We start from the raw sequence: 71529 nt of genomic DNA, 5'->3' as shown, positions 1-71529 counted from the left end.
TACAGAAGTATTCAGACCCTTTACTCAGTACTTTGTTGAAGCACCTTAGGAAGTGATTATAGCGCAAGTCTTCTTGGGTATGACGTTACAAGTTTGGCACACCTGTTTTTGGAGAGTTTCTCCCATTCTTCTCTGCAGATCATCAAGCTGTCAGGTTGGGAGCGTCACTGCACAGCTATTTTCAGGTCTCTCTAGAGATGTTCGATCGGGTTCAAGTACGGGCTCTGGCTGGGCCACTCAAGGACATTGAGACTTGTCCCGGAGCCACTACTGCGTTGTCTTGGCTGTGTGCTTAGGGTCGTTGTCCTGTTTGAAGGTGAACCTTTGCCCCAGTCTGAGGTCCTGAGCGCCCTGGTGCAGGTCTTCATCAAGGAACTCTACTTTGCACCATTTATCTTTCCCTCAATCCTGACCAGTCTCTCAGTCCCTGCTGCTGAAAAAGATCCCCACAGGATGATGCTGCCACCATGCTTCACCGTAAGGATGGTGCCAGGTTTCCTCCAGACCTGATGCTTGGCATTTTGGCCAAAGAGTTCAATCTTGGTTTCATCAGACCAGATAATCTTGTTTCTCATAGAGTCCTTTAGGTGACTTTTGGCAAACTCCAAGCATGTTGTCATGTGCCTTTGACTGAGGAGTGGCTTCCGTCTGGCCACTACCATAAAGGCCTGATTGGTGGAGTTGTGCAGAGATCGTATGGTTGTACTTCTGGAAGGTTCTCCCAATTCCACAGAGGAACCATGGAGCTCTGTCAGAGTGACCTTAGGGTTCTTGGTCACCTCCCTGACCAAGAACCTTCTCCCCCGATTGCGCAGTTTGGCCGGGCGGCCAGCTCTAGGAAGAGTCTTGGTTGTTCCAAACTTCATCCATTTAGGAATGATGGAGGCCACTGTGTTCTTGGGGACCTTCAATGCTGCAGAATTTTGTTGGTACCCTTCCGCAGATCTGTGCCTTGACACAATCCTATCTCAGAGCTCTACGGACAATTCCTTCAAGCTCATGGCTTGGTTTTTGCTCTGACATGCACTGTCAACTGTGGGACCTCATATAGACAGGTGTGTGCCCTTCCAAATCATGTCCAATCAATTGAATTTACCACAGGTGGACTCCAATGAAGTTGTAGAAACATTTTAAGGATGATCAATGGAAACAGGATGCACCTGAGCTCAATTTCGAGTCTCATAGCAAAGGGTCTAAATTCTCATTTAAAAAAAGGTGTCTTTTTTTTTTTTTTTAAGTGATACATTTTCGCTTTATCATTATGGGTTTGTGTGTAGATTGAGGGAAAACATTTATTTAATCCATTTTAGAATAAGGCTATAACGTAACAAAAAATGGAAAAAAAGGTTAGGGGTCTGAATACTTTCCGAATGCACAGTATGTGTAATTTGTTTTTGTATTTCTCGCTAATATGAAAGATACATTTCTTGTTTCCAAAACTGTAACAAGCGATGCGTTTTAACGTTCAGAACGAGTGTCGAGGCTCTTAAGAAAACTCTCCCAGCCAGAAGATACTATCGTCAATAGGCACTAAAGGTAGTTAGCTACCGTCTAAGAATGGGTTCAATGAAATGTAATGCTACGGTGAGTATGCAAACACACCGTAGTCAAAATTAGTAGCTATTCTACTGCCCCAATTATGACATATCCTATGTATAGAGCAATGTGGGGTAAAAGTCCCCCCCAAGAACAATGCCCAATTACTGACACAAAAAAGCTAAGTTTGGTAAAAATGTGGTATGTGGATGATGGTCATGCTTAGGCAAACAAACTATGAGGCCAAAAAAGTGTCTACAGTTGACACTTTTTTAGTTCATGACATGTTTTCAGAAAATGTGTTTTCCCAAGAACTGGGGTAACTGCTGGATCATTAGCTTATTTAAAATGTATATCTGTGGATCAAGAGGCTTCTGAGGGAACAACTGCTCATAAAAATGGCAAGAACGGAGCACATGGAATAGCATCAAAATACCTGGAAACCATGTGTTTGATGTACACTACCGTTCAAAAGTTTGGGGTCACTTAGAAATGTCCTTGTTTTTGAAAGAAAAGCTCATTTTTTGTCCTTTAGACATTTGTTAATGTTGTAAATGATTATTGTAGCTGGAAACAGTAGATTTTTTATGGAATATATACATAGGTGTACAGAGGCCCATTATCAGCAACCATCACTCCTGTGTTCCAATCGCACGTTGTGTTAGCTAATCCAAGTTTATAATTTTAAAAGGCAAATGAATAATTAATAAACCCTTTTGCCATTATGTTAGCACAGCTGAAAACTGTTGTTCTGATTAAAGAAACTGGCCTTCTTTAGACTAGTTGATATCTGGGGCATCAGCATTTGTGGGTTTGATTACAGGCTCAAAATGGCCAGAAACAAAGACCTTTCTTCAGAAACTGAAGATCTCGTACAACGCTGTTTACTGCTCCCTTCACAGAACAGCACAAACTGGCTCTAACCAGAATAGAAAGAGTGGGAGGCCCCAGTGCACAACTGAGCAAGAGGACAAGTACATTAGTGTCTAGTTTGAGAAACAGACCCCCAAGTCCTCAACTTACAGCATCATTAAATAGTACCCACAAAACACCAGTCTCAACGTCAACCGTGAAGAGGCGACTCCGGGATGCTGGCCTTCTAGGCAGAGTTGCAAAGAAAAAGCCATCTCTCAGACTGGCTAATAAAAAAAAAGATTAAGATGGGCAAAAGAACAGACACCGGACAGAGGAACTCTGCCTAGAAGGCGAGCATCCCTGAGTCGCCTCTTCACTGTTGATGTTGAGACTGGTGTTTTGCAGGAACTATTTTAATGAAGCTGCCAGTTGAGGAGCTTCTGTTTCTCAAATTACTATGTCAGATATAGAGTTGAAATGTATTCAATTTTGAGTTTGCATCACAATATTACACTTTATATACAGTACCAGTGAAAAGTTTGGACACACCTACTCATTCAAGGGTTTTTCATTATTTTTACTCTTTTCTACATTGTAGAATAAGTGAAGACATCAAAACTAGGAATAACACATGAAACATGTAGTAACCAACAAAAAAAAAGTATTAAACAAATCAAAATATATTTTATATTTAAGGTTCTTCAAAGTAGCCACCCTTTGCCTTGACAGCTTTGCCCCCTCTTGGCAATCTCTCAACCAGCATCACTTGGAATGTTTTACAACAGTCTTGAAGGAGTTCCCACATATGCTGAGCACATGTTGGATGCTTTACCTTCACTCTGCAGTCCAACCCATCCCAAACCATCTCAATTGGGTTGAGGTTGGTTGATTGTGGAGGCCAGGTCATATGATGCAGCACCATCCTTCTTGGTCAAATAGCCTGGAGGTGTGTTTTGGGTCATTACCCTGTTGGAAAACAAATAAGCACAAACCAGATGGGATGGCGTATTGCTGCAGATTGCTGTGGTAGCCATGCTGGTTAAGTGTGCCTTGAATTCGAAATAAATCACAGACAGTGTCACCAGCAAAGCACCCCCCCCCCCCCCCCCCCCCCCCATCACACCTCCTCCTCCATGCTTCACGGTTAGCATGATGGCGCCGACATAGATGGTCACCTCGCTAAGAGTCCTTATGAAACTATGCAGTATTTTTGTTTTTCCACTGTCGGAACTAGAAGCACAAGCATTTTACTACACTCGCATTAACATCTACTAATCATGTGTATTGACCAATAAAATTTGATTTGGCATGTGGAGATCATCCGTTCACCTACTCTGCTTCTCACAAAGACACAGCGGTTGGACTCATCAGACCAAAGGACAGATTTCCATTGCTCATGTTTCTTGGCCCAAGCAAGTCTCTTCTTCTTATTGGTGTCCTTTAGTAGTGGTTTCTTTGCAGCAATTCGACCATGAAGGCCTGATTCACGCAGTCCCCTCTGAACAGTTGATGTTGAGATGTGTCTGTTACTTGGGCTGCAATCTGAGGTGGTTAACTTTAATGAACCTATCCTCTGCAGCAAAGGTAACTCTGGGTCTTCCTTTCCTGTGGCGGTCCTCATAAGAGCAAGTTTCATTATACCACTTGATGGTTTTTGCGACTGCACTTAAAGAAACTTTAAACTGAAATTTTCCGGATTGACTTACCATGTCTTGAAGTAATGGAGTGTCATTTCTCTTTGCTTATTTGAGCTGTTCTTGCCATAATATGGACTTGGTCTTTTACCAAATAGGGCTATCTTCTGTATACCACCCCTACCTTGTCACACAACGGATTGGCTCAAACGCATTAAGTAAAGAAATTCCACAAATGTGACCCGATTCAGGAAACTAGGCGTATGTTTCAAGTCACGGCTTCACAGAAGAGCGGTTTGAACATAAAACATATTTTTAATAATAAACTTGTATGCCATCTGTAAAACCAATAAAATTGTTAAATTACACAAGCCTTGTTGGTTAAGCCACAGAAAAAGGGAGCTACCTTCCCAATAGCCATGATTGGCTGAGATAGTGAGCTGGACATGCTGAGAGAGGAATTCGGATTGGTCTGCCATAGAAGGCTTCTGTCTATTTGAGATCGTCAGTCTGTGTTGGTAATCCTGTCAAACGCGGCTTTTTTAATATTTATTGTGTAGTGGAGCGGAGTAATTGTTGCTCTCCACTTTCTGGAGGATCAAGTTTTGAAATCAGTGGAATTAGAGAATGATAGCTAAAGAGATGGAGAAAACCACCTGTCTCTGGATTACATCTTCAAATTAAGGGCAACCGTGGCATGGCATTCCTGACAGGGAGACGCGTCCATCATGCATGACGTATACAGGTAAGATAGCTAGCTACATTTTCAGATATTATACGTTTTCTAAATATGATAGAAAGTGGTTTCATTTCAAGCTAAAGTGTACTGTTAGCTAGCTAAAGTTAGCTGGCTGGCTCCGTAGCTGACGTTATTCGTTTCCCAGAGCCGTTTGCCATTCTAGTTAGAGCCTAATGTTCGCTAGCTAATATTGAACATGTTTGGTTAGCTCCCAGCACTGTGGCATTGTTGGCACTGTTCATTGTTGTTTAACTAGCAAACGTTACCTGGCTTGCTCGTTAGCTAACGTGACGTGTGTACAACACCCGTTAAATATGGCCGGTGTCAGTAAACGTCTGCAAAAAAGCATAATGAAATGTCCTCTCACTGTCAACTGCGTTTATTTTCAGCAAACTTAATGTGTAAATATTTGTATATCTTTGAAAGACAGGGTCCTGAAAAAGGGACATTCCTTTTTTTGCTGAGTTTATATATAAAAGTCAGTGTTCGCCATGGCCAGCGAAGAGCCCGGATCTCAATCCCATCGAGCACGTCTGGGACCTGTTGGATCGGAGGGTGAGGGCTAGGGCCATTCCCCCCCAGAAATGTCCAGAAACTTGCAGGTGCCTTGGTGGAAGATTGGGGTAACATCTCACAGCAAGAACTGGCAAATATGGTGCAGTTCATGAGGAGGAGATGCACTGCAGTACTTAATGCAGCTGGTGGCCACACCAGATACTGACTGTTACTTTTGATTTTGAACCCCCCCTTTTGTTCAGGGACACATTATTCCATTTCTGTTAGTCACATGTCTGTTGAACTTTATCAATTTATGTCTTAGTTGTTGAATCTTATGTTCATACAAATATTTACACATGTTAAGTTTGCTGAAAATAAACAGTTGACAGTGAGAGGATGTTTATTCTTTTGCTGATATATATATATAAGTTCTGCCCCACCTGCCCTGAATGACGGGTCGACACTATCAGTAAGTATTAAAGCCTAATAGCACAATTTCAGCCAGTAGAGCTGATTCTCATATCATAAACCCTTTTCCTAATTTATGATCAGATGAAGCATCGCTGGCAGCTCAAGGACATCCCTGCAGGAAACCTCCACAGTGATGTCACGGCCTGTCTCACAACAAGACTATAAACGTGTAATTACAATTACTTGGCCATCTTTGTTTACACAAATTACCCTCAAAGCACTCGTTTGGATAAATTACTATCCAATGTAGGTCTAGTGCTCATCATATACAATTATTTGATTACATCACACCAAGCCATAATGTATGACTTTAATACATCTTATCAATGTCTTACTCAGAGGCTGCCTTACCATGGCAACTGGGGAAGGAAAAAGGGACAGGGTGTGAACAGTGTTACTGCAGAGTGGGGTGGACATAGTAACTCTGCCTGCATGCTATTCACAGCACATACTGTCCACACGGAACTGTAGATGCAGTGTAGCTGTGCCATGATCCTAATGTGGGGACCATGTGACCAAGCTGGCAGATTGAACGAGGCCTTTGGATAATATGCATTTGGAAAGGATCCATCATCCATCCCAAAGCATCTAAATAATGGAGCAGATTATCTCTTCTAAAACCATGCTGGAATTACCTCATATTCATGTCTTGCCACTGCGAGGATTTTTCATTTGTTTAATAAAATTATCACACACACACACCAAAATATAACACATCTTATCAGTATTATGTGCTAGTACACAAACATACAACCTGATAATTCTGATAAATGTTGAGCCATGAATGTATAGCCTATCTGAAGAGTTGAATAATAGCCAAAACGGGGGAGCTATTGTAATAAGATGTTTAGGTCACACTAGTATACATTCAGATCCTGCAGAATAAATAATACATTGTAGTCTAGACACACACACAAATAGCTTGATCAGCCATCCTTAGCCCTAAAACAATAGCCACGGATGCCTGGAGTTGTACTAGTGAGTCTTATCAGCTGCAGCACTAGGGGGGCTCCGGGTCCTAATTTTCTGTTAGTAACACTCATCTGGAGCCTGTGTACCTCTCCCCGACTGCCTGCTGCAGCCACACTTAATTGAATGAAGCTTGTTTCTTCAATGGCTCTACAGCCGCATACAGAGGCATGTCAGTTTAGCACAGCAGCACTATGCTGACTCTCCTAACAGACCCGAGCGGATATAGAACAGTGGGAATAGGATGTTTACTTGGCTTAAAGCTTTTTGTTTGACAGTATGCATCAATAACACGTCATATACACAATCCTATTAGTATAGAAATCTGTCAGTCAATGACACAGTCGATGACGTGACTCACAACCTATTTACACTTTTAGAATTTTGACACTTGAATAAATAATTACAAAGACAATTGTTGCTTATTTTTTTCAGTTCAATGTTGACTCTGTCTAGACAAAATTTAAGTAATTTAGCAAACACTCTTATATAGAGCGACTTCAAGTAGTGAACATAATTTTGTACTGGTTTCCTTGTGGAATCAAACCCGCAATATTTCTGTTACAAACATAATGCTCTACCAACTGAGCCACATGCGACTCAGATTACGCCGTGAGGACGGCACCATCAAGCCTCTGTGCTTCTCAGTTCACACGTGTCCTCATTCTACTGGACGTCCCACTCAGGTAACATACACATAAAAAACATTTATAATATTGTATATGGACATCTCTCAACTTTTTTTTCTCCCTCCCTTTCTCGCTCTTCCTCTGTGTCTGTAAATATCTCCCTCTCTGTGTCTGTCTGGTTGGTCTCTAGGGAGGAGGCTTTCAAGTTTGTACCTCTGGACGGCTCTATAAGAAAGAAGAGAAAGGTACCCCAGAATGACCCACCCGTCAGCCTGTTGAACAAGCAGCTTTCATTAAAAACTGGAGGGGTGGGCCTAAAGTCAACCTCACAGCAAGCTGCCTCTCATCTTTCTCATGGATCAAGTCTGGAATATAGCAACAGAGGACTGCTGTAACCACTTTGGCCAGAAGACGGACATTGTCATCATTAAGTTTATATAGTAAAGGACTCCGTAGAGGAGAACATGGTGAGGATTCAGAGGCAGAAGTGGGATTTGGTAGAGGAGGCTTTTAGTCTCCCCAGCGAGAGGAAGATGTCACATATAGGTGATATTCAAGCCCTGAAGGCAAATGGTGTTTTGATTTTTATTATTGTTCGACTTCACCTTTCACCAACGTTTAGAATTGTAAAGAATAGAGAATAAAACCTGATTCTTTTCAATTGCACGCACTTGCTTTGGGACTCCTGGTTATACACCACATGACCACATCATCAGTACTTGTACTCCATGTAAAATATGTGGTTTAGCTTAACTGAATAGGTGATATTAAGTTTATTTGACAGGAAAAATCACAAAAAAAGTATCAGAATGTGAGAAGTGACACTGCACCAGATATGTCCATAACATATATAGCCCACCAAATCAAATATATATGTATATACCGCACATGTTCTTATCACATTGCACATGGTCTCCTCCTACATACTGCTGTTTAGGAGTATTACTAACGGGAGGAAGGAGTGCTTCTATCTGTTCAGTTTACAATGACAAACTGTTTTAACTTTGGGTGGAGTACATAGGAAGGGTCTGAGACAATTTTATTTGGCTGTCCCATGATTGTTTGTTCACACCCATCATATTAATTGATGTCTGGATAGTAATTTTAAAGTAACTGAAAATTTCACAAACCAGGCAAAAATTACATATATAGTAGAAAGCTCTCTATAACAGTGTTAGAATAGGAGCATGACCTTGGGTTTAACTCCAAAAACCCTGCATCTACCCTGATTAAAGTCCACATTACTGTCTGTAGCACCACACCACAGGTGAGTAGTCACCAATGGATTTTAAGTCAAAAAAACATTTTCTTGATGTATGAAGTGGTGGTAATCACACCACTGCACAAACCTCCCAATCAATCGTATGTTCTTTTTAAAGTCCGTTTTATATCAAGAGTTGTCATTAAGTGCTTATACAGGTACCTGGCCTAAACCCCCCAAGAGCAAGCAAAGCATACTGTAGTGGCTAGGGAAATCTGCCTAGAAAGGCAGGAGCCGATGGGAAAACCTAGAGAGGAGTGACCATTCCTCTTGGCTGTGCCTGGTTGAGATTTAAGAGTACATGTGGCCAATTAAGGCCACATTTTTCTTCGAGATGTTTGAGCATGTTAACACACTTTACAGTTTCAGTCAAACTTTATGTAAAAGTCATTAGGCTAATTTGACAGTCTTTTCATAATATGTTATGTTGCCTACAGTGGATTTACAATGGATTTCTGGTAGGAGTCATATTGATGGATTTTGTTGTTGAGCTTGTCATTGAATAGAATGACAATACAATACAGAGTCCAGCAGTTCCCATTCTAAAATGGTTTGTTGCCAGATTCTACAAGAATAGATTATTGAGCCAAAAGGCTTACCTTCAAACTCAATGCCTCTTTGCTTGACATCATGGGAAAATCAAAAGAAATCAGCCAAGATTTGACGACCTTGTCACGCCCTGGCCTTAGTTATCTTTGTTTTCTTTATTATTTTAGTTAGGTCAGGGTGTGACATGGGGGATGTTTGTGTGTTTTTTGTCTAGTCTAGGGTGTGTGTATTGTCTAGGGGGTTTTGTAGAGTTCATGGGGTTGTGTTCAGTGTAGGTGTTTATGTAAGTCTATGGTTGCCTGGATTGGTTCTCAATTAGAGACAGCTGTCTATCGTTGTCTCTGATTGAGAGCCATATTTAGGCAGCCATAGGTATTAGGTAGGTTGTGGGTAATTGTCTATGTCTTGACGTTAGTTGCTTGTGTCTGCACTTTCGTTTTGTAGCTTCACGGTCGTTTGTTGTTTTGTCTAGTTTGTATTAGTGTTCGTGTTCGTTTCTTCTTCTATTAAAAAGAAGATGTATTTATATCACGCTGCGCCTTGGTCCTCTCTTTCACCTAACGACGATCGTGACAGAATTACCCACCATACCAGGACCAAGCAGCGTGATACAAGGCAGCAGCAGCGAACGCAGGACTATAGGAATTGGGAGGAAATTCTGGACAGCGGAGGACCCTGGGCACAACCGGGAGAATATCGCCGCCCTCGTGAAGAGCTGGAGGCAGCTAAAGCCGAGAGGCGGCGGTATGAGGAGGCAGCACGGAAGCGAGGCTGGAAGCCTGAGAGTCAGCCCCAAAAATGTCTTGGGGGTGGCTACAAGGGAGTGTGGCGAAGTCAGGTAGGAGACCTGCGCCAACTCCCCGAGCTTACCGTGGAGAGTGAGAGTACGGGCAGACACCGTGTTATGCGGTAAAGCGCACGGTGTCTCCTGTATGTGTGCTTAGCCCGGTGCGGTACATTCCAGCTCCACGTATCGGCCGGGCTAGATTGAGCATTGAGCCAGGTGCCATGAAGCCGGCTCAACGCGTCTGGTCTCCAGTGCTTCTCCTCGGGCCGGCATACATGGCACCAGCCTTACGCATGGTGTCCCCGGTTCGCCAACACAGCCCAGTGCGGGTTATTCCACCTCCCCGCACTGGTCGGGCTACGGGGAGCATTCAACCAGGTAAGGTTGGGCAGGCTCGGTGCTCAAGGGAGCCAGTACGCCTGCACGGTCCGGTATATCCGGCGCCACCTCCCCGCCCCAGCCCAGTACCACCAGTGCCAACACCACGCACCAGGCTTCCAGTGCGTCTCCAGAGCCCTGTTCCTCCTCCGCGCACTCTCCCTATGGTGCGTGTCTTCAGCCCGGTACCACCAGTTCCGGCACCATGCACCAAGCCTCCTGTGCGTCTCCAGAGCCCTGTGCGTTCTGTTGCTGCTCCCCGCACTAGCCTTGAGGTGCGTGTCCTTATCCCCGGTACCACCAGTTCCGGCACCACGCACCAGGCCTACTGTGTGCCTCAGCCGGCCAGAGTCTGCCGTCTGCCCAGCGCCGTCTGCGCTGTCCGTCTGCCCAGCGTCGCCTGCACTGCCCGTCTGCCCAACGCCGTCTGAGCTTTCCGTCTGCCCAGCGCCGCCTGCGCTGCCCGTCTGCCCAGCACCGTCTGAGCTGCCCGTCTGTCCTGAGCCTTCAAAGCCGCCCGTCTGTCCTGAGCCTTCAGAGCCGCCCGTCTGTCCTGAACCTTCAGAGCCGTCCGTCAGTCAGGAGCCGCTAGAGCCGTCCGTCAGTCAGGAGCAGCCAGAGCCGCCCGCCAGTCAGGAGCAGCCAGAGCCGCCCGCCAGTCATGAGCCGCCCGCCAGTCCGGAGCCGCCCCTCAGTCCGGAGCCGCCCCTCAGTCCGGAGCTGCCCCTCCGTCCAGTGGCGCCCTTTAGGATGGTCTTCAGTCCGGGACTCGCTGCAAGGGTCGCCGCTCCAGAGGCGCCACCAAAGCGGGTATTGACTATGGTGGAGTGGGGTCCACGTCCCGCACCCGAGCCGCCGCCGTAAGAAGGCCCACCCGGACCCTCCCCTTCTGTGTCAGGTTTTGCGGCCGGAGTCCGCACCTTTGGGGGGGGGGGGGGGGGGGGGTACTGTCACGCCCTGGCCTTAGTTATCTTTGTTTTCTTTATTATTTTAGTTAGGTCAGGGTGTGACATGGGGGATGTTTGTGTGTTTTTTGTCTAGTCTAGGGTGTGTGTATTGTCTAGGGGGTTTTGTAGAGTTCATGGGGTTGTGTTCAGTGTAGGTGTTTATTTACATTTACATTTAAGTCATTTAGCAGACGCTCTTATCCAGAGCAACTTACAAATTGGTGCATTCACCTTATGATATCCAGTGGAACAACCACTTTACAATAGTGCATCTAAATCTTTTAAGGGGGGGGGGGGGGGGGTTAGAAGGATTACTTTATCCTATCCTAGGTATTCCTTAAAGAGGTGGGGTTTCAGGTGTCTCCGGAAGGTGGTGATTGACTCCGCTGACCTGGCTGACCTGGCGTTTATGTAAGTCTATGGTTGCCTGGATTGGTTCTCAATTAGAGACAGCTGTCTATCGTTGTCTCTGATTGAGAGCCATATTTAGGCAGCCATAGGCATTAGGTAGGTTGTGGGTAATTGTCTATGCCTTGACGTTAGTTGCTTGTGTCTGCACTTTCGTTTTGTAGCTTCAGTTTGTTGTTTTGTCTAGTTTGTATTAGTGTTCGCGTTCGTTTCTTCTTCTATTAAAAAGAAGATGTATTTATATGACGCTGTGCCTTGGTCCTCTCTTTCACCTAACGACGATCGTGACAGACCTCCACAAGTCTGGTTCATCCTTGGGAGCAATTTCCAAATGCCTGAAGGTACTACGCTCATCTGTACAAACAATAGTACGCAAGTATAAACACCCTGGGACCAACCTGCCGTCATACCGCTCAGGAAGGAGACATGTTCTGTGTCCTAGAGATGAACGTACTTTGGTGCGAAAAGTGCAAACCAATCCCTGAACAACAGCAAAGGACCTTGTGAAGATGCTGGAGGAAACATGCACAAAAGTATCTATATCCACAGTAAAACGAGTCCTATATCAACATAACCTGAAAGGCTTCACAGCAAGGTAGAAGCCACTGCTCCAAAACTGCCATAAAAAAAACAGACTACGGTTTGCAACCGCACGTGAGGACAAAGATCGTACTTTTTGGAGAAATGTCCTCTGGTCTGATGAAACATAGAATAGAACTGTTTGGCCAAAATGACCATTGTTATGTTTGGAGGAAAATGGGGAAGGCTTGCAAGTCAAGAAGAACACATCCCAACCGTGAAGCACGGGGGTGGCAGCATCATGTGGTGGAGGTGCTTTCCTGCAGGAGGGACTGGTGCACTTCACAACTTCACAAAACTTCACACAATAGATGTCATCATGAGGTAGGGACATTTTGTGGATATATTGAAGCAACATCTCAAGACATCAGTCTGGAAGTTAAAGCTTGGTCGCAAATGGGTCTTCCAAATGGACAATGACCCCAAGCATACTTCCAAAGTTGTGGCAAAATGGCTTAAGGACAACTAAGTCAAGGTATTGGAGTGGCCATCACCAAGCCCTGACCTCAATCCTATAGAAAATGTGTGGGCAGAACTGAAAATGTGTGTGCGAGCAAGGAGGCCTACAAACCTGACTCAATTACACCAGCTCTGTCAGGAGGAATGGGCCAAAATTCACCCAACTTATTGTGGGAAGCTTGTGGAAGGCTACCCGAAACGTTTGACCCAAGTTCAACAATTTAAAGGCAATGCTACCAAATACTAATTGAGTGTATGTAAACTTCTGACCCACTGGGAATGTGATGAAAGAAATAAAAGCTGAAATAAATCATTCTCTCAACTCTCTATACTATTATTCAGACATTTCACATTCTTCAAATAAAGTGGTGATCCTAACTGACCTAAAACAGGGAATTTTTACTAGGATTAAATATCAGGAATTGGGAAAAACCGAGTTGAAATGTATTTGGCTAAGGTGTATGTAAACTTCCGACTGTATGTTAGATATTGCTGCACTTTCAGAACTAGAAGCACAAGCATTTCGCTACACTCACAATAGCATATGCTAACCATGTGTATGTGACCAATAAAATCTTATTTGAGATCCTATTGGTGCGTTGTAGCATATATTTGCATATTTCCATTATGGAACGCCTACTCTGTGAAGTGCGAGTGTGCAATAACTCAATTAGCATTTGTAATCCTTCGAAACAATGCACTTTTTAAAAACCTTTAGTAAAGGGTAAAGTCTACAAAATTTGTCCACTCTGTTTGTAACAGATTCTAGTTTAGGGAACAGACTACTGTATTGAGATGAAATGTTTCATCGATATAAACATTTGCAGAATATCGGGCCAAATACACTTGGCTTCCTCTCACTACCATATTTGGTAGTGGGTGGAAACGCCAAACAGATGCTTCACATTTATACATTCGTGAAATATCTGTCTCATTGTTCTATCTGTGATAACGTCCTCCCAGGCTGGCCGGAAAGTGACACACGGTCAGCAACACGCTCATTCAGGAACACAGCTCATTCAAAACTGTAACCAATCACAGAGAAACCGTCCAAAGCTTGATCCTCCCATCAGTGCTCCCTATCCTCCCAATTCTCTCGACACGCCCATTGAAAGGGTCACTCTGGCGATGCAGCTACCTACACTTGCTGACTTCCATAATGTGCTCATTGTAGTTTATCAAGTCCAATACTAGTCGAATATTATTACATATATGTCTGCCCTTCATAAAACCAGACTGGGTATCGTCAATGACCTTTATTAAGTCTTTCTGCAAAGATGGATGCAAGTATCTTTCCATCATTGTTCATTAATGTGATTGGTCTCCAATTTTCTTACATCATATAATCTTTGTTTGGTTTGGGTATTACAGAAATTAGGCCTTGTGTCATAGAAACAGGCAGGACCCCTAAATCAATATCCTCCTGAAAATATTTATAGAATTCACTGATAATGCCATCATTCCCTGGAGATTTGTTCTCTTTTAACTTGCTGATACATTTTTTTGTTTCATTAATAGAAATAATTTCATCACAAGACTTTTGGAAGTCTTCATCAATGAATTTTGCACAGTCTTTGACAGAGTCTAGAAAGGCAGATATGTCACTAGTAGGACAGGCATTACTGGTATAAAGGTTACCATAGAATTCTGAAACATATTTTGAAATATCTTTGGGGTTTTCATTTTCTTTGCCATCTATATTGAGCTTATGAATAGATGTAAATTCAGAATTCTTTCTTTCTAAATTGTAAATTATTTGTAGACTTTTACAAGACATTTGATACAGTTGAAAATTATTTTATTTTTGAGACTTCGATATTTTGGTTTTGGTCAATATTTTCAAAGTGTAATTAAGACACTTTACAATAATAGTAACATCTCTGTTAAATTATCCCATTGAACTTCACAGAGATTCGACATTAGACGTGGAATTAAACAAGGATGCCCAGTTTCTCCTTTCTTATTTTTATTGGTCACACAAGTTATGGCACTTCATATAAATAAGGATAGTTTTAGGGGTATTTAGATACAAGACAAAGAGATAAAATGTTCACAATTGGCTGACGACACCACAATTTAAAAAAAAAGATCATAATGAAGTCAGGAAAGCTATTGAGTGTATTAATGCCTTCACACATGTATCAGGTTTATCTCTGAATATTAGGAAATGTGAATGATTTGCTTTGAAAAGATGTGACTTAAACTCAGTATGTAATATCCCTGTAAAAGATGTGATCACATATCTTGGTATTACAGTTAGCAAAGATCAGAAAGAAAGGGCCAACTTACATTTCTCTCCTATTGTAGAGCAAATTGGAAAGAGATTTAACTCCTGGTTATTAAGAGATCTTTCTTTATATGGACGTGTACTTTTATCAAAATCTGAAGGTCTGTCCAGATTAGTTTATACCTCCCTTGCCTTGGATGTTCCTTTGTCAGTAACTAAAATGGTTGATACTAAATTATTTAACTTCACATGGAGGAATAAACCTCATTATTTAAGAAAAGCGGTAATATGTAGCACCCAAGGTGAGGGAGGGTTGAATGCTCTGGATTTTAAAACCTCTAATATAATATTTAAGATTAAATGGATACAAAACTACTTAAGAAATAAGGATTGCATTTGGAATATCATCCATAATTTAATATTCCAACAAATTGGTGGTCTAGAATTCTTACTCAAATGCAACTTTGATATGGGTAAAATCCCATTAATTAATGTTAATTTGAAAGACTCTGATATTATGTTTTATTTTTATTTTTATTTTGAACCAAATGATATGGACCCTGATTTAACTTTCATTGTTCATTTGTTTATCTTTCATGGAAGATTCTTTGTCCATAAAATGAAGTGGGCAGAGAACAAACCCCTCTTCACATTATTTAAGATAGAATTGAAATATTATTTTGAAATTATCAGTAAATGTAAAAACAAAAAAGCAATACGCACCATAAAAGTATTTAACATATTGAAAATTAATCTTGATATGTAATACTGTTAGGTTTATGTACTCTTATCTGTATATTTCAGTTTTTTTTGTATTTGTTGTCCATAATAAAAAAATAAAAAAATAAAAAATACCTACACTTGCTGAATATACCAAATATGTTTTATAAATAAACCAAGATAGACAATAGTATGTCGTTTACAAATTAGTCACAGTTGGCAGAACAAGCAAGGAGGTGGGTAGAACCAAGCACGAGCTAGCATTTATCTGCATATTTCAGTTAGGGAACGTCTACTCTGTGAAGTGCGCCTGTGCAATAACTCAATTCGCCTTTGCACTCATTTCAAACAACGCGATTTTTAAACACTTTTGCAAAGGGTACAGTCTACAAAACTTGGTCCACTCTGTTCATGACAGATATTCGTTTTGGGAACAGAAAACTGTATTTAAATCAAATGTTTAATCGATGAGGAAATGTGCATAATGTCGGCCAAAATCCATCTCGTTACATCTTCTCCTACTGCCGGCCAGTGGGCTTCCAGTCACTACCATATTAGTAAGTGGAAACGCCAAGCGGATGCTTCACATTCATATATCCGGTGAAATATCTGTCTCAATCTTTTATCTGTGACTCTACTGCATATTGTGAGAGGCGGGACTTCCCTTCGTTTACGGATAGAGGTTTAGGTGAGAACGCAGAAGGGATCGTTACTGTATCAACTATTGGTAGGCCTATCACAGTTTTATGTGAAAGCCTCAGTACAGTAGCACAACTACTAGGATACAATGACGCGGCGAGGGACATAGTAGCCCATATCGGCGATGCTAACCTGAAACGTCTTGTGCAACTCCACCCGGTGAACATGTCTGATGTCAACAAGACTATCCAGAAATGGCACGCGAGTTTCAGAAAAGGCACGGACTTTGATTCGTGGGGACAATTAGTAGAGGCCATAGATGAGTACCAAATGTAAGTTGCATCACCTGTCACAGTGGTTAGAAGAATGAGAAAGGATGGTTGCATCTTACTACCTATTCAAGATGATGTTTACACTGCTCATCTCGAAATATGTAGTAAAATATATCATTATTGTTTTCATGAAGTATCAGGAAAGCCAGCAAATCTAAAAACCATCAGCAATAGAAAGCCATGCATGATCTTTGATGTGGTGTAACTGTAACTATTTTCTCTTGGCGTTACATTGTCACAAAGATGGGAAGTCAATTTGCGTCTGTTACAGTGTTGCTATCATTTTAGTTTATAAATCACAATTAGAATTTGGGTTGATGCATTCTGAAAATGCAATTTATATGACAGAGCAAGACACTCATATGGGCAAAGGGACATTATCTGCCACACCCTCCTATTCTTATGGGTGGAGCTCTGATCTGTGGATGTATCATAGGCTGCTGCGGATGATCAAAAACAAATGAGGATATATTCAAGACATTATTAAATAAGTGTTTCTTAAAATAGTATACTGTATTACACAGGAATGACAATCATGATAATTTTGAGGCTACTGTACCTCTTCTCTTGGCCCAGGAGGGGGCATGAGAACAATGCATTTGATTATTTTATTGCCACAACACCCATTCTTAGATGCCTTCAACGATGACTAGCGCTGTAGGTTACAACAATTTTTACTCAGCATATTTGTTAACATATTGTTTCCATATTTTGGGAACTATTAGTTTAACTTGATTAAGAATATGCATTTAACTGATGTTTCTATTCATTTATATGTATATAGACTCGCAAGGCAGCTGCAGAAAGAAGTACAGTCAACAAACCCGTCTGACTTCACAGAGGACCAGAAGGTACACACTTTTCTCAGACTAATTTCAACACCAGGTGAATTAATGAATACTTCTATTCAACACTGGGTGAATTAATGACTACTTATAGGCTTACGCTACCTCAACCTCACTTTCCTCTATCTCATATAGCCTATGCAGATTTTCATATGCCTTCTTTTTATAGCTGAAAGATACAGTTTTTCATCACAACATATTTATTGACAGAAAAAAGGTTTGACATTCAGTGGTACCCTAATTATGTGAGGAAACCTGATTTTTTTCTTTTTTTTTAGAAAACATTAGGGAAGTTTGCAACATGCCTGGAGATGAGGAGCTCTGCCTTGCAGGTTTGTACCTCTAATACAATAATACTTATTGTTTTATAGTAAAAGACCACTAAATGAATGCTCTCTTTCTACCTATGCATCAGTGTTGAACTGTCTATAGGCGAGGTGATGAATACATCCAATACCAATCTGTGATGTCAAATCAAATGACATTTTATCTGTCACATGCCCCGAATACAACAGGTGTAGGTAGACCTTACAGTGAAATGCTTACTTACAAGCCCTTAACCAACAGTGCAGTTTTAAGAACAAAATACAACAAAAAAAAGAAATAAAAGTAACAAATAATTAAAGAGCAGCAGTGAAATAACAATAGCGAGGCTATATACAGGGAGTACCGGTACAGAGTCAATGTGCGGGGGCACCGGTTAGTTGAGGTAATATGTACATGTAGGTAGAGTTATTAAAGTGACTATGCATAGATAATAAACAGAGAGTAGCAGCAGCGTAAAAGAGGGGTGGGGGCAATGCAAATAGTCTGGGTAGCCATTTGATTAGATGTTCAGGAGTCTTATGGCTTGGGGGTAAAAGCTGTTTAGAAGCCTCTTGGACCTAAACTTGGCGCTCCGGTACTGCCTGCCGTGCGGTAGCAGAGAGAACAGTCTATGACTAGGGTGGCTGGAGTCTTTGACAATTTTTAGGGCCTTCCTCTGACACCACCTGGTATAAGAGGTCCTGGATGGCAGGAAGCTTGGCCTTACGCACTACCCTCTATAGTGCCTTGCGGTCGGAGGGCCCGAGCTGTTGCCTTACAAGGCAGTGATGCAACCAGTCAGGATGCTCTCGATGGTGCAGCTGTCAAAACTTTTCAGGATCTGAGGACCCATGCCAAATCTTTTCAGTCTCCTGAGGGGGAATAGGTTTTGTCATGCCCTCTTCGCGACTATCTTGGTGTGCTTGGACCATGTTAGTTTGTTGGTGATGTGGACACCAAGGAGCTTGAAGCTCTCAACCTGCACCACTACAGCCCCGTCGATGAGAATGGGGGGGTGTTCGGTCCTCCTTTTCCTGTAGTCCACATTCATCTCCTTTGTCTTGAGTATTCATCTAATTAAGTGTGTATGTGTACATGTTCCGGCTCGCCAGCCAATTATCATATTGATGAAAATCCAGTGTCTGTGTTATGACTAACGTATGATTACATGATGTTACACTCATTCTGTTTTTTTTATGATTTCTAATTCTTAACCTTCTATGATATGCATTTAACTCTGTAACACAACCTTGTCAGTGAATCACAGGAAGATTTTGTCAGATGTTCCAAGGCTGTTACAATTGGCTCCAAAATCTATTCATGTCTTCAGCAAATTCTTGAACATTTCAATATTTTCCATCTTCTTTTGCTCCTTTAGTGCACACAATCTCAGGAGGAGTTCAAGTTGGAAGATCTGAAGAAACTGGAAATTAGTATGTATACTAGGAAGAGTAGGATATCGTCAACATCTGAATGCTTTATTCATCATTAGTTGAATGTTTTGGCAGTGTAATTTGTTAATTGTGCTTTTCTCTCAACAGTTATCAAGAGTATTTTGACGTATAACAAAGATTTTCCTTTTGATGTGCAGCCAGTGCCCTTGAGGTAAATGAAGATGGATAAACCATCACAATGCAGGCCACTTATTGTCGTACCCAATGTAAATACAGACAAAATCAGAAGTTTTTTTTGTCTAATCTCCTAACATCATGCTGAGCCTGTAAATATTCATAACAAGTAATCTAATGAATGAAATCTTACATTCAGGAGAATCCTTGCCCCAGGGGAGGAGGAGAACTTGGAGGTGGAAGAAGAGGAGGATGCTGCTACAGGAGCAGGCTCCCCAGAGTCCTTTCCCAACAGAGTACCAGGTAAGTACTCACAAAGTACTTGCAAAGTACTCAACAAATACTGTGTTTTATTTGTAATCTATGGTGTATATAGAGCATTCATAATCATTGGTCACTATTCTGAATCTGTTGACTGTGTAATTTTGCCATGGGTATTTTTTTTGGCTTTGTGGCCCTGTTTTGAGTGCCTTTGTGATTGCTGTCTCCTCTGTTCCCTGTCTCTCTGCATGGCTTCGTCGCTCTGTCCTCACTGCCTGCTCCATTCACAGTTTTGCAAGGTATGGTTTGGTTGAGAAGTAAGGGGCTGGCATGGGTCTATGTCTTTTTATAGTTTTGTCGTAGCATGAATATGATTGCCTACTAATGGACAGTTTGTTATTATCAAAAACCCTATCCTACTACTACTAGATAGCTTTAGTTGTTGAATCTACTTTTCAATGTCTTTTTTTTATTTTTATAAGCGTTCACCAAAACGTGTATGGCATCTTAGCTTTATCTGTTAGTCAGTCTACAACTTCTTCTGCTGCCTATTATTGTATAAGTAAAATACTGCTGACAGTAATGACTTGAACAAAGATCTGTAAGTATAAACACTGGTTACGTCCCAAATGACACCCTATTCCCTATGCAGTGCAATATGGGCACTGGTCAAAAGTAGTGCACTATAGTAGTTCACTTGTCCCTCTGTTGCCCATTTGAAACATGTATTGTAGGATTTGTATTTTTGTATTGCTTGTAACTGCTTCGGGTAATGCAAGTTCTTGTGCTGTTAGGGGAATAACCTGTGTGTAAATGTAACAATCTGCTGCTGTATTTTTTTGTGTGATCGTTTTGTTTGTTTTGTGTAGTTTCTTAATCATTGTACATAAACTGTATGTGTAAACATGTATATGCAGGGCCCAGCTGTAAAAGAGACCTTGGTCTCAGTCTGTGTTCCTTGTTGAAATCAAGGTATAATAAAATAATAATATAGGGAGTAGGGTTCCATTTGGGACTTTACCATTATCTTGATTTCAGCTGCATTAGTTCTGGGAACGTGGGAATATTTTCTGCAATTATTGTATCTTTAGAAAGTTACAGCTTTCATGTCTCCAACAGGTACATTGTTGCCACGGTTACCCTCAGAGCCCAAGATGTCGCTGCTCACAATAAAGATTGACAAGATTGGGCTGAAAGATGCTGGGCAATGCATTGATCCCTACATGACAGTTAGTGTGAAAGGTACTAAATGTAGGCTACATTGTTTACATTGCTGAGATGAGTTGCTTACCTTCACATCTGAAATGGTAAGGTCTAAAACAGTGATAATCTAGAAAAATGTTAAAATAATTATCTCTGTTGAGTTGACACTTGACAGTACATTTTTTTAAATATAATTTATTCCTGCAGAACAGCCCAAGTGAATATGAACGTTTTGTTTCCCAACAGATTTGAGTGGCATTGATTTGAACCCAGTGCAAGACACACCTGTGGCAACCCGAAAGGAGGACACATACATTCACTTCAGCGTAGACATTGAGATCCAGAGACATATCGAGAGACTACCAAAAGGTAGTCAAACGTTCTATTTCTACTGAATTAGTAGTGGGGCCTCTATTTAGCCAGTATCATGTAATATTAAGCTAATACAGTGTCAGTATATGTTCAAATCCTTGCAGAGGGATTGGGCAGACAATCGTTAATCCTGAATTTTGTTCATGTTCCAGGGGCAGCTATTTTCTTTGAGTTCAAGCACTATAAACCCAAGAAGGGGTTTACCAGCACAAAATGTTTTGCCTTCATGGAAATGGATGAGATCAAACCTGGTCCCATTGTGATCGAGTTGTGAGTGACACATTTGGTGTTTTCCAGATTAACTTTATTTAAATGTACTCACTATTTTATTTTAAGATGAAAATAAATTAAATTTGATAACTATTTCTTTTGAGAATCTCAGATTTCAGCTATTTTTCTGGGGGGGGGGGGGGTCGGGTTCAGACTGCCCTTCGAATATACTGCTTGAATTAATCACTTATTTATGCTATCGGATGTCAGGTACAAGAAGCCTACTGACTTCAAGAGGAAGAAGCTCCAGCTCCTGACCAAGAAGCCACTCTATCTCCACCTCCACCAGACGTTGCACAAAGATTAATAACCGAGGTCACAGAGTAGAGCACATCAAGAAAGCAGAAGCGCCACAGAATTCCACTGTAGTCATCAGACATCCAGCAAAGTTTGGTGTACCGACTCCCTATCCGCCTCCACTCACATCAGCAATACTAAACCCAGCAGGCCCAAATGCCACAACCTCAACTCTGTGATAGGACGGCCCTGGATGACACATATTAACTACAGCGGTGACAACACACTACTGTATAATGCTGCTTCGTAACCAAGTGGGAGGTGGGAATTTACCAGTTGTGAAGTCGTAAATACCAGTTGGATGCATTCACGTGATTTGAACTTGTTGAGAAAAGATCATTTGGCTAATGGCCAACAAGCTGCCTAAACCATAAACTAAAAGCTATCATGCTGGTAAACAAATGAGTGTTAAAAAACATATTAATAGATTGATTTTTATAAATAATGTTTTGTTGCATTTAATTGCAGAAAAATGCTGTTATCCAGGTCATTTCCTAAGTAGGTGATGTCAGAGGTCAGCATGTGGGAGAAGTGGGAGCTCAGGATGATGTATGAGTTTCCCACTAGTAATTACCAGTTGGAGGGCCTTTCAAATGGTAAATTCCCACTTGGTTACAAAACGCAGCATTTGACCCCTCTGGTGCCAATTAGCGATCACTTTTTTTCTCCTCTCTGCATGACGCTCAATGGAAAAGAAGAGTTGAGTTAGTAATTGGTACTGTATGTCAAACAACCAGCCTCGTCTTTAGTCTTCCTCTGCCTTTCCCTTTGGGGATGAAAGAGGATCAACATGGTCATAGGTGCTCAAGCGGTGTATTGATGATGTCATATCCTGGTGCCAATTTCAAAATATCTCATTGAGCCCATTTGACACTGCCACAGTGAAAATATATAACTGCCCTGTTCATTTACTTACATCCTTATCACTGATCTGGCGTTATTTAATAGGTAAAAGTAATATATTGGGATATTTGCTTTAATCTATCCTATCACATTAGATGTGTGATTACTTCAAGGATGGGAGGAAGGATGCATTTTTTTAGCATTCAAAAAGGATTCTGAGATGCTATGATGTCATCCTGTTATAAAGGGAGTTGAAAAGGATGCTGCATGTAACTGAAGTTGACTTTTACCTCTGTTTTGAATGCTGTTCCCATGAAGGCCACAATGGCTAACCACTATTAAAACATTGTCTCCATTTTATAAATATTTTGATATTTTTTGTTGTAATGGCACTAACTGAATACACTTATGGTGCTTTCAAGACAACTGGGAACTCTGGAAAAAAAATTGGGTCAAATCATGACGTCGGTGATCTTCGGGTCGGAAAGTCAGAGCTCTAGAAAGGTGCCAGAGTTCCCGACTTGGAATTCCGAGTTGGATGACTTAATAGATTTCTCCCAGTCGGAGCTTGTTTTTTTTCAGAGTTCCCGGTTGTCTTGAACACACTGAAGTCGGAGATTTCTGAGTTCCCAGTTGTTTTGAACACGGCATTAAGAGACACTAATCAGTGCATATTATTGTGTGTGCTGTACGACAGGGTTGACGATTGTCAATACAGTGTTGTGCTTTTGGTAACAGGTTGTGATAAAATGAACATTTATCATTGGACTGACAATTTACACTGCTTTCATTTTTAATAAACAAAATGCTGTTTGAATAGTGGTCCTTCTTTACACTTACTAAAGCAGCGAAACCTAACATGTCAAATTTTTACTGGGCTTGTTTGACATTGCAGGTGACTGCTGACTGATATACAAATGACCTTGCATCATAAAATGAACGACTCATTCGCAGATCAGTTAGTCATAATGAATCACATATTTGATTTTCACTAACATAGACTAGTGAAGGCTTTGCAGGAGTGCCCATAGTAATTACCAGAATTACCCACTTAAATCAGGAATAAACAGATGGGTATTACTGTAGCAGTTGTTAGCATATACAAAGAGAGCAAATTCAAGTGTTGGGTGTCGATAGAAAATCCACTTAGTCGTCATGATTAACCTTCAGTAACTCCATTTATGGCGTCACATACTGTAGAAATGTACAATGTCAATTCAGACCTGGAAGAATGTGAAAAACGTGATGACAAACCCTGTTCATTCTACCTGCACTGTTACTGTAGACTGGAGCAGGGTTTCGCAAACTCGGTCGTGGCCCCCTCCGGGTGCACATTTTGGGTTTTGCCCTAGCACAACACAGCTGATTCAAATAATCAAAGCTTGATGAGTTGATTAATAGAATCAACTGTGTAGCACTAGGGCAAAAGGACTGAGTTTGGGAAATCCTGGACTATAGCATAAGACTCATCAATCCCTTGTATGCCCTTACTTTTCCCTATGTCATTCACTCAGCACCACTTTCAGTGTACAGTATGTTGGTGACATGCAGAGCAGAGCCCCACTACACAGTAATTTGACAGCCTCGATAACAGTGTACATCATAACATTCCAGATATGCCAATAATCACTCAAGTGTTTTGGTAGCGGTAAATATTGTCGGCGGGTACAAAGAAACGTTCTGGGACCTACAGAGAGTAAAACATTTCTAACCAAAGCATGCAATGATATACATTTAATGCAAATAGTCTTTAGTCACGTGCAACATTTTTTTGTTATTTTCTTTTTATTGAAAATAATTAGAAAAATGTGATGCATCCCTGATGTAACATAAGAACAAAAAAAGATACAAATGTGAAGGTAATATGACAGGTGTTCATTTAGTGGGTGATTACTGGCTTTTCACATGTGATACAGCTACCCATACAAAACAAAATGCACTGTCAGACATTTCCTTTCAAACTAAAATGGATCACAAAAGTTGTCATATGCTTCACATGAACAATAGACAACTGCAGTACCTTTTACCAGTTTTATTAATAAAATATCCTAAGAACAGTAAATACATCTTTGACTTTCAACTTACACAACTTTCCTTTTCAGTTCATTCTGAAGAGAGTTTGGGGAAGAGTTAAGATAATATGGTACTTCTGAAATGATCGATCAAGCAACCCAAAAGCTTGGGGTCCATTTATTTTTAATAATTTCCACAGGAAACCATGATAACATTGTGAAATTAATACAAAATCAACATAATACCCTTTTAAAAACTTAAAATCCTCAGTCATACAATAGAATTGTTATTGCACAATAGGACTTCTTGCAGAGTAACAAGCCTCAGTTCTACTCCTCTTCAAGTCATTATTACATTTCAGACACAAAACATAAGACATTGATTTTCTGATGCTTTAATAGGAACACTAACTTTTTAGATACTTCTGTTGTTTGCAAGTATATCATATGATATTTATTTTCAGCCAATTAAAAACAAAAATGAAAAAATAAAGAGATGAATCGTGGTTGATTAAATGTAGCTGGGTCGTTAACGGTTGGTAGGTGTCTAAGGCTCTGCCATGGCAGAGCTGACTGAGTCCTGGGGGGCAGCTGTTGCCTGCTGGGAGCTGTAGTCTTGCCCCTGGCCCTGGGGGCCAGCGCCGGGCTGGGGGCCCACTGAAGAGTCATGGCCATCTGGGACCTGTGGCTGCACAGGGAAGTCTTTGGGGCCGACATGAGGAGGGAATGGGGCCACCCCAGGGGGCAGGTGTCGGAGTGGGATGGAGTGATCAAGTGGTCCATAGTGCACGTAGGTATGTGGGGGTCCTATGGGTCGGGCCATAGGAGGGTATAAGGAAAAATGAACATACAAATATAACACTGTAGTACCAACATAACAATAGCATTGCTAACCACAACTGAAATACTAATAGCAAAGACTCAACTTGAGATAAAAGCTGGGGGCCAGAATTCACCACCTACCGAATAGGGGAGGCACCGGTCCATAGTGAGAAGGTGGAGGAAGGTACCGGTTGTGTGGGGAAGGGGGACCGTAAGCACCAGGAGGTGGAGGCCGATGTCCGGATGGTATCATGGGACTAGGCGGGTGTCCGTTAGGCGGTGGGGGTCCAGGAGGCATCATGCCTGAGTGTCCGTTGTCTGGTCGGTACACGGGAGGCATGAAGGGTGGGGGAGGAGGGATGTGGTGGGGTCCGGGAAGGGGACGGTAGCAGAGTCCGGAGGGATGGCTGATGACTGATCTGAGACTTGAGTCAGGGGGGGGAGCTGATGGGAGAGACCAGCAGGGAGCCAGGACCCTGAGGTCGAGAGTTCTGGAGGAACAACACCAAAAAATATTAAAACAAAGAATAGCAATAGGTCCATTGTGCTTGTAGCCCTGCTGCTGGCACCAACAATGAGAGACCCTTTCATCTGATTCAAACAGTTTCGTTAGGTTAGAACAAAAACAATTATGCACTGGTGAGAAAGACAACAATATCCCACAATAATAAGTCAAGTTACACAGTCCCACAAGAATCACACGACCAAGTTCCACACACTGATTCAGAATCAGGACCGTTTCCACAAAGCATTAACCTCAAACACACACAGCTTTAAATGATAACACATTTGAGATATCCATCATGTAGTTGTGCTGAAGTTATGGCTTTGTAGAACAGTGTCACCAATTCATTCAGTGGGGGTCAGAGGGAGGGTGGGTGTTGTAATATAGGGAAAATATAAAAGGAGCTTACAGACGGGCCACGGGAAGCGGCAAAGGTCTTCAGACTTCAATGGGAGTAGGGCGGCAAAACGCAAGCAGTTTCGCAAGTGGCGCCGTTTGTGGTACTCACTCCAGTGAGCGGCGGCGCTGGCTCTACGCTCAAGGCTTCAAAATATGCATGTTTGACCAATGAGCAGAGTTCATCTCGCCAACCAACCAACCAATGTTTTAATCACAACCGTCGAGCTGACAACCGGGACCGCTGGCATCTACACATGGTAGGCAGAAATGTTCAGTTTACCGTAGCCCGTCTGTAAGCGCCTTAAAACAAGCAACCACACATGTCAGAATCCAGCCAGCAATGTTAAGTCTGACAACCATGTGACGCCACTACCCAGCTGACTGCCACTCCAGCCACTGATCCACGGCTGGGGTAAGCATGCTCACACACACATCCGCATCCCTGCCACCGCTGCCTCGAACATAATACTCACTGCCTCTGGGTTCTCTGTGGAGGCCTGGGCCTCAGCCTGTGACTCTAGTGGAGCGGTCTGTTTAGTGCAAACACACCCACATGATGGAGGAACAGGGGGGAGAGATGCACATAAGACCATAAGGACTCAAGGTGTTTCATTGAAACTTTCCTTCTCTAGTTCCATGTCACTTTTTCCCTCCTGACATTGTTACGTAATAAGGAAATAAATAACCTGTGTACATTGTCTCAAATTGACTGAAACTTACCGAGCTGCCCAGATTGCTTGGTGAGGATGTACGTGGGGCCGTGGTGTCTGTGGAGGAACAAAGGGAAGAATGACTAGAGGAGATATAGGATAAGGGCTCGATTAGGGAATAATACCACATCAACCCTCATTGACAAAAAATACAATCCCTACCAGGTCTAGCAGCCACTGGGTGTTTGTGGTCAGGAGGGTAACGGCCGTAAGGGTGAGGTCGTGGTCCTGTTGGACAATAAATACACGGTGATACATCAACGTAAAACACTGCAATATTCTCAAATCTTCTAGAATGCTAACCATGGCTCTCCTGGTTGTCATTAGGCACCTGACTCTAGACCACGTTCCTGGTTCATGCTACCATCTATTTATAGCAAAGTCTTGTCTATTTGCAGTCCGAGGAAAATGTTTGGTCATGTCATGGTAGGATATTATTCTTCCAGAACTAGAAGTACCAGTACCAGAATATTTGAGATTCTTCAAAGAAGCCACCCTTTGCCTTGATGACAGCTTTGCACACTTTTGGCATTCTCTCAACCAGCTTCATGAGGTAGTCACCTGGAATGCATTTCAATTAACAGGTGTGCCTTGTTAAAAGTAAATTTGTGGAATTTCTTTCCTTCTTAATGCGTTTGAGCCAATCAGTTGTGTTGTGACAAGGTAGGGGTGGTATAAAGAAGATGGTCTTTTACCAAATAGGGCTAAGTCCATATTATGGCAAGAACAGCTCAAATAAGCAAAAAGAAACGACAGTCCATTACTTTATGACATGAAGATCAGTCAATCTGGAAAATAAACTTTAAAAGTTCTTGAAATTTGGGTGCAGTCGCAAAAACCATCAAGCTCTATGATGAAACTGGCTCTCATGAGAAACGCCACAGGAAAGACCAAGAGTTACCTCTGCTGCAGAGGATAAGTTCATTAGTTACCAGCCCAAATAAATGCTTCAGAGTTCAAGTAACAGACACATCAACATCAACTGTTCAGATGAGACCACGTGAAATCAGGCCTTCATGGTCGAATTGCTGCAAAGAAACCACTACTAAAAGGTCCCCCATAAGAAGAGACTTGCTTGGGCCAATAAACAAGAGCAATGGAGATGAGACTGATGGAAATCTGTCCTTTGGTCTGAAGAGTACAAATTTGAGAGTTTTGGTTCCAACCTTCGTGTCTTTCTGAGACGCAGAGTAGGTGAACGAATGATCTCCATATGTGTGGTTCCCACCGTGGAGCATGGAGGTGGTGTGGTGTGGTGTGATGGTGCTTTGCTGGTGACACTGTCTGTGATTTATTTAGAATTCAAGGGACACTTAACCAGCATGGCTCCCACAGCATTCTGCAGTGATACGCCATCCCATCTGGTTTGCGCTTAGTGGGACTTCATTTGCTTTTCAACAGGACAATGACCCAACACACATCCAGGCTGTGTGAGGGCTATTTGACCAAGGACAGTGATGAGTGCTGCATCAGATGGCCTGGCCTCCACAATCACCTGACCTCAACCCAATTGAGATGGTTTGGGATGAGTTGGACCCCAGAGTGTAGGAAAAGCAGCAAACAAGAGCACAGCATGTGGGAACTCCTTCAAGACTGTTGGAAAAGCATTTCAGGTGAAGCTGGTTGAGAGAATGCCAAGAGTGTGCAAAGCTGTCATCAAGTCAAAGGGAGGCTACTTTAAAGAATCTCAAATATATTTTGATTTGTTTAACACTTTTGGTTATTACATGATTCAATATGTGTTGTTTCATAGTTTTGATGTCTTCACTATGATTCTACAATGTAGAAAATAGTAAAAATAAAGAAAAACCCTAGAATGAGTAGGTGTCCCCAAACTTCTGACTGGTACTGTGTGTATGTGTATATACAGTTGAAGTCGGAAGTTTACATACAGTTAGGTTGGAGTCATTAAAACTAGTTTTTCAACCACTCCACAAATTTCTTGTTTACAAGCTATAGTTTTGGCAAGTCGGTTAAGATTACGTTCATCTCTAGGAGACAGAATGCGTCTCCTTTCTGAGCAGTATAACGGCTGCGTGGATCGATTACAGGCTCAAAATGGCCAGAAACAAAGACTTTTCTTCTGAAAGGCCAGCATCTCGGAGTCGCCTCTCCACTGTTGACGTTGAGACTGGTGTTTTGCGGGTACTATTTAATGAAGTTGCCAGTTCCTCAACATATGAGGCATCTGTTTCTCAAACTAGACACTAATGTACTTGTCCTCTTGCTCAGTTGTGAACCGGGGCCTCCCACTCCTCTTTCTATTCTGGTTAGAGCCAGTTTGCGCTGTTTTGTGAAGAGAGTAGTACACAGCGTTGTGCGAGATATTCAGTGTCTTGACAATTTCTCACAAGGAATAGCTTTCATTTCTCAGAACAAGAATAGACTGACGAGATTCAGAAGTGCTTTGTTTCTGGCCATTTTGAGCCTGTAATCGAACCCACAAATGCTGATACTCCAGATACCTAACTAGTCTAAAAGGTGGCCAATTTTATTGCTTCTTTAAATCAGGACAGTTTTCAGCTGTGCTAACATACTTGCAAAAGGGTTTTCTAAAGATCAATTAGCCTTTTAAAATTATACACTTGGATTAGCAAACACAACGTGCCATTATCAGCAAGTGATGGTTGCTGATAATGGGCCTCTGTACGCCCATGTGTAGATATTCAAAAAAAATCATTATTATTAATTAAAAAATAAAAGCCGTTTCCAGCTACAATAGTCATTTACAACATTAATGTATACACTGTATTTCTGATCAATTTGATGTTATTTTAAATGGACAAAAATAAATGCTTTTATTTTAAAAACAAGGACATTTCTAAGTGACTCCAAACTTTTGAACGGTAATGTATATTTTAAATATATATACATATATATATATATATATATATATACAAATGTATGGAATGCAGTAATCCCACAAGCGAAAGCAAAGGCTGAAGCTTTAGTAACCTAACGAGTTGCCACACACATATGATCTCACAACAGCTGAACACAAAAACACCACCATAGTACTGAAAGAGCAAGAGGGATGCAAGAGCGGTTATTCCAAATTGTGAAAGCAAACGGAGGCATGGGAACATTCTGGATCGTCTGGACACGCAAACACAGGTGAGAAAGATGGGTATGGCAGTAGAGGGAGAAAAGATGGCAGTGAAAGAGACAGGAAAGAACGTCTTTGAAAACCAGAGAGGACGCAATCAGAAGACAAACATTAGGAAGTGGAAAAGGTCAGAGGTGGGTACCAACTAGGAGCAGGATGAGAGCAGTAGGAAGAAAAATAAGGGAAATTATTGAAACACCACAGCGGAGGTAAAGACAGGGAAAAAGGAAAGGTGAAAAGCGGGAAGTCAGGGCATACAAGGGTGAACAAGGGGGGGGTGATTGGCTGAGGGATGGTACTGCTCGGCCAATCAGCAGGGCCAAGGCTGTCCGGGGCGGGGGTTCAGGAGACTCACGATAGGGCTTGTTCCTTCGTATCCGTGAACTTGTTCCTTCGCATCCGTGAACTTCTATCATGAGAGGGGGGGAAGGGGCACCTCCACTCACAGGTGAGGGCCTGTACGAATCACCTGTTTAGCAAAACCATTTAACAAAACACTCAGTGTCAGTCTCTCCACATTGGACATGCTACAAGGAATTCAAATCAAAACCTCAGGAAAACATGCATTTCAGAGGGTGGACGTCAAACAGCAGATGGGGTATCAGACAGTCAAAAAGTCCAAGATCTAATTTGAAATGCAGTCACAGATGATATCCAACCGACAAGACAGTAGAAATGCTCAGGAACGTTACAGAACGTTCAGATAGAAATATGATTCTCTGTCCTCAAGAAAAGAGTCATATCAGCCCTATTCATTTAATTTCTACCTGCAAGTTATGTTCTGACGATTTTGCCTTACTGAATGCACCCCAGACGTGCCAGTCGCCAGCACTAAATAACGTGAACTGAGGATTGGTTCTTACCTCGTCGGAGAGGCATGGGAGCCATCCCAGGGGTGGGCTTGAACAGAGGCCTACGGAGCTCATTCAGCTTGCTGGACATGTCAGGCAGTCTAGGGTGAAAAAGAGAACAGGCATTTAGATTCTCAATACTCTACCTCCAAATCTAGACTAATACAGCTTACTGCATTGCAAAACTGTGACCAAAACACTTGCATTTGTGGCCCTTCGACTTGGCAGTGCAACCTTTGGTTCACAATGTGCCTCTTTTTACTTTACTATTATGACTAATTCAAAAAGTAAATGTGAGATTGACCAAAAATAAACAAAATGAAAGGATCTGCCAGTCTCCATTTTGAGTGAGCAATAGGTGAGACGTGCATTCAGAAAAAGGCAGTTTGCAAAGCAGCTACTGTTGTTCTAGTTACAGAGAGGCGAGTCACAGCTTTCTGTGAGTATACAATGACATTTCTCAGCTCTCAATATGGAGCTCATGGCACCACTTAACCGGAGTAGGCTATGTAGTACATGGTTTTGATGCGCCCGCGGAGCGCACCATTTGCAGTGAATAGGGCTACATCCAGTAGCCTGTATAGGCCTAGTGCTGGAAATCTTTTGTAAGACATTACATTTGCTAATAAATTAGCTATCTAGTAACATTCACATATTTAGAGTTAGCAATCTAGATACGTGTTTTGAGTTTCCACTTCCTCAGGTGGTGAATAATATAGCCTAGGTCAAGGTGTGTAGGCAGACATATCGGATCATTTTGGATCCTAATTGGACAGGTTTCACATCAAAATACCAATCATGCATTCCCTGGATGTGTTAGATGAAATATCTTACTTTTTGAATCCTAGAATATCATCTCAGTTCTCTTGTCACTGGAGAAAAAAATATTCTACTGCCTACTGTTGATAGTGTACAGAAAGAAAGCTACAAAGACAACTAGCATTCGTCTTGGCTAGCCTACTGTAGACATATTGATCTCTCCTTCAAAAAGCAGTCTGTCGTAAGGGACAACATACTATTTTGAGATGTAAAATAATCTTTTACAGGCTTACTTTAGAAAATACATTTCTGCAATTCTAACAAACAGAGTAATGTCTTATATCGCAAAATTATATCATACAGCTTTTTAATATATCATTAATTAATAACAAAATGTAGCCTATTACTAGCTGAATAGAGAGAGAAAGCATGCATCCCAATGGATATATAAACTTCCACGGAGACAAAAAGTTCACATTGAACCCTGAGTAAATCTATCCAAATCAATGTAAGAACTCAAGGGCATGCTAATGTAAAAGATGGCTAGTCATTATTAGCCTGGTTCTGTATGGAATGCAGGTACATTATGGGACACAGGTCAGGTCATTATATCCGTGCAGTGGCGAAAAATTGATGCAACCAAATCATGTGCTGGTTCCATCAACTAAATAAGCCTTGAGCCCTGCATTGCTATAGCCCAATTGAGTCTGTTGTATTAGTGTTGCACTCACAAGTTATGAAGGTTAGTTGTTTCCTTCTTCTCGTCGAACAGAGCTTGCTCTGCGGCGCGTGCAATCTCCTAGAGAGAAGGAAGAGACATTTAAAATCTCCTGTTTTGGATTAAATTCACCTTACAAATGACTGGCCAAACAGAAGACTTAAAAAAAATGTCCTGATCCTAATGTATGTGCCATCGATGGGGGTTGAGAAATGAAACATTTGTTGTTTCTTTAACAAATGGACTAATAAAGTTGTATTGTACAAACCCAGTTCTCGTGAGATTTCTGCTCCTGCTCAATGATCTGGGCTTTGTAGGACTTCACGGTCCGTTTCAGCTCGTCCTGGATCTCCGTAACACGCTGCCTACACACCTTGACCTCCTCCTCTAGGGCCTTGCCGTCCATCTCCGTCAGCCGGTCTTCCTTGTTGGGGCGCTCAAACTCCGGCGACACAAATTAAACTCCGGCGACAAACTCCGGCGGATCAAACTCCGGCGACACAAATTAAATCAAACTCTATTTAAAGACCATTTGAAAACCTCAAACCTCACAGTAAAAGAATACAGTAAAAGACAAGGAAAAATGTAGTTTTTTTTACATGCTGTGGAACCATGGAGAACAAACCCTACTATGGTATTAACACATGAACTGCACTGCTTCTGATTCCACTTACTGCTGCAAAGCGTTCTCCTTCTGCTGGTACATCTCGGTCATGATGTCAATCTTCTGCTGCAGGGTCTTGTACTGGTTCTCCAGGTGGTTCTTGTCACTTTTCACCAACAAGATGTCATGCTCCAGCTTCTGAAATTGCTCTGTGGTGAAAACAAGTTGATAGTGTTGAGAGAGAAAAGGCAGTGATGCAATATCAAATTCTAGTTGCTGGGACATACCTTCCAGCTCTTTCCTGGACTTCTCTTCGTTTAGCAGCTTGGTCATGAAGCGATCGCGCTCTTCCTCCACAACAGACAGAGTGGTCAGGACCTGTGGAAAGTTCTGCCAATAGTTAGTGGAAGAGTTGACACACTTCTTGGTTCTGAGCACAAGTTTTACCTGCCTTCAGGTACACAGAAATCTGGGTCCGTTCAAGAAAAAACTCATTCTTACCCGAGAGACATCCATCATTTGCTTAATGCGGTTTTGGATGATGGTCTGCTTGTCTGAAACAAATAATTGTAAACACAGTGACACGTTTCAGGAAAGTAGGCGTATGTCGCGCGTCAATACTTCACAGGAGAAACATTTGAATGTATAACTATCAAAATGCGTTTTCTTTTGTTGCAAAATGCCTTCTGGTATGTGAACTTCCATGTGCCTTAATAACAAACTTGTATGCCATCCGTAAATATGAATAAAAATGGGAAACTACGAGCCGAGTTAGTTTAGCCACGGAAAAAGGAAGGAACCTTCCCTCTAGTCATGATTGGCTGAGATAATGGATGAGTTGGACGCGCCATGAAACGAGTTCAGATTGGTCTGCCATGTAGCACGCTTCTGTCTATAACATGAGCTTCTCAGTATGTGTAAGTAACCCTTTCTAACGCAGCTTTTTTGAAAGATGCTCTCCACTTTTAGGAGGACCAAGTTTTGAAATCAGTGGACTGTCCGGTGGAAGCAGAGTATGATAGCTAAGGAGATGGAGAAAATTGTGTGGTTTGATTGCAAATATGCAGAGGCAGTCGAAAATAGAACACATAGAAGGCTGTTGTATAACACACCTGTCTCCAGAATACATCTTCAAACTAAGGGAAACCATTTTCAGATATAAGTTTCTAATTTTGTCAGAAAGTTGTTTTCTCATTGCAAAATTAAGCATATTGTTAGCTAGCTAACGTTAGCTGGCTGGATCGCTAGCTAATGTTACGTGTATGATCTGTGTAGTAATATTATTCATATCTCAGAGGCATTTGCATTTCTAGCTATAGCCTAATGTTAGCTAGCTAGGTAACATTGAACAAGTTGGTTAGTTTTAGCTACCAGGAGATTCATGCAAGGTAGTAACGTTATGAGTTGGGATTATGGTTAATTGTTTAGCTAGCTAGTCTAAACAAAAGACTCCACTATGCAAGTCACCATTTCACTGTACAGTTTACACCTTCTGTATCCTGTGCATGCGACAAATAAACAGATTTTATTTGATATGTGTGTGATCACCAGAGACGGTAATGTGAAGAACATGACCTGCACCAAAGTCAAAATTAGGATATAACGTTAGGCCAACGAGACACTGTCCAAGTTCTAAAATTCTCCGGTAGAATACCCTGCTTTTACTTCGTCACACTAACATCCGTAAGCTATTTTCTTAACTTGTAAATAATGATTTTGTTGTGAGTTTATTTTCCTGTAATAATGAATACTAATTACTAAAGTTAAGACGTTGTCAGGTATATGATATGGTCATTCTTTGAACTGGCTAGCCAACTAACAAGCTAGAAACACATTTTCTCGGTTTGCTAGATTGCCATATACAAAATTCAATTTTTAAATGGTTGGGTTTATTGGTGTTAAAATACACCAATTATGCTATTTTGGACCACCAGGCTGCTGATGTCATGTGGCCTGTCGTTTTTGTGATTATACTTTTTCTTCATAATAGAATGTTCATGATGTCACTGCGACAACTGTCTACAGACATGTCGATAGACGTAGTATAAAACAGCCTTTAGTCTTGAAATATTTGGTTGTTTAGTACACTACCATACATGACCTCACATGTGAATCCTTAAAGAGATGGGTGGGGCTAAGGTTTAAGTGTGAACAATGCTGAATGGGTATAGACAAAGAAGAGCTCTCCAGTATGGGTAACAAGTTTATCAACTTTCAAAGCAGAATTACTTTCCCATTGTTCCTCAACTGTAGTGTATGATATACCATTTTGTTGCTCCGAGTCTCTACTTTAATCCAATGTAAAAAACACAATTTCAAATTTTGCTACATAAGACCAAATCACATGACAGTATCCTAATCAAAGAAGGCTAGTGGGAGGAGCTATAGGAGGACTGGCTCACTATAACGGCATAAATGGAACGGAGTCAAGCACGCACACTGTTTCCATGTATTTGATTCCATTCCAGCCATTACAAGGAGCCCGTCCTCCTATAGCTCCTCCCACCAGCCTCCTCTGATTAGGACACCGTGTCAGGTAACTTACCGTTAGAGGCTTCCCCGTTAGCCACAACTCCACCTTTCAGGTCATCGCAGGCCTCCAGGTCTCCTAGCAGGTCAGATAGAACCTGCCAGAGAGGTTGAGAACCACCAATTGATACACTACACTTTTCCCCTGGAATCAGTCAAGAAGTATTTTTTTGGAACATAATACAGGTGACATGTTTCTTTGTCATCAGGGTGCATTTGAGAAGGTGTGAACAGGAATTGATGTGTGTAACAATATCGTAACGTGTAAAAAAGAACCTCAACGGTGTGGTCCTTTTGAACGAGGGAATCCTCCAGGTCTTTCTGGGACTTCTGGTAGACTTTGATCTGCTCGCTTGTCTCCCTGTGCTTCTCCTCCCACAACTTGGCAGCATGGTGCAGCTGTAACAAGGAAATTAGGTCATAAGGACGGTGCTATGCAGGCCCTGCATGGCCAATGAGTCCTACACAATGTCAGGAGGCTTAAAGTGTGAATCGTTGTTCCATATTGGTACTCACCGAGAGGTTCTCCTCCTTCAGGGTGGCAATATCCTTCTCCAGAACCTGGTGCTGGACATTCCGGGCATCTTCGCGGAGCTTGGCTTCATCCATCAGAATGGTAGACTACAGATTCAATGATAAGGATAATTAAAAGGAAATAAACACTTTACATTTGATTGTTGCAATGTTAATATATTTGACATATTTTCATTGGGCATGTTCACTTATATGACCTATACCTTTGAGAGTGCGTCCTGGGTCGTATTCTTCTCAATGGTTTTGTCCATTTCGGATATCTATGGGCAAAGATAATTATATGCATAATGACAACCATCTTTCTCTGTGCTCATCAACGAGCCATCCTATTTAGGATAGCCTGTTGAAAACTACAACGTCCCGAAGTATGTGCTTGATTTGATTTCTCTCTAGAGAAACGGCACATTGAGCTCACATAATAAACTAACTTAATGGAATTCAAATAATTGAACCGATGTCAGAGAATTGGTTGTTCTGAAACATTTTAATTACAGCTAAATCGCTCAATACTACTCACCATATCTTCATGTTTCGCAGTACTGGCCCGCTCTTTGTCAAAGGATATGGCGTGTAAGTTATTTTCCTCGTCCAGGCGCTCATTTTGTCTCTCCATCTCTTGCACAATATTCTATTGGATAGAAAAAGAAAATGCTTAGTCAATTTAAACACTATGGAGAAGAAAAAAATTATAATAAATCAAATAATTGTCAGCATGACAATGACATGTGATCAAGATAATATTTCTTAGAGACTCACCTCCAATTCCTGGATCTTCTCCAGAGATAAAGTGGCAGATTTTTCAGACAGCTTTTGCTTTTCTTTAAGTTCTTCGCCCTGAGGGGAACCCAGTAGAAATATAGTGTCAAAACATTATGTCCCTTAATTCACATTGAACTCAAAAGTCTGGATCTTAGTCAGTGAAAGTCTCTGCAACTTACCTGTTGCTGCAGTTCAGCGACCTTTTGGAGTATCTCCTTCTTCTCTTGTTCAAGCTTTTTCATCCTGTCCACCATTTCTTTTTCAGTAGCGAATAAAAACCATGACAAGAGTATGAAATCAGACATGGTTTACACATGACAAGAACACCAGCCTGTAAGCAATATGAATGAGGATTCACTATGCACCCTAAATAGCCAGAGAGAAGAACTTACTTAGATATGACTTGCTTTTGACCTGTGAGAAGGAAAAGAAAAGTGGCAGCAAACAGCCTCCTCAACGGTAGCATACAATACATCATAGAATAACATAAAGCAATCAGATGATGAAATTATGAAAGCAGTAACTGTGCAACAACGACTTACTGATAGAATGCTCCTCCAGAAGAGGAAGCCGATGACCCCGGCACCTGCAGTGACCAGCACGGGTTCACAGGACATGCCGTAGAAGTCTGGACCTGGCTTCCAGTGCTCTGGCAGGCTGGTGACCATCTGGGGAGAGACGGGTCCAATCAGTGTTACTACAGCACATGTCAGGCTTAGCAAATAAGTTGGGTAATAGCTGGGCTGAGATGACAGAAGAAAATAAGTGATGTTAAAAACATTGAACTAAACCATCAGGCATTCCAGTGTCCTGTTCACAAGCATGGCTAATGGTTATCCCACTGAGCACCCTCTCAGTCAATGCAGAGGCATATCTTCAGATCAAATCAAGGTGGGTTTAGAAATAGACGTAGCCTATAACCTAGTTGTTGATCAAAATCAATAGAGAAAATTTGCCTTGACCTTATGTAATTAATGGGGATTGGATTGGACTGGGGCCCTACCACTGCCCAACCATGGTGACCTTTCCACAATACAGAACTTCCATCGCAGTCGCTCAGTGAAATTCAGGGATTAGCTAAATTAATCACCACAGAGTGGATCTAACTAACAAGCCGTAGGCCTATGTGGATTTAGAGTGCAAAAGATTGCATCATGTAGCCTTTCACCCTGTAAAATGGCCAATAAACAAAACAGATGATTACATAACATATCACTAGACATGAGCCACATGTAGATTTTAATGGCAAGTAACCTCAAGTGATAGTTATGTAAGGGGAAGCTGTCAAAGCAAAATTCAACAACTTGAAGGCACCTCTCGATCTGAGACCCAGATATAGGAAGAACGGATACTGCTAGTCTGGAAAGTGAGACATTTTAATGAGGAAGAGGACAGGCAACTTCCACTTCCACTAAAATAGCAATTAAGTGATCCATTCTAGGCTGCAACTATTTGGGAAATGCATTAGGTATTGTTGGACAAAATCATTCCCCAAGACAATGAAGTTGCCAACAAGATTCAGTTTCAATGTAGCTAGCCAGCCAGCCATATGGCGGCCTAAGACTTGACTAGCCAGCTAGCTACATTGTAGCCAACTACGTACATATCGAAGTACAAAAGACAGTACAAGACAGACAGTTGATCAGATTCTGTCATCAGGGGCAAAGGGGTTGTTTCTTCCGAATCCATCACTACTGTATGTTACTTTGATAGTTGAGCTGGCTATCTAGTTAGTTTGGCTTGTGACTTGCAATGCAACTCGTTTGCGTAAACCCAAAAATCCTCATTTCACCAACTGATCAACGTAGTCGACTACTGGAGAGGATCCTTCATCGTGGTTCTCTTTACCCAGGAGAGGACAATATGCACCTATCTTTCTAGCTACTATAACCTAAGCTTGAAGGTTAGCTTGCCAATGCTGGCTCTGCTTCGCCAACAACATGTCTACTAGCCTCCTTTTAGAGTTCTGAACGTGATTACTTTCTAAGCAAAACGCACAAAGCCTGGTAAAACGAGCGGGGGTATCATTTATATCCCACTCAATAAGCAAAACACCGGCTGTAGACACTTAACTTCAGTCTACACTTCACTAGAACAAGTCAACAAAAAAATGGGAAAGGATCACTGAACCTGGGCTGGATTCAGTATGTTTTTACGTTCTGGAACGTTTCATTTAACGGAAACGGTGCTGTACTCAACTATCAGTTGAAAAAAGGTGAAGGGTTGGGTAACGCTGTCAGCATGGCAAATCCCGCCCCCCAAATAAAAATAATACATGCATTGTCCCAGCAATAATAAAATAAGTATGAATACTTGAGTCCTAAGCACTACATGCAGGCAATTAGTCAATTACAATAGGAAGGAAAGCCCATTCACAAGAGAGAAATAAATGAAGTAACTTACCATAACACCATATATTCCAAGATACTCATAAAACAGGGTGACGAGACGACCAGATAAAATTAGCACTGATACGAATGATGAAACACTCTGCTCATCTTCATGGAAATCAGTGACAGGAGGTGACTCCAGAGATCCTGGAAATACAGCACAAGCAAATTAGGTTAATGCATACAGTTTACATCTCACCACAATTTGAGGGAGGGTGATCCATGTGATCTATGTCTACGCTAAGTCCCATGTCCAAGGTATTTTCCAAAATAGTTTGAGGACCCCTCTGGATTTCTTCTGGAGTTTTAGAGCTTGCCTGATTGTCTTTGTTTCTGTTAAAGTACCCACCATCCTCCTCAATGCCCATATCTGGTATCTTGTGACCATCATGGGCAGGCTTCTCAGGTGCCTTAGTCTCTTCACCCGATTCTGTCACAGTGAGGTTGTCCTTGTCTGTGTCCTCCACAGAGTGCGGGAATGTCTTCTCTTCCTCCGCATCAGACATATCCCCATCTTTTGAAACATTCAGAGAGGTTCAAAGTGAGTAAATGTTCATGCATTGCAATCTAACTGGCATTGTCAGGAAGTGTATTTGTTCTGTCAACAGATTACTATTTACTTTGTTGTACTTCTTGGGCATTTCTTAAATACAGCTTATTCTGCAAACCAAATCTCCAGGCATTATTATCATGTCATTAGCAATGTATGAGACTTTCCAAATATTTATTTAACAAAAGGTTTTAATCCTCCTATACTCTGACATGAACATAAACTGAAAAAAAGCATTATTACCTGTGTCAGGGTGTAGTTGACTGCCCACTGCCATGGGAGCACTGTTTCTGGCCGTTGAGTACTTCTGACGCAGGGTGAACACCAATTCCTGGAAGTCGTCCAAGATGGAAGCTTCCTCAAGAAACTCACCAGCCTCCTGCTGCAGGTCAGTGTTCTCATGGGCATCCAGCATCCTCTCAATCTCATCCAGGATTGGGGTTTCAGAGGCTTCCAAAATGGCTTCCAGCACCGTTTCAATGTCCTCACTGACGTTTGTCTGGGACCGCCGGGCAGCCTTCAGCTCCAGGTCAAAAAACAGGAACTCCAACCTAATGAGGTTCTGAAAACCTAGAATCTTTTGGAGGCGCTCCATATCCTCCTCCTTGCAGCGGTCTCGCAATAGTGTCAGCCTCAACACATTGTCACTGTATTCCGCCTCTTTGTTTGGAAGGGGATCCAGAACTTTATCTTTAAGTGAGGGTGTGTGGCTTTCAGCATCATTTTCAGTCTCATGCACCTCAGGTTCTATGTCAATAGCCTCGTCGTGTTGGACCACATCCAACACATCACTGGATACAACATCGGTTTGTGTATAATTATTGGGTTGCTCTGACCCAAATTCAGATAGACTTTCTGTGTCATTTTCATCAGTGTGCTCAGTTTTGGATGAAGACAATACTGCATTTTCATCCTCTAGCAACTCTTCCTCAATCTCTTCCCCCTCTAGGTGTATTGAATCCTCCTCCTCTATGGGGAGTTCTTGATGGCTCTCTTTCACCATTGTGTTTTTACTTGGATCTGGGACCTTCTGGTATGGTTCTCGAAATAGTCTGAAAAGCTCTGTACCACCCTGTTTAAATGTATTCTCTACTTGTGAGAAATCTATTGACTCCTCTTTTTGTATGGGGAATTCTTCAACAGCTTGTTTCTGCTCTGATTCGTTAATTTTACTATCAAAGTCTGAGAGCATGTCTGTCTGTGAGAGCTATTTAGGGACTGGGCTGTCATCTTCTGTAAGATTCTCTGCTAAAGCCTCAGTGTGTTCAAAGGGACTCGCCTCATCAGCAGGAGGTGTTGAAGGTTTGATGTCACCTTCTTCAGATTCATCCTCAAACTGCAACGTCTGAGAATCCTCATCAGGTACTTTGACAACATCCTCACTGAAATTAGAGTCCGCAGGTTCCTCAAAGATTAGCTCAGAGGAAGTAGAACAGCCAAATGACTCCTTGGGTTCTTCAATTTTGGGAGGCTCCTCTGGTGTAATCTCACCTTCGTCATCATCCTCCTCGTCACCAAAAAAACAGTATCACCAAATGCAGACCACATATTATTGTCCTTGGAGTCCTGTTTCTGTGTATGAGGCACCTCTGATAGACTGTCTTTCTCATCTGTCTGATCAGATTCAGGAATGTTCTCATGTTCCAAATTAGAACTTTCTTCAGAAAAAGCCAGCAATGGAGTTTCCCTGAGATGATAATCACTTTCCTCATCCTGCTGATATTCAGTCTTGTCACTTTCCTCATCATATGGAGTCACCTTCCAAGTGTCCTCATCATTGGAAGTGACAGCATCAAAAGTTATTCCAAGTGTGGTGTTTAACTCAGGAATAGGTCTGCCTTCTGAAAAACCATCAGGTGCATTTTCTAACTCAGGATCATCTTTGGATTCAGGTTCTGGGGGGGTTTCTTTGATCTCACCTTCCTCTGGTTCAACAACACTGTACAGCACAGAGTCCTCTGTCCTCTGCAGATCTTTCTGAAGGTAATCTTTGATCCTCTCAGCTGTGGTCTCAAGTACAGTGTTAGATTCCACTCCCTTTGTGTCAAGAGTTTCAGGCTGAGGCAGAGAGGACTCTAAAGCCTCAAAATGTCTCAGATCATCATTATGTGGAACCTCTACAACCTTATCAATGTCCTCAGGTACATCCCTATCAATCTCATCATTTTCTAACAGTGTCACTTCAGATCCACTTCCACCGTGGTGCTCTCAGCACTTTTGTTTAGGTAAAAAGTCTCTGTGGTTACTTGCACAGATTCCTCCTTGTCTGTTAACAATAAAGAGGAACCTAACAGTGAATCAATGTCATAACTGTCAAACTTATCGTGTCCAGTGTCAAAGCAAACAATGTCGGTTTCCTGAAAAGAAAAAGAAAACATTGTTTGAGTCATACTACCTATTTCAGAAAGAAGTTCAGTCATTCCAGATAATGTTTTAAGAGATGATGCATTGGTAGTAGTGAACTAGGCCAACATCTATTTATTGACTTACCTCAGCAGGAATCTCCAATTCTTGTTCAGTGTATATGTGATTGATTACGAGTTGGTCCTTATTGAAGTAACCAAAGCGGTTACCAACCCATTGTAAGAAATGGAAACAAAACAGAGAATGAAACATGTTAACAAAACAGAAAAAGCTTCAACATTCATTCTAGACTGCAATGTTATCACATACAGTACCAGTAAAAAGTTTGGACACACCTACTCATTCAAGGGTTTTTCTTTATTTTCTACATTGTAGAATAATAGTGAAGACATCAAAACTATGAAATAACACATATGGAATCATGTAGTAACCCCAAAAAAGTGTACAAAAAATATCTAAATATATTTGATATTCTTCAAAGAAGCCCAAATCAAATCAAATTTTATTGGTCACATACACGTGTTTAGCAGATGTAATTGCGGGTGTAGCAAAATGCTTGTTGTGTTGTTGAAACAGGAATGCTTTTTCAACAGTCTTGAAGGAGTTCCCACATATGTTGAGCTCTTGTTGGCTGCTTTTCCTTCACCCTGTGGTCCAATTCATCCCAAACCATCTCAATTGGGTTGAGGTCGGGTGAATGTGGTCAAAAAGCCCTTACACAGCCTGGAGGTGTGTTGGGTCATTGTCCTGCTGAAAAACAAATAATTGTCCCACTAAGCACAAACCACATGGGATGGCATATCACTGCAAAATGCTGTGGTAGCCATGCCGGTTAAGTGAGCCTTGAATTCTAAATAAATCACAGACAGTGTCACCAGCAAAGCACCCCCACACCTCTTCCATGCTTCACGGTGGGAACCACCCATGCGGAGATAATTCGTTCACCTACTCTGCATCTCAGAAAGACACGAAGGTTGGAACCAAAACTCTCAAATTTGTACTCATCAGACCAAAGGACAGATTTCCACCAGTCTAATGTCCATTGCTCGTATGTCTAGGCCCAAGCAAGTCTCTTCTTCATATTAGGGTCCTTCAGTAGTGGTTTCTTTGCAGCAATTCAACAATGAAGGCCTGATTCACGCAGTCTCCTCTGATCAGTGGATGTTGGGCTATGTCTGTTACTTGAACTCTGTGAAGCATTTTCTTGGGCTTCAATATGAGGTGCAGTTAACTCGCAGCAGAGGTAGCGCTGGGTCTTCCTTTCGTGTGGCAGTCCTCATAAGAGCCAGTTTCATCATAGTGCTTGATGGTTTTTGCGACTGCACTGTTCTTGCCATAATATGGACTTGGTCTTTTACCAAATATTCTGTATACCACCCCAACCATGTCACAACATAACTGGATCAAACGCATTAAGAAGGAAATAAATTCCACAAATACAATTTTAATAAGGCACACCTGTTAATTGAAATGCATTCCAGGTGACTACCTCATGAAGCTGGTTGACAGAATGCCAAGTCTGTGCAAAGCAGTCATCAAGACAATGGGTGGCTACTTTGAAGAATCTAAAATATATTTGATTTGTTTAACACTTTTTTGGTTGCTACATGATTCCATGTGTTTTCCAAAGTTTTGATGTCTTTAATATTTTCTACATTGTAGAATAATAGTGAAGTAAAACCCTTGAATGAGTAGGTGTGTCCAAACTTTTGACAGGTACTGTAATTAAATATTAACTCATACTTACACTCACTGCACATATATTTGTCCTTTGGCCTGAGAGTTTATAGTAGACATATATAGTCTCTCCTTTTTTAAATGACAGAAACCGACAGTCTGGTCGGTGAAATCGCTGAAAGCTTTCCCCCGGCACAGGAGCACTGTGGAGAGGAATGATTCAAAGATCAGTTGTTTCACGCCTACCAAAGATTCCAGCCCATTACCTCAGCGTCCACCCTATGTGCCCCATGCACAATCAGGGCGTGAATAGAATACACATCACTAAAGTAAGCCTTGTTTTATCTGCTTCTCTTTTTACAGAGCCAGAGTATCCAAAAGGAAAGCCAAGCATTAAGGGTAAATAGAATATTGTTTTTGTCTTGATAAGGTAGATGTAAAAAGAGAAGAACTTGCAAGCAGAGGGGTTAATGACATGCCAGTATTTTATGTCAACAATAGCTAGCTTTATAGCTAACCAGGCCTATACACCATCTTGCAATTTGCTTCCTAAGCCAACGCAGAAGTATGATATATTTATGGTCAGTTTAGTAAGTAACTATAGTAGTTGATTACAATTAAGCTCACATCTCTATTATTGTGTGTAGCTAACTAGTTAGTTAACTAAGAAGACTGCCAGATCAATTGGCAAGTTGTCATGTAGTTAGTTAGTCAATGTTCACAAGTTTGGATTAGCTATGGGCCCTTGTGTGGCTTTGCCTTTGGGTTCAAGAAACTATATAGGCCCGAAAGCTTGTTTACATGGTGCAAGCTACTAACGTAGTTACTACAGAAGCACAGTTATTAGTTCCAGAATTTGGCAACTAGTCAGGCAGTAGCCAACACAGGCTGAGACTTCGCTTCGGCTACAACTAAGCAAGCTTAGGTTATTATGCATTGTTGGTGTGTAACGACCCTGGGTTTATAAGCACGGAAATCGACTCTGCCGCACGACCATGCTTTTGCGGCTCAGTCGATAGCGCGCCGGACCTCGGGCTAGGAGGTCGAGGGTTCGAGACCTGCTCCCTACTGTTTCATTATATTGGTGTCAGAAGTGATCGGACCTTGCATCCACGACAGTGCGTGTGCTTGGCAGGTGAGCGCGTTCCTGTAAGACGTAGAGTCGCAAGCCAGCGCGAGGACGCGCTCTTTGAAAGTTGGGAGTAGTGTAACGACCCCTTCGGGCTAGAAGGTCGAGGGTTCGAGACCTGCTCCCTGACTGTTTCATTACAGTATTTACAACTAACGTTAACGACAGTTGCGCTAGGTTAGCCGAGTTCATCCCTTTGAAATGACAACGCCGGTCAAGCTAGCTAGCTATGGAAAGATGGACGCATCCTGAAAGTTCGCTTGAGTTTAGCGCCAAGTACTTACTACTGCATTCCTCGTCTGCACATCTTTTGAAGTCGGAGACTATCCTTTCGACTGCGGCTTTGGGTATGAAATTATGAATACATAAAATAAAAATGTATACATAATAAACATTTACAGCCATGTTGGCAATTGGGCTGGCTGGTTCTGCTCGAGCATGAGCAGATGGAGCCTAAACGTCAGCAAATCCAAAACTGGAACAATTCGCAGGATGTTGATCGTAGAGGCAAACATCAAAATCTGGGCAGACAATGTCAAAAATAAGAGCAAGGACATGAAACCAGAACGCAGAATAAAAACTTCTTATTGCGTCACAATATACGTTCTGATTCGGGTTTATCACGTCTTTGTTGGATAGAACTAAACAGTCCACAAGTTTACTGACAAGTGAGCGCAATATCCCATTCGATTTCTCCATTCAATTGGACTATCTGACTAACGCAGATTTATTATGATACATCAAAAGCACATGTTCATTGTTTTTCAGGCACTGGGTACCAAAACAAACAGAGAGGATAGGACTCACATTTCCAGGATAGGCTATAAACTACATTTATATTAACCTGTAAAAGTCAGATTTGACCAAATAAATGTTAATACAAATGCGTAGTTGCTGGACGAAGCTAAGGGTTGGCGATCCAGTTGTTTTTGTTTCACCTGTTATCAAAATAGTAGCCACTCCCATCCGACTAGACAACAATCACCCCATTAAACAGAGGACATCATTTTACTCACATTTGGGAGGACACTCAATGACGGTAATGATCCAAGTCACATGTCATTGCCAATGAAATGACAAAAAAGCATTGCAACAAATTACAGGCCTATAACAAAGACAATTTATTTTATTACATTTTTTTGATTTGACCTTTATCTAGGCAAGTCAGTTAAAGATAATTTCTTATTTACAATGACGGCCTAAACCCTAAACCCAGACAACGCTGGGACAATTGTGCGCTTCCCTATGGGACTCCCAATCACAGCTGGTTGTGATACAGCCTGGAATCGAACCAGGGTCTGTAGACAGAAGCTGTTTTTCAGTCTCTCGATCTCAAGGCCATCAGACTGCGAAACATCACTAGCACATCAGAGGCGGCTGCCTATAGACAAAGATTTTGAATCACTGCCAATTTTAGAAATGGATCACTAGCCACTTTAATAATGTTTCCGTATCTAGCATTACTCATCACGAACTGGCTTGTGGAGATAATAAATATATTTTGTTATTCCTTAACTGAAGTAAACTAAATACAATTAACAATGGTGTGTGTAATCAGTAGTGTGAGTGTTTGTGTGCATAAATGTGATAATGAGGGGTGTTGAAAGGTGCCAAAGCAACCAAACGGCCACAACCAGAAATCTATAAGTGCGTCTGCATGGAGAGAGTCTCCCCAATGAACGGGGAATTGGTGCATTTATCCGGGGACACACCCGGGCCCAGGTGTGTCCCATGTCGCTGACGACCCTCCCAGCCCCGCCCGCCAACATCCTAATAAGGAAAACAAGAGCAAAGCGAAAGAATACGGCAGACAGAGCAGGAGGGTCGTCACAATATGTATAAACTGCACTCCACACTATTCTACTGTATCTTAGTCACTTTTAAATTGTGTTTACATATTGCATCACCCATCTCATATGTATATACTGTATTGTATTCTATAAATCAAATCAAATTCTATTTGTCACATGCGCTGAATACAACAGGTGTAGGTAGACCTTACAGTGAAATGCTTACTTACAAGCCCTTATTAACCAACAATGCAGTTGAAAAAATATGAATAAGAAATAAAAGGAACAAGTAATTAAAGAGCAGCAGTAAAATTACAATAGCGAGACTATATACAGGGGGTACGGTACTGAGTCAATGTGCGGGGGCACTGGTTAGTCGAGGTAATATGTACATGTAGGTAGAGTTATTAAAGTGACTATGCATAGATAATATCAGAGTAGCAGCGGTGTAAAAGAGGGGGTGGGGGGCAATCCAAATAGTCTGGGTAGCCATTTGATTAGATGTTCAGAAGACTTATGGCTTGGGGTTAGAAGCTGTTTAGAAGCCACTTGGACCTAGACTTGGCGCTCCGGTACCGCATGCCGTCCGGTAGCAGAGAGAACAGTCTATGACTAGGGTGGCTGGAGTCTTTGACAATTTTTATGGGGGTGTGATTGGGAGTCCCATAGGGAAGCGCACAATTGTCCCAGCGTTGTCTGGGTTTAGGGTTTAGGCCGTCATTGTAAATAATAAATTATTTTTAACTGACTTGCCTAGATAAAGGTCAAAAGGTCAAATCAAAAAATGAATCAGAACGTATATTGTGACGCAATAAGAAGTTTTTATTCTGCGTTCTGGTTTCATGTCCTTGCTCTTATTTTTGACATTGTCTGCCCAGATTTTGATATTTGCCTCTACGATCAACATCCTGCGAATTGTTCCAGCCTTGGATTTGCTGACGTTTAGGCTTCATCTGCTCATGCTCGAGCAGAACCAGCCAGCCCAATTGCCAACATGGCTGTAAATGTTTATTATGTATACATTTTTATTTTATGTATTCATAATTTACACTACCCTACAGAGGGTAGTGCGTACGGCCCAGTACATCACTGGGGCCAAGCTTTCTGCCATCCAGAACCTCTATACCAGGCGGTGTCAGAGGAAGGCCCTAAAAATTGTCAGAGACACCCCCATATGGGACTGAGCACTAACCCCTGAGGGGCTCCTGTGTTGAGGATCAGTGTGACAGATGCGTTGTTACCTACCCTTATTCTATACTACACTACTGACTGTTAAACAGCCATCTCCAGCACATCAGAGGCTGCTGCCTATAGACATAGATTAGGAATAACTGGCCACTTTAAGGAAATGAAACACTAGCCACTTTAATAATGTCTCCGTGTCTTGCATTACTCATCTCATATGTATAAACTGTACTCTATACCATTCCTAGGTATCTTAGTCACTTTAATTGTCTTAATCTTAATCTTTTATTTTTATTGGCCAGTCTGACGCTCAAAAATACTCAACTAGTCTAAAGAAGGCCAGTTCTATTGCTTCCTTAATCAGAACAACAGTTTTCAGCTGTGCTAACATAATTGCAGAAGGGTTTGGTTGCTGATAATGGGCCTCTGTACGCCTATGTAGATATTCCATTAAGAATCTATCTGCCATTTTCAGCTACAATAGTCATTTACAACATTAACAATGTCTACACCCTATTTCTGATCAATTTGATGTTATTTTAATGGACAAAAAATGTGCTTTTTCTTCAAAAACAAGGAAATTTCTAAGTAACCCCAAACTTTTGAACGGTAGTGTATATGTATATATCCATTCCTTACTTAGATTTACGTATATTTTGGGTATATGTCATGAAACTGTTAGATATGACTTGTTAGATATTACCGCACTGCCGGAGCTAGAAGCACAAGCATTTCGCTACACCCACAATAACATCTGCTGAACACGTATGTGACCAATACATTTGATTTGATTAGTGATGCAGCTCGTACTGAGATGCAGTGCCTTAGACTGCTGCGCCACTCGGGAGCCCTTTCTGCCTATTCTCAATATCTCCCCAAGTATTGCCTTTATTGTTTAAAATGATCTCAATCCCCCCCCATAAATAATATTAATATTTCCCCCAGTACTATTTGAGGCCTACTTACCTACATTATTCTAGGGAAGTGAGGCACTGAGCCTACCAAAGATTTTGTGCCTGAGCCTCATTTACATTCTCTGTTTTACCATTGTATTTAATTTCACTTTGTTGTCACTAGCAATAGATTGTATAGCTGTGTCACAGTCCCCTTTAAAACTAAATCCATTTTTACAATGGCTGTACTTGAACTCAACATGATTGAGTTGCATAGAAAAGTAGCAGATTCAAAAGTTTGGTGATTTACAAAAACAAAAGTGTTTGGGGTTTCTTGTGCTGTGTGACACATTCCTCACCATATTTACCTTTCACTGCATTTCTCCTCCCCCCTCTGTGTTTGGTGTTTTTGTATCAATTAGTTTAGTCGGACTGTTGCACCGACTTAAATTTGTGCTGTCATCCTCATCTCCTATTTCATTACATATGGGTGACGGCCCAACGGATTGGTCAACTCAACCTATTCCTCAATCTGATTAACAAAACTGAGGCTAAACTGAGGCTGAGGCTGATTAACAAAACCTCCATTCTTGTCCCACATATTCCTAAGATTTTTGACACTATGTTTAGTGACAATTGGTTTTCCAATTGGCCATTGTAAGGTTTTGTCAACTTCCTCACAAAATTGGAAATCACATTTTTCATTATGCTGCATAATGGAATGTATTGCCATTGAAATATGATGACAATCCCAAAATGCATTTTTGTCCCCCCCCCACACAAAATTTGAGTCTTAACTTTCTGATCATTCACAACATCCATACCACCCTCATACAATTTATGCTTCAGATTTGGTGGTTCAAGAGCCTTATTTTAATTTATCATCTGTTGTGTCAAATTATTCTTATCTATGCATTTATCAGTACGGTCAACTCCACAGTTAACGCTTATCACCCCAGACAACAGCGTCACTATCAGTACAGTCAACTCCTACTTTAGCACTAGGTCCACCCTTTACCAGTTCTTCCACCAACACCAGACCTCTGCAACGAACTCCCTTCCCTAATTTATTATATTTTATTCCAGTATATTGTTGTTAAATCATTATTATATAGGTTAGATCTATGGATAGTATAGCCTATAATTGTCTGTGAAACAGGTAGGCCTACCTCTTATTTCTTAAATAGGCTCGAACACAAAGCCCTCTTGTTATAAAGTCAAATTAAAATGAAGACCCTAGTGAGTAATCCCAACCCCACTTTATTTCAGCATCTAGAATAGTTGTTTCTATTTAAGCCAATATGTAATTTATAGGCCTATAGTGCAGGGCTAGGCAACCATGGGCCTGGAGTGCCGCAGACCCTTCATGTTTTTGATTTACCAACCTGGATCAATTGATCAATTAGCTCAGTTGGTCAGGTGTGGTGCCTAGTTGGAACAAAATCCTGTAGTACCTGCTGCACTCAAGAAACAGAGTTGCCTATCCCAGCTATAGAGCCCCAAAGTGGCGGTGTCATAATACCCGAACAGGGAAATGGTTCCAATCGTTTTTCCACCATTCATTTTTCCCTTTAAGGAATTTTAGAAACACTTAAGGGCTGTGTTTCGTGTAGCCTTACCCTGGCATGACGTTTTGATAACCATTTAAATCACTCTTGGACAAGGTGACTTTCATCAATATATGCTCTATTTTCTCTCAGATTCTAAAATGCTAATTAGCGTCAAAGTAGACATGCAAGACTACAAATCCCTGCAAGCTCCTGCACGTCATCTCTAGCTGACCTTTGCAAACAGGTATATTGTGTCAATTTAAAACTTGCACAAAACAGTTCACAGAATTGTCAATTTAAAGAAATGTATTCATTACTACATTTTGCTAACATTAGATATAGTTAATCAAGCGATTCTTACCTTTGTCTCGATTCGGCAGTCTCATCCAGATCATTCATGGCATTTTTAGTTCTTTATGATAGCCACATTAGCAGATAATTAGCATTTCATTTTTAGGGGTAAATACAAGCGAATATATTGATAAGTCAGCTTGTCCTGGACCTAGAGAGATTTACACGGTTATCAAAACGTCACTCAAAGCTAAGCCTACACGAAACACAGACTTTATTTTAAGTGTTTCTATAATCCAGTAAGGGAAAAACGATTGGAACAATTTATTTTATGGGTATTATGACTCATACTGTGGTACTCTGTATTGTATTTGGGGCTATGGACTAGGTGGAGTAGAAAGTGTTGCCATAGACCTCAGTCCCCCATAAAATAACACCATATATAGATTCTACCAGACCCTAGTGAGTAATCCCAACACCACTTTTACTTTGGCACCTAGAATAGTTTTCTCCCTATAAACCAATATCTATTTCATATACAGTGTATTGGAGGCCTTTATTTGACCTTGGAACATGTGTTGAACCCCAAATGGAATGCAAATATTACTTAAATATGAATCATTGTTAATGTTAAGACAATTATTTTTGTCATGAATAATTAATGCCACGTTTCTACTATTGCGTGGTCGACTTTTATTTTGAAAAACGACTTCCGTAACCCGGAAGTACTTTTTTTGTGTCGCTGATAAGACGCCTGTATCGTGCATGGTGTTTGGCGCAAATTCACAGTTTTTGCTAAACAACCTACATCAAATATATGTTGTGGCCTTTCACGTGATTGTTAACGAAAATAGGTCGAACTTTGAACGGTGAGTCATGGATGATCTGGAGTCAGAACTGAGGATGGCTGGAGAAGAACAGGGCGAAAATGAGTCTTCGGATGACGATGAATCAATCAACAGAAAACGAATCAAGAAGCCAAACCTTCCCCTGGCGCCTCCTTTATTTAAAGGTAATTTATAAAATGGAGTGTGTAGAATATGTGAACCCTTGAGTAAGCTAAACCAGCTAGTTAGCTAGTTCAAGCTGCTATTTACTGACTGGTACTATATACACAAAAGTATGTTGACACCCCTTCACATTAGTAAATTCGGCTATTTCAGCCACACCTGTTGATGACAGGTGTATAAAATCGAGTACACAGCCATGCAATATCCATAGACAACCATTGGCAGTAGAATGGCCTTACTGAAGAGCTCAGTGACTTTCAACGTGGCACCATCATAGGATGCCACCTTTCCAACAAGTCAGTTTGTCAAGTTTCTGCCCTGCTAGAGCTGCCAACTGAAAGTGCTGTTATTGTGAAGTGGAAACATATTGGAACAACAACGGCTCAGCTGCGAAGTGGTAGCTCACAAACAACTGCCGAGTGCTGAAGCGCATAGCTCGTAGAAATCATCCTCAGTTGCAACACTCACTACCGAGTTCCAAACGGCCTCTGAAAGCAACTTCAGCACAAGAACTGTTCGTCGGAAGCTTCATGAAATAGGTTTCCGTGGCTGAGCAGCCACACACAAGCCTAAGATCCCCATGCGCGGTTCCAAGCGTCGGCGGGAGTAGTGTAAAGCTCGCTGTCATTGAACTCTGGAGCAGTGGAAACGCATTCTCGGGAGTGATGAATCACGCTTTAACCATCTAGCACCGAACGAATCTGTGTTTGGCGAATGCCAGGAGAACACTACCTGCCCGAATGCATAGTGTCAACTGTAAAGTGGAGGCGGAATAATGGTCTGGGGCTGTTTTTCATGGTTTGGGGTAGGCCCCTTAGTTCCAGTGAAGAGATCTTAGCGCTATAGCATACAATGACATTCTAGACGATTCTGTGCTTGAAACTTTGTGGCAACAGTTTTGGGGGAAGGCTCTTTCCTGTTTCAGCATGTCAATGCCCCTGTGCACAAAGTCCATACAGAAATGGTTTGTTGAGATCGATGTGGACGAACTTGACTGGCTAGCACAGAGCCCTGACCTCAACCCCATCGGGAGGAATTGGACCGCCGACTGCCAGCCAGGCCAAATCGCCCAACATCAGTGCCCGACCTCACGAATGCTCTTGTAGCTGAATGGAAGCAAGTCCCCGCAGCAATGTTCCAACATCAAGTGGAAAGCCTTCCCAGAAGAGTGGAGGCTGTTATGTCAGCAAAGGGGGGTACAACTCCATTTTAATGCCCATGATTTTGGAATGAGATGTTTGACGTGCAGGTGTCCACATACCTTTGGTCATGTAGTGTATGTTAATGCCCGATTTTATTGTTTTCATCTATACATAAGATGCTCTTATTAACCAGTAGCAATGTCTGTTGTTTCATTAGAGACAACCCGTGAGATTGGCTTTCACAAGACCACAAGGAACTGCCTCCAGCACATCAGGGAGGTCTTGCTGCACCATAGATGGCAGGATGCCGCGGAGTACATGGCCAGTTACTCACAGACACTGGAGGATACCGCTGCAAACATGCCACAACTCTACGCTGAGGTAGGTCTATCTTTGCACTGACTGAACTCTCACAAAGAGTAGCTAAGAAGTACTGTATAAATGCAAAGTTTGATTTCTTCAAACTTTGTCTTTCAGATAATTTGGAGGATAGGCACAGAGATACTACACCACCATCCCGACTCGAAGCTGGAAGACTACAACAGTTTCTATGAGCGAGTGAAACACTCAGGAGTAAAGCATTACCTGAAGGTATATTCCTTAATTGACCTCTTGATCTCTACACTATCATCCCAACTATAGGACCCTAAGTCAATGGGTTAAAAAAAGTTAATATAGGACAGTCACCATGTCTATACTTTTGTTATGAGCCATTATGACACCTTCAAAAACAAACAAATAGATGGAATGTGTAAACAATGTGTTTGCAATGGAAATGTATGCCAATGTGCATTGAAGAATCGGTTTGTCCTGAAGGTCTGTCTGGAGCACTCGTTCCATCTCCTGGTCAATGGGCAGTTTGAGGACGCCAAGCGTCAGCTGTCCATCGCTGAGAGCTGGAGGTATGGCAAGCTGTCAGCCGGTCAGTCCCAGAGGATTAGGCTGATCCAAGCCTATAGTGGCTTCCTGGATTACTTCATCTGGTGTGACAAGAAAGCCACTGCATCCAGCACAGGTAAGAGGACACCTGGCAACCCCCAAGTGTCCATTATTCATTGGTTTCAATGACATTGGGATTAGAGGTCGGCCGATTAATCGGAATGGCCGATTAATTAGGGCCGATTTCAAGTTTTCATAACAATCGGAAATCTGTAATTTTTGACACCTTTATTTATCCTTTATTTAACTAGGCAAGTCAGTTAAGAACACATTCTTATTTTCAATGACGGCCTAGGAATGGTGGGTTAACTGCCTCGTTCAGGGGCAGATCGACAGATTTTTACCTTGTCAGCTCGGGGATTCAATCTTGCAACCTTACAGTTAACTAGTCCAACGCTCTAACCACCTGATTACATTGCACTCCACGAGGAGCCTGCCTGTTACGCGAATGCAGTAGAAGCCAAGGTAAGTTGCTAGCTAGCATTAAACTTATCTTATAAAAAACAATCAATCATAATCACTAGTTAACTACACATGGTTGATGATATTACTAGTTTATCTAGCGTGTCCTGCGTTGCATATAATCGATGCAGTGCATATTCGCGAAAAAGGACTGTCGTTGCTCCAGTGTGTACCTAACCATAAACATCAACGCCTTTCTTAAAATCAATACACTAGTATATATTTTTAAACCTGCATATTTAGATAATATTGCCTGCTAACATGACTCGTTGCGAACTGTGAAGATTATTTCTTCCTAACAAAGTTAGCCAACTTCGCCACACGTGGGATGATTTAACAAAAGCGCATCGCAATCGTTGCACGACTGTACCTAACAATAAACATCAATGCATTTCTTAAAATTGATACACAGAAGTATATATTTTTAAACCTGCATATTTAGCTAAAAGAAATCCAGGTTAGCAGGCAATTTTAACCAGGTGAAATTGTGTCACTTCTCTTGCGTTCATTGCACGCAGAGTCAGTGTATATGCAACAGTTTTGGGCCGCCTAATTTGCCAGCATTTTATGTAATTATGACATAACATTGATGGTTGTGCAATGTAACAGGAATATTTAGACTTAGGGATGCCAACCGTTAGATAAAATACGGAACGGTTCTGTATTTCACTGAAAGAATAAACGTCTTGTTTTCGAGATGATAGTTTCCGGATTTGACCATATTAATGACATAAGGCTCGTATTTCTGTGTGTTATTATGTTATAATTAAGTCTATAATTTGATAGAGCAGTCTGACTGAGCGGTGGTAGGCACCAGCAGGCTCGTAAGCATTCATTCAAACTGCACTTTCGTGCGTTTTGCCAGCAGCTCTTCGCTGTGCTTCAAGAATTTAGCTATTTACGACTTCAAGCCTATCAACTCTCGAGATTAGGCTGGTGTAACCGATGTGAAATTAGCTAGTTAGCGGGGTGTGCGCTAATAGCGTTTCAAACGTCATTCGCTCTGAGACTTGGAGTGGTTGTTCCCCTTGCTCTGCATGGGTAACGCTGCTTCGAGGGTGGCTGTTGTCGATGTGTTCCTGGTTCGAGCCCAGGTAGGGGCGAGGAGAGGGACGACGGAAGCTATACTGTTACACTGGCAATACTAAAGTGCCTATGAGAACATCCAATAGTCAAAGGTATATGAAATACAAATCGTATAGAGAGAAATAGTCCTATAATAACTACAACCTAAAACTTCTTAACTGGGAATATTGAAGACTCATGTTAAAAGGAACCACCAGCTTTCATATGTTCTCATGTTCTGAGCAAGGAACTTAAACTTTAGATTTTTTACATGGCACATATTGCACTTTTACTTTCTTCTCCAACACTTTGTTTTTGCATTATTTAAACCAAATTGAACATGTTTCATTATTTATTTGAGGCTAAATTGATTTTATTGATGTATTATATTAAGTTAAAATAAGTGTTCATTCAGTATTGTTGTAATTGTCATTATTACAAATATATATATTTTAAATCGTCCGATTTAATCGGTATCGGCTTTTTTTGGGTCCTCCAATAATCGGTATTGGCGTTGAAAAATCATAATCTGTCGACCTCTAATTGGGATAGTAGAAATCCTTATGTTACGTCACCATCTACTGGCCAGATAATGTAACTGTGCCTTTAGGGACAATACCAATACATTTCAAAAAGCATGGCCAAATAAAAGGTAACCATAACCTGTGGTTGTGCTTTAGCTTAACATGGACTTTGACATATTTTAGATGAGTATGATGCAGCTGTCAACCAAGAAATGCATAGCTACTTCCGACAATCTTCTGTGAACCTAAAGGAGATCATGAAGCTTCCTGGTGTCTGGGATCCTTTTGTTCTGAGTTACATTGATGTAAGTACTGCTTCGTGTTCAGTATGCATGAAACATGAACAATTTCCAAATCGAACGGTAACATACTACCTGAATTTGTCCAGTAAAAATACTTGTTTTCATTTTTCCGTTTCAAAACGATTTGCTACAATTTGCCCTACTAAACATGGCCCCTGGCATCCTCTTTTTCCATCATTGTATTACTTTTCCATCATTGAACTACTTTCCCTTATCAGACTACCTATGATGATCTAATGTTTTGACTTGCGTGTGCCAATGGCAGATGCTGGAATTCTACAACGATCACGAGGGAGCTGTGAAGGTTCTATATGACTATGCCTATGACAACAGTTTCCCCCCCAACCCCAATGCCCATGTCTACCTATACCGGTACATGAAGAAACATAACCACCCACTGAAGAAACTTCTGAAAGTGCTGAAGGTAGTACTGAGGCCATTTCTGTTCTTAACAGGGGAATCTAGCTGAAATGTTGGGCACTATTATCATTATTGAAGGCCCAGTGCAGTAAAATGATTTTCCTGTGTTTTATATACATTTCCACAGGTTTGAATAATACTGTGAAAATTATAACGTCCTTTTAGTTTATGAGTTGTTTGAAGAGATGCCTGAAATGTCCGCCTGTTTTGTTGGGGTGGAGTTTTGGTGACATCACCAGGTGGTAAATTGGTTAATAGACCAATAAGAAAGAGCGTTCCAAACGTCTCTGCCAATAACAGCTAGTTTTCGGATTTCCCCTCCCCACAAAGGCCACTCCCAGACAGTACTAGCAAAATTCTTGCTTGAGAAATGGTTCTTTGCTAAGAAGCAATTTGTTTCTTTTTGACCATTTCATTTTAAAACAATCACAGTAAGGTACTTGATTGCTACCCAGAAATCTCTAGGCTACAGTTAGTCCTGCACTCTGCCCCTCAATAGCCTACTGGTACTGTACTGTTTAATGAGTCCATGTTTTCGATTACATTTGCCTTAGATCCTGCATACATTGGTCCCAAGTCATGAGTTGATGCCGGAATACTGTTCTCTTCTGGTACAGTCGGGTATGTGAATATAGAATAATAATAACAATATATTGATTTTGAGTCTTAAAGGGACAATGGGGTGTAAAATGAGGGGAAAACGAGCCATTTTAAAGTCTATCTTGATGTTTTAGTCATTTTTCAATGTTGTGTGTGTTTCTGTCCTCGGTGGCTTTTACGCACTCAGATTAATGTGTTTGGTGGATGTGCTCTTCACATCGATGTTGGTCCTATGAAGGTGTTCATAGTAAAGGATGAGGTTTTTTTTCCCAGAGAAAGAGGGTGATCTTCAGAAGGCTCTAGGTGTGGTTCTGGATCTCCTGGACTACTCCAGTTGGAGGAGCAACTTGGATGTCTGGAACCATTTGATGAACATCATCAAGAGACTGAAGATGAAGTAAGGATGGCTGCATGAATTGAAAAACATTGAAAATGCACTCCCTTTTGAAGAAATTAAATTCGGCATACATTGCTTATCTCTTCTCATGGTGAATTGGCAAGTCCTTATGTCATGCTTAATTTGTGCCAATTCCACGGATTTATATTTTCCTTTAGAAAACAATGGCTGAAGACTTTTGCAGTGGAGATGGGGTACAGAAAGGACTGGTGGCTAGCAATACACTTCTCAACATTCCAGGCCAGGAAAGATTCGGCAGAGAATAGAGAGCTACTGGAAGTGAAGAGCTTTGTTGTTAGAGCCTTTAGTCCTTGCTGTAAGTAAAGCTACACAGTGGCACCTTTTATTTTCTTGAGTATTACTTTCTTTCAGTTGTGTGAGATTAAGAGATGTCCCCACTTATTATCAGTATTTGCAGCCTTGGCACTATGCGGCAAAATATACAATTAGTTTAAGAATACATGTTTACTTCCTTGAACCAACATGCTTGGCTGTCCTTAGGTCTAGTTTTCCCTGGTTCTGATAGTGGAAAAGTGGCAGTATGACATCTTATGTAGTCTAACCCATTTGTTGTCTCTTTTGCCAGATACCTCCATCTACTGCGGTAAGGCAGCCCGAAAAGGAGTAACTGCTAAGGCTCAAAAGGCTAAGAGGAATCCTAAACAGCTAAGAAATATAAGAAGGCTCAGAAGAGAAAGTGGACAGCAAAGCCAAGACTGACCTTGAGGAAGCTCCTGGAATGCCACCGGGCACAGTGGCGAGAACAAACATTTTGAAAATGTGTGAAGAGCTTCTACCATTGCCAGATCGGCAGGCATGACCACCTCATACAGTCATCAGATCAGACTCTCTCCCCTTCCATGACAGTTGTTCCAACTACATTATTTTTCTTGTCTAGAATGTTCTTGGTTATCTGCATACAGTAGTTGCAGCCATGATGACCATTCCCCCCTTCAAGAGGCAGGCCTCTCTCATTGCACTGCAGTGTATTACGTGTCAAGTTCTGTGATTGTCCACCAGGGAGCACTCAAGCTATGGCTACATTTTTGAATTGCTCTGCATGCTGCTGCTCCGTCGTTTTTAAAAGAAGCTGAGGCAGAAATTGAAGCATGTGTTCACTGTGGTAGTTGGTAGGGAACAGGGAGGTTGGGTGTGCTGCAGTATTAAGTCTAGGAGGTAATATGCTCTGAGGCAGGTGTGGCCTCAACTGAACTTCCGCTGATTCATGGAGAACCCAGCTGCATTTAGGTGGAGGCGACGTGTTGGAATTGCTAAAACATTTGGCAACGCCAAAGAGCAGCATCATGGCAACAGACGCAAAGGATAGTGCAGCGATACAGAGGGGGGGGGAGGATGAGAATTTTTGTAAACTGCTATATCCCTGGTTGGAAGCAGCCTTGGGTCCCTGAGGTAAAATAGAGGGAGGGAGAGCACACACCCGTGGCTCCTTCCACACCTATCCATCACACACACACAGGCGGAACGCAAATCTGATTACTTTACACCCCTCCAGCCTCTTGATGCAGGATAACAAAGCTCAATTTCACAGGCCAAGGGTTCGCAGGCTGCCAGGGAACAGTGGGCCCAGCTTTATCATGATTAAGGACTACATCACATACTCATGTTTGTTATCAGAACCTGTGATGAAGCCTTCTGTTCCTAAACAACTAACTGTGGTTTATGGCCAGTACTATGTAAAGTCAGGAAGTTACATGATCAAATACTCTGTACTGTAAAGTGAATGACTTGGTTGTTTCAATTTGTGCTGTTGTACCTGATTCATTTTTGTAGTCTCTGTGGTATGGTGAATGTGGCTGCTATATTTTGTACCATTTGTTACTGATTAAACACTGTTGATTGGGTGGCTGAATAGCTCTAAATGAATGAAGTTGTTTGTGATGAATTAATCTGTGAAGCCTAAGTGTTTTTGTTTCACCCATGGCACTTTAGTTTGATTTATATTAGTTTTCAATGTAATGTGTGAGTGATTCAATATTTACACTCTGGGTAAAGCAATATTTGTGTCCTGAATGAATCGTAATTCACACCTAGGGAATATAGTCATTCATTTCAGTGAGCTCATATGGCTAGAGGAATTTGTGTGTGTGTGAATTGCAAGTGTTACCTAACTTTAAAAAATAAATATGTAACCCCTTTTTTCTTCCCAATTGGTAGTTAGTCTACAACTCCCGTACGGACTCGGGAGAGGCGAAGGTCGAGAGCTGTGCTTCCTCAAACACAACCCAGCCAACCCGCACTGCTTCTTGACACAATGCCCACTTAACCTGGAAGCCAGCCCCACCAATGTGTTTGAGGAAACACCGTACACCTGGCGACTGTGTCAGAGTGCATTGCGCCCGGCCCGCCACAGGAGTTGCTATTGCGCGATGGGACAAGAACATCCCCTAACCCGGACGACGCTGGGCCAATTGTGCGCCGCCCCATGGGTCTCCCGGTCGTGGCCGGCTGCGACAGAGCCTGGACTCGAACCAGGATCTCTAGTGGCACAGCCTTAGACCACTGTGCCACTTAGGAGGCCTTAACTATTATTTTTCTAATCTCAATGGGCATAGTCTTAAAGTAGTGACGAGTCAAATCAAATGTTTTTTTTCTTTGGGGTATTATGTTCAGGCATTAATCAGTCTTGTCCTATTTTCCTTTATGTCCATTTCTCCTTATTTTCTCTCCTTTTTCTCTAACACTGTCCTAGTTGAACTCCTCATGCATAAATGCCATCATTTGTATTTGCAGGGCAACATTGGCTCTGAAAGCATCTGCCTCGTAACACTACTCGAGCTTAGGTAAAAGAGCCCAGGGCTTGGAGATGGGAAAGTGTATGGGTTTGAGTTGGGGTCACTTCAGGCTTTCTTCCACGCCACCCCCACACATCCAGAGAGTGGAACCAGCTGAGGCCACAAATTCTGGGGCTTCTTTTCTGTCTGTCCACCCTGGTGTGGTGCCACAGCTAAGTGCTCGTTCACAACTTTGCATTCATCTGGCTGCGAACGCTCTCATCAATCAACTATAAGAGACTTTGCAGTTAGCTCAGAGAGGAGAGAGCGTCTTGGCTGGGAGGTGCTGCATTTCCTCTGCATTACAAGTGGCCTATCATCTTCCTCCACTTGGGTCTCAGGTACCCCCAAAGCCCCCACCACACCTCACTCCTATATCTTGTATTTTATTTAGGCTACTCGTATAATGTACTGTTCTCAGTATTCAGTCATTCTCATGGGCTCTTGCACTGTGCCTTTGTCTAACATCTCAGGGGCTTGCCCCACATTGGGCCCCATGCCAATTTTAGTAAGTGTAAGTGCTTGTAATGATTCTGTTGTAGCAGCTCACCTTAACGATGGCCATGCATGCAGTGTGTGATTCCCAAATGGCACTCTATTCCCAATGTAGTGCACTACTTTTGGGAGTGCACTATAGGGAATAGGGTGCCATTTGGGATGCTGTCAGTTGACCAGGGGATGTGGCTCTATGCTTCTATCTGCTCTGCAGTCATTACATAACTAGAGCCCAGAGCACTAGGCAAGGCTAGTTAGCCAAACCACAGAGCAGCTGCTCTGGGGAGAGAAGGCAGAGAGGGGGGAGTGCGTCATCTGAGAATTCAACCTCACAGGGAGCAATTAAGGGACGATAGAAAGGACAGACCACCGCCATGAAGGGTCCACTCTGTTGTAATGATTGTTGATGGTTGCCATGGACACTGGACACCAATCATTTTTGGCAAAATGTGTATATATTTGCATTTTTTCTGCAGATGAATGTTCTGTGTATATTTTATTTATATCCTAAAAAGTTACATCAGTTTAAATGGGAATGAGGTCTCTGGTCATGGCTCCTTATGGAGGGGTCAGGCAGCAACAGTGAAGTCAGACAATTTTGTTGCACATTGCATGCCTCTATAGGTCACACTGCCATGGCGTGGGATGGTTGATTGATATTGATGAAAGCCAGGAGAATTGTGCTACATGTATCAATAACTATACTGACCTCAGACCTAGAGTGATGGATTTTTTGCTTGTAAAAATCTACCTGCGGGCCTCCCGAGTGGTACAGCAGTCTAAGGCGTCGCAGCCCGCTGCGAATGGGAGACCCATGAGGCTGTGCACAATTGGCTCAGTCGTCCTTGTTAGGGGAGGGTTTGGCCGGCTGGGATGTCCTTGTCCCCTCGCGCTCTAGCGACGGCGCGGGGACATGCATGCTGACTTCGGGTGCCAGCGGTACAGTGTTTCCTCCTAACACATTGGTGCGGCTGGTTTCCGGATTAAGCGAGCTGTGTGTCAAGCAGTGCGGCTTGGCTGGGTTGTGTTTCGGAGGGTGCATGGCTCTCGACCTTCGCCTCTCTAGAGTCTGTATGGGAGTTCCAGCGATGGGACAAGACTAACTACCGATTTGAATATCACGAAAAAGGGGGTAAAAAGTACTGAACAAAAATAATCTACAGTTGAAGTTGGAAGTTTACATACACTTATATTGGAGTCAGTAAAACATGTTTTTCAACCACTCCACAAATTTCTTGTTAACAAACTATAGTTTTGGCAACTCGGTTAGGACATCTATTTTCATGACAAGTAATTTTTTGTTTACAGACAGATTATTTCACTTATTCACTGTATCACAATTCCAGTGGGTCAGAAATGTAAATACACTAAGTTGACTGTGCCTTTTAAACAGCTTGGAAAATTCCAGAAAATGTCATGGCTTTAGAAGCGTCAATTGGAGGTGTACCTGTGGATGTATTTCAAGGCCTACCTTCAAACTCGGTGCCTCATTGCTTGACATCATGGGAAAATCAAAAGAAATCAGCCAAGATATCAGAAAAAAAATTGTAGCCCTCCAAGTCTGGTTCATCCTGTGGGAGCAATTTCCAAACGCCTGAAGGTACCACATTCATCTGTACAAACAATAGTATGCAATTAGAAACACCATGGGACCATGCAGCCATCATACCACTCAGGAAGGAGATGCGTTCTGTCTCCTAGAGATGAACGTAATTTGGTGCGAAAAGTGCAAATCAATCCCAGAACAACAGCAAAGGACCTTGTGAAGATGCTGGAGGAAGCGGGTACAAAAGTATCTATATCCACAGTAAAACGAGTCCTATATCGACATAACCTGAAAGGCCGCTCAGCAAGGATGAAGCCACTTCTCCAAAACTGCCGTAAAAAAGCCAGACTACGGTTTGCAACTGCACATGGGGACAAAGATTGTACTTTTTGGAGAAATGTCTGATGAAACAAAAATATAACTGTTTGGCCATAATGACCATCGTTATGTTTGGAGGAAAAAGGGGGAAGGCTTGCAAGCCGAAGAATGCCATCCCAACCATGAAGCATTGGGGTGGCAGCATCATGTTGTGGGGATGCTTTTCTGCAGGAGGGACTGGTCCACTTCTCAAAATATATGGCATCATGAGGCAGGAAATGTATGTGGATATATTGAAGCAACATCTCAAGACATCAGCTTGGTCGCAAATGGGTCTTCCAAATAGACAATGACCCCAAGCATTCTTCCAAAGTTGTGGCAAAATGGCTTAAGGACAAATAAGTCAAGGTATTGGAGTGGCCATCACAAAGCCCTAACCTCAATCCTATCGAACATTTGTGGGCAGAACTGAAAAAGTGTGTGCGAGCAAGGAGGCCTACAAACCTGACTCCAGTTACACCAGCTCTGTCAGGAGGAATGGGCCAAATGTTACCCAACTTATTGTGAGAAGCTTGTGGAAGGCTACCTGAAACGTTTGACCCAAGTTAAACAACTTAAAGAAAATGCTACCAAATACTAATTGAGTGTATGTAAACTTCTGATCCACTGGGAATGTGATGAAATAAATAAAAGTTGAAATTAATCATTCTCTCTACTATTATTCAGACATTTCACATTCTTAAAATAAAGTGGTGATCCTAACTGACCTAAAACGGAATAGTTACTAGGATTAAATGTTAGGAATTGTGAAACTGAGTTTAAATGTATTTGGCTAAGGTGTATGTAAACTTCCGACTTCAACTGTACCTTTAGAAATAAATGATTTAAATAAATAAATATATTGATTATCAGATTGCCTGTAAATGGTTGTCACACAGTTACGGTGTCACACAAGTGTTATTACTGCTGGTTAATGCACATAGTACTCTTTTTGACGCCTACCGTATAAACCTCTTTTTGACTAACTACAAAGTCTACGGGTAAACTCTTCTCTTGAAGAAAGACCTGGGTTGGTCGGTTTCTGTTTTGTCCCTAGCTGTAGCCAGGCAGTTATGCTGTATATACATGCATTCTCATGCCTGGAAACTGTCTGAGTGGCCCTTCTTGGAGGAGATGATAATTGCTTATGACTTATCGTGGAAAACCACACGCAACAGCTCCTATGGACTCCACCAGCCCCTTGTTCTTCTCTCCCTATTCTGGAAACAGAGAGGGAGAAAGGCATTCTATTCAAGCCATTGCCTCATCAAACCATTGTCATAAGAAACCTTTGCTCTGGTGACTGCTATTGGTGTGTGTGATGCTTGTACAATACCCATTTTGTCAGACACTGTCCCAAACTCCCAAATTTTAGGAAATGAAGAAATGGAATGTCATCACATCAGATTTTTTTTTAAATAAAAGGCTTCTCTCTTAAATCCAACCTAAAATATTTTTTTGTGGAAATCCTCTACTATAGTATAAAAGTATAATATAACCAGGGTAGAATAGCTTAACCTATTATATAACTAGGGTCCGAAAACAGGTAATCTAGGAGCCATTCCTCTCGTCTATCCCAGTGGTCATAAGATATATATATTACACCACAGCACTGTTTTGGCTTCTGATTGGTCCCTGGTGGCCGTACTGGTTGTTGGTGTTCTATATCCATGTTAGTCCCTCCTGACCTTCTCCACAAGCTGACCTCTGACCTTATCAACAGCCTCTGTGGTCCCGAGAGAGAGAGAGAGCACTAACACCTGTTCGTGAGAGGAGACATGAGGGGTGAGTCACATTGAGGGAAATAGGACACTAAACCCACACTGTTAACATGCCCCTACTAATTGTAATATGGCATGCTGTCTCTGAGTTATTGAGGAACCATCATATATGACTTACTTGACTTAAACCTTTTCGCTCCCTAGGGAGCGTCAGTCATCTACAGGTCATACATGCACCTTAATACATTTTTTCCGTAACTTAACATATTGACAAAATTGTATCTGGGAATATACTGCAAAGCTGGCGGGACACATCTTTTATGAACTCCCCCTAAAATCCCCAGTTCCAGTCCTTGTCTATGCTTGGTGTTTTTTCTGCTGCTGAAATGCCAAAATGAGTGCCCGGTACGCATGACCAAATGCATTAAGGAAGTGGAGCAATCGTTCAACTGAGTGCAAAAGTCCCAGCCCCCCAGGGGATATGAGTGTGTGTGCGTTCACGGGTGCGTGTGTGTGTTTTGTATGTGACACAAACACAGTGGGGCTTTCATAAGGTCTGGCCTGGTTCATAAGAGTGAACACATCAGTGAGCACATCAACCTTCTCTTTCAAACAACTGACTTCGGGTCTCTGGGTGTAACTGGTGCACAATTCATTTAATTTGAACTATATTCCCTCTATCTCTCTCTTTCTCTCTCTCATTCACACACACATGGCCACAAGTGTGCGTGCAAACAAACACACACACACACACACTCTCCATGACTCTCTCCCCCTCTGTAGTCATGGTCTGCAATGTTCCTTTTGCACGACAGCGAGATTGCTGACCCCTTGATGAGTAACTCAGTCATGAGTTTGAAGTCTCAGTCTGAATTCTGAAATGTTCCATGTTTTCTGTCTGAGGTCATGTCTAGATACAGGTTCTGAGCAAACACAGGGCTAATACATTCATTCTGGCTCTGATTTCAGTGTGAATGTGCCCTATACGTGTCTTTATACATGCTATAGCCATATGTTCCTTCCTTTTTGAACCTGTGGCCTATAAAGGGAACTCATTGAACCTTCCATCGGCTGCTGGATTTCACCTGCTCGGATTTCCATGCTCTCGTGTAAGACAGTCTGTGTCCCATAGGGCTCTGGTCAAAAGTAGTGCACTATATGGAATAGGGTGCAGGCTGGGCCCTGGTCAAAAGTAGTGCGCTATAAAGAGAATAGGATGTCCTTTCGGACACAGACATACTGTACATAGACTTATAGGGCGACATCTTCAGGATGACGCCATAGATTAGACTATGTTGAACATATCACTCAGTCACCCTGTGACCCTCTATGTATCATATGAAGACCCCCCCCCCCCCCCCTGAATCCATGTGTGTCTGTCTGACAAAGAAGATGTTTCTATATCATGTGGCTTCATTGATGTTCAGTTGGTTATGTCTATGACTATGTCACCTGCTCAGTCCGTGTATCTATCTCTTTATGATATGCAAAATGTCGGAGCAGCCTTTCACTCGGACACAATCATTTTTGTATTTATTTATTTTTGACCACATTTTTACAAATTGTCATTTGTTAAGTATTGATCGTTATGATCATATTAAAGAGTTAAAAAATAATACGTTGAATATGTAAAGGAAAAATTAACACCACAGCCTCCCATCCCATTCCCCCAACCCCACCCATCCAGCATGTCTCCATCTATCCAAATCACCCACCTCCTGCCCCCCACCCTGAAACCATGTTTTCCCCACTTCCCACCCCTCCAGCAACTAGCGTTGCTTGTCAGTCACCCCAACTTAACTTTGTCCCAGTAGCATTTATCTGCAGGGCACATCATATAAAGGAATGTGGCTATCTGATTTAGGGGACATGGTGAAGAGTTGGGGCCAATTTCATCGTAAAACCTTTCCTTGGTGTTAAATACAGTTTGTGAACAAATTTTAAATGTATAAATTGGCGGTTTGGTTACGGAATGCCAAGGTCATATTTTTTCCAAGTTCTGTTCCAATTAAACAGTTCAGATTTACTTAGATCTGTGGTCCTACTTTTTTAATGGTAGCTCAGAATATAGCTTTCCAAAATGTGTTTATATATTATAGAGATCAGTCCTTTCGGGAGCCCAGATAATTTGTCTGAGAAATAATAGGACCGAAGTGTAGTTTACATTATTTAGCCCATAAGAGTCTAAGCTCTGTCCAGAGCGTGTGAGCGGAATTAAGTGGTTGGAAATCCCGCTCATAGCTCCGGCGCTCAATGTCCTTTCCAACCCTTCTGCAACAAAAAAAAAACACTCCACGCCCACAGGATAAAAAAAAAAACGGACAATCCAAATTTGCTTCATTCATTTAAAGCACAATTTAACCAACACCCATCTATTTTTGTGACTACCTGGACCTACCATTTGGATTTAAAGTATTGAAACCAAACCATATGGATTTGAATGAAAGTATTTGAATTACAATGAAATGGTGAATGCAAGAAGCGCACATCATTTCAAATAGGCTACATGTCATATTAAACAGCATTTAAACACTCTAAATAGGTCAGGAGCGAGACAGAAATGGAAATTCATTATTTATTATATATTATTTCAAGGTTATAGTCCACAAAGAAATGCATTGCGAAGCATTTGCGAAGCATTTGCGAAGCATTTGCGAGCTGCAACACAATAGGCTGGTAGGGACGTAAAGGACTCAGCATTTAAACAACATTTCATGCATTAAATCATTATAGTCTATAAATTGCGCATATAGCCTGTGATTTACTTAGAATGAAATACAAATCAAATGAAAAATTACTTATTGGTGCCTTTGAATTCCTTTTTAGAATTCATTTTTAGAAACATGAGTTTGGCCAGTCTGGCTTCACGCTCATGCGATGGTACCTGGAGAGCAGTCCAGCACCGGAGAACTTCCTCTCCACACTTGGATGATAAACACCCTTTTGGCCACTCTTGCCAGGCTGGGCAGAGATGGAGATTATTATTATTTTTTTAGGTAGGCCTAAAGGTTTTTAGGCAAAATTATCATTTTGTTGTGGACACTACATCACCGCACTCCCTCTCTTGCTCACCTTGATTTAGCACCTGTGTGTTTTATCAGTTTCTTTATGAAAATATTTAGCTAAATCCATGACAGTAGCTAAAGCAAGGGGCAATATCAGCACACAAGTAGACTACAAATACATGCTGGACCGGGCATGCCCTAAGCGAAATTGGAGAGGGCGAGAAGGCCTTTTTGGGAATCTCGCTCCGCGCTCCAGTCAAATCGGGCACGCTCCACTCCTTGCTCCGCTCCTCGCACCACTCCAGCTCCGCTCACATACTCTGGCCCTGTCTAATCCAGGGGAGGGGGGGGGGGGGGGGGGGGGGGGGCGGTTCTACTAAACTATAGAGTTGCTTTAAGAAGGTCACATCAAGGATCATTCAGATATTTGATTTAGAATTTTAAGACTCCTTGAAGTATCCTGAAAGAATATAATAAAATGATTTGAAAAAAATTGGCCTTAGTGCTATTAGCCCATAAAAATGCATGGAACAACAGATAGTCCCATAAATGTTTTAAAGAAAGTATGTTCTGAAGTGTCTGTCCTATATCTGAGAGATATAAGAAAGATAGGGAAACATTATTTGTACATGTATTTAACCCATTCTTTTTGGCACTAAACAGTGTCCATTTGGAAAGTATTCAGAACCCTTGACTTTTTAAATATTTTGTTACATTACAGCCTTATTTTTTTTTTTTACCCCCTTTTTCTCCCCAATTTCATGGTATCCAAATGGTAGTTACAGTCTTGTCTTATCGCTGCAACCTCCGTACGGACTCAGGAGAGGCGAAGGCCGAGAGCCGTGCGTCCTCTTAAACACAACCCAACCAAGCCGCACTGCTTCTTGACACAATGCCCACTTAACCAGGAAGCCAGCAGCACCAATGTGTCGGAGGAAACACCGTACACCTGGCGACCGTGTCAGCATGCACTGCGTCCGGCCCGCCACAGGAGTTTCCAGTGCGCGATGGGACAAAGGACATCCCTGCCGGCAAAACCCTGCCCTAACCCGGACGATGCTGGGCCAATGCCCCGCCCCATGAGTCTCCCGGGTCGCGGCCGGCTGCGACAGAGCCTGGACTCGAACCCAGAATCTCTAGTGGCACAGCGATGCAGTGCCTTAGACCACTGTGCCACTCGGGAGGCTACAGCCTTATTCTAAAATGGATGACATTATTTTCCCCCCACATCAATCTATGCACAATACACCATAATGACAAAACTAAAACAGGTTTTTAGAAACAGAAATACCTTATTTACATAAGTATTCAGACTCTTTGCTATGAGGCTCAAAATTGAGGTCAGGTGCATCCTGCCATGAGGTCGAAGGAATTGTCCGTAGATTTCTGCAGCATTAAAGGTTCCCAAGAACACAGTGGCCTCCACCATTCTTAAATGGAAAAAGTTTGGAACCACCAAGACTCTTCCTAGAGATGGCCACTCGGCCAAACTCACGTCTAGAGGAAACCTGGCTCCATCCCTATGGTGAAGCAGGGTGGTGGCAACATCATGCTGTGGGGATGTGTTTCAGCTGCAGGGACTGGGAGACTAGTCAGGATCAAGGGAAAGATGAACGGAGCAAAGTAGATCCTTGATCAAAACCTGCTCCAAAGCGCTCAAGACCTCAGACTTTGGCGAAGGTTCACCTTCCAACAGGACAACGACCCTAAGCACACAGCCAAGAGAACGCAGGAGTGGCTTCGGCACAAGTCTCTGAATGTCCTTGAGTGGCCCAGCCAGAGCCCGGATTTGAACCCGATCGTACATCTCTGGAGATTTGATTTTATTAGGATCTCTTTTAGTCCTTATTTGGACTAATCTTCCAAGAGTCCGTAAACATTAAAATGCAATTTATAATACGGTCACATTTTCACACATAACACACTGTTACAAACAGACTGACACATTGACCAGATAAATACTTTAACAGTCTGAAAAGATAGATTGAGTCCTTCATTTACCATAGTCCTGCACAACCTTTCAGTTTATTATATTTAAATGGTTCTATTGTTTGAATTTATATATTGAAAGGTTTCTGGAAAGTATTTCCTGAATGTCTGTCTTTTACCAACTGAATACTGTTTTGAATGGAGTTTGGCTGTTTTAAATGGTGTACATAGTGAAATAAAGTCTGTTTTTATTATCTTGTTGATTGATGACCAATCAAGAGCGTTGTGCATGACTACAGAATAACCATATATCCACCTTAAAACAATCCTTGCTGCTTTGTTCTGTGCAATCTGCTGCCTCCTAATTTCACTTGCTGATGCATTTCCCCAGACCACAGAACAGTAGATCACCTGACTCCCAATGAACGCTTGGGTTGTTTGCTTAAGAATCTTTCCCGGTAAATATTTAGCTTTCCTTCTGATCATGCATGCAGTTCTTTTTTTTCTCTTTTTTTTTTAAACATAAATAACTAATTTAAGACAACCATGATAAGCAGTTGTCTAGCTGCACCCCTAGTAGTTTGGTGTCTGCCACCACAATTTATACCCCCCCCCCCCCCCCATACTTAATTTTATCCCATGTTGTGTTGGCCTTTTCCTGGTGGAACAAATCAACATAACCTTGGCGTTCTTGGTGTTGAAAACAAGTTTGTTCCGGCAAACCCACACCCTGATATTACCCAGATCTACTTGTAGAGCTTGCTCTACCAGTTGCACCGATTGTCTTGCTGTATAAATTGTAATGTGATCTGCAAATATAGTAGCTTGAGTTTCAGATAAGGCATAAGGGAGGTCGTTGGTATATATTAAATAAAGAAGTGGCCCAGGCAGCTGCCCTGCGGTATTCCACAGTTTGAACCATGAGGGGAAGAAAACAACCCATTTGATATAGGTGGACTGTTTCCTGTCAGTTAGATATGACTGTACCCAATTTAATGCTGCCTCCTTAAACACATAATGCAATAATTTTGTCAAAATGATTTAATGATCCACTAAATCAAATGCTGTGCTAAAATCTAAAAAATATTACACCCACAAACCTACCATTATCCATAGCATTGAGCCACTGGTCAGTCATGTCAAACAATGTAGTGGATTGGTTTTTGCGATAAGCATGCCGATTGGCTGTGATCAGATGATTATTTTCCATGTACTCCCATATTTGTCTACTCACAATACCCTCCAATATCTTAATGAGTGAAGGGAATAGACAAATTGGTCGACTATTGGCGGGGTTCGCCGTAAGGGGTTCTTTGCTGTCTTTCGGGATTGGAAATAGTTTAGCATGCTTCCATACATTTGGAAATGTCCCCTTTTCCAGTGACCAATTAAATATGTATTTCAGTGGAGCTGCAATCTGGGGAGCAGCATAGCGAAGTAAATGTTTTTCTCCATAAGATCATAACCTGTAGATTTACCATTGGGTAATGACTTCAATAGGTTTAACACCAACTCTACTGACACCATTTGTAGACTAAAAGAGCAGGTTTTAATAATATATATTTTTTAATTCATTGGACAATAGCTTGTTTGGAAGAATGGGTGTTTACATTATTGCTCAGTAAATATATATATTTTTTTAAATCAGCAAAATGATTGGCAATATCTGCTGGTTCTTTTATTGTTCTCACGTCAACCTCCACACTAGATGGGCATGATGAGATAGATGTACCAAGTAAGCCCTTAACTGTATTCCATACCTTTTTTGAATCATTTTTACAATCAATTAAAGCATTTTTGTAAAGTATGTTTTTTTCTTCTTACAATGTAATTTAACTGCATAATTACGTAGTGTTCTATTATTTTGTTAATCAATTTCTAGTTTAGATTTGGTTGCTAAGACTTTTGCCATATTTCTTTGAGAAAATGCCTCACCCAGTTCATCATCAATCCATGGAGATGGATGAGCCCCAACTGTACTCTTTCTTACTGGGGCATGATGGTCCATTACCTCAGTGAGAAAACCAATAAAACATTCTGTAGCGTGATTTAAATCATCCTCTAGATAAATCAGCTCCCAGGGTACAGCAGTCAAATCATTTTGAAATAGCTCA

General features: G+C 41.7%; 4 protein-coding genes and 1 long non-coding RNA gene across 6 annotated transcripts; 2 read left to right on the top strand and 3 right to left on the bottom strand.

Annotated features, from left to right (window-relative positions):
* Window positions 1-16311: 16311 nt before the first annotated feature.
* aida (axin interactor, dorsalization associated) lies at window positions 16312-23085 on the top strand. 2 transcript variants are annotated; one of them, XM_038962714.1, is made up of 11 exons: window positions 16312-16617; window positions 17402-17468; window positions 17741-17794; window positions 19147-19201; window positions 19310-19373; window positions 19536-19639; window positions 19888-19896; window positions 20717-20839; window positions 21047-21169; window positions 21325-21442; window positions 21653-23085. In XM_038962714.1, the coding sequence occupies exons 1-11, from the start codon at window positions 16511-16513 to the stop codon at window positions 21747-21749; spliced, it is 921 nt and encodes a 306-aa protein (XP_038818642.1). In that variant the 5' UTR covers window positions 16312-16510; the 3' UTR covers window positions 21750-23085. The 2 variants fall into 2 exon arrangements, with proteins under 2 accessions (XP_038818642.1, XP_038818643.1); XM_038962715.1 differs by lacking the exon at window positions 19888-19896.
* Window positions 23086-24407: 1322 nt separating this feature from the next.
* On the bottom strand, window positions 24408-26449 carry LOC120019521 (basic proline-rich protein-like). The gene is made up of 3 exons (XM_038962816.1): window positions 26331-26449; window positions 25558-25907; window positions 24408-25401 (listed from the first exon to the last, which is right to left on the bottom strand). The coding sequence occupies exons 2-3, from the start codon at window positions 25754-25756 to the stop codon at window positions 25142-25144; spliced, it is 459 nt and encodes a 152-aa protein (XP_038818744.1). The 5' UTR covers window positions 25757-25907; window positions 26331-26449; the 3' UTR covers window positions 24408-25141.
* A 6739-nt stretch (window positions 26450-33188) lies between these two features.
* Window positions 33189-35695, bottom strand: LOC120019349. The gene is made up of 4 exons (XR_005472326.1): window positions 35614-35695; window positions 33570-33622; window positions 33356-33446; window positions 33189-33277 (listed from the first exon to the last, which is right to left on the bottom strand). It is a non-coding gene; the product is annotated as an uncharacterized LOC120019349 (long non-coding RNA).
* Window positions 35696-36328: 633 nt separating this feature from the next.
* On the bottom strand, window positions 36329-37373 carry LOC120019229 (stress response protein NST1-like). The gene is made up of 5 exons (XM_038962551.1): window positions 37283-37373; window positions 37070-37146; window positions 36888-36965; window positions 36649-36759; window positions 36329-36391 (listed from the first exon to the last, which is right to left on the bottom strand). Exons 2-5 carry the CDS (start codon window positions 37142-37144, stop codon window positions 36329-36331), a joined length of 327 nt encoding a protein of 108 aa, XP_038818479.1. The 5' UTR covers window positions 37145-37146; window positions 37283-37373.
* Window positions 37374-51455: 14082 nt separating this feature from the next.
* taf1a (TATA box binding protein (TBP)-associated factor, RNA polymerase I, A) lies at window positions 51456-59432 on the top strand. The gene is made up of 10 exons (XM_038962887.1): window positions 51456-51721; window positions 53079-53242; window positions 53339-53452; window positions 53678-53876; window positions 56035-56156; window positions 56419-56577; window positions 57128-57194; window positions 57447-57570; window positions 57729-57886; window positions 58157-59432. Exons 1-10 carry the CDS (start codon window positions 51586-51588, stop codon window positions 58288-58290), a joined length of 1377 nt encoding a protein of 458 aa, XP_038818815.1. The 5' UTR covers window positions 51456-51585; the 3' UTR covers window positions 58291-59432.
* The last annotated feature ends 12097 nt before the right edge of the window (window positions 59433-71529 follow it).

The sequence above is a fragment of the Salvelinus namaycush genome, chromosome 24, assembly GCF_016432855.1.
Source record: "Salvelinus namaycush isolate Seneca chromosome 24, SaNama_1.0, whole genome shotgun sequence".
In the NCBI taxonomy this organism is placed as follows: Eukaryota; Metazoa; Chordata; class Actinopteri; order Salmoniformes; family Salmonidae; genus Salvelinus; species Salvelinus namaycush.
The sequence above is the reverse complement of the archived record's forward strand: the minus strand, read 5'-3'. Positions and strand labels throughout refer to the sequence as shown.

Coding starts and splice junctions, on each gene's coding strand:
- LOC120019229 (XM_038962551.1), bottom strand. CDS start 37,144: ATGGTGGACAGGATGAAAAAGCTTGAACAAGAGAAGAAGGAGATACTC. Junction 36,760..36,887: donor AGAAGATCCAGGAATTGGAG/GTGAGTCTCTAA, acceptor TCTATCCAATAG/AATATTGTGCAAGAGATGGA. Junction 36,392..36,648: donor CTGCGAAACATGAAGATATG/GTGAGTAGTATT, acceptor CTTTGCCCATAG/ATATCCGAAATGGACAAAAC.
- taf1a (XM_038962887.1), top strand. CDS start 51,586: ATGGATGATCTGGAGTCAGAACTGAGGATGGCTGGAGAAGAACAGGGC. Junction 53,453..53,677: donor GAGTAAAGCATTACCTGAAG/GTATATTCCTTA, acceptor TTTGTCCTGAAG/GTCTGTCTGGAGCACTCGTT. Junction 57,195..57,446: donor TTCTCTTCTGGTACAGTCGG/GTATGTGAATAT, acceptor TTTTTTTCCCAG/AGAAAGAGGGTGATCTTCAG.
- aida (XM_038962714.1), top strand. CDS start 16,511: ATGTCTGATGTCAACAAGACTATCCAGAAATGGCACGCGAGTTTCAGA. Junction 16,618..17,401: donor GCCATAGATGAGTACCAAAT/GTAAGTTGCATC, acceptor ATATGTATATAG/ACTCGCAAGGCAGCTGCAGA. Junction 20,840..21,046: donor CATGACAGTTAGTGTGAAAG/GTACTAAATGTA, acceptor GTTTCCCAACAG/ATTTGAGTGGCATTGATTTG.
- LOC120019521 (XM_038962816.1), bottom strand. CDS start 25,756: ATGCCTCCCGTGTACCGACCAGACAACGGACACTCAGGCATGATGCCT. Junction 25,402..25,557: donor ACCGGTGCCTCCCCTATTCG/GTAGGTGGTGAA, acceptor CCCGACCCATAG/GACCCCCACATACCTACGTG.